The sequence below is a fragment of the Schistocerca cancellata genome, chromosome 2, assembly GCF_023864275.1.
Source record: "Schistocerca cancellata isolate TAMUIC-IGC-003103 chromosome 2, iqSchCanc2.1, whole genome shotgun sequence".
In the NCBI taxonomy this organism is placed as follows: domain Eukaryota; kingdom Metazoa; phylum Arthropoda; class Insecta; order Orthoptera; family Acrididae; genus Schistocerca; species Schistocerca cancellata.
In genome coordinates this window covers 251,613,413-251,685,501 of record NC_064627.1, presented here as the reverse complement: position 1 = coordinate 251,685,501, position 72,089 = coordinate 251,613,413, and positions in this window count along the sequence as shown.

The window sequence follows — 72,089 nt, the reverse complement described above, 5'->3', positions numbered from 1 at the left end:
GCAGCTCTAGACTCAACGCCAAATAGTGAGAGACTGCTTTTTCGATCATTGTGGGTACCGAATATGCTTCTGAAATTGCTCGACTGGTAGGACAAAGGGGCTGAATTGTATGTTTTAGTATGTGCACTCCTCGCAAGGATGGATGATTGCAAAGTTTACTGATGTTAAAAGCACAATCCGAAGGGGAGGGGAAAGCAAGAGCTAACTTTCTTGAGCTATATAAATGATTCACGTGTCACGCATACATGGTTGAGGCAATGTAGAAGATATCCGGATGTGACCCGACGAAATTTTTCATAATGCACAACGAAAAATTTGATCATAATCAAACCAAACACCAGGAAAATCGAAGTACACACATCAAAAAAGTTTTTCATCACCCCACTTCCCAGAACACCTGAAGATAGACTTTGACTGTGGATATTGTATCACAGATACGGTCCTTTTGACTGTTCGGAGATGTCACTAAACCCGGCCAAAAAGGTAAACAATAATTCACGAGCAGCGCCTATTACACGGAGGGGATCCCACAGCTGATCAGTTCCAGTTATTCCACTAGGAAGGAGGTACACGGTCGTGTTGTCTGTAGTTCAGCCAAGTTAGATGGTCAATACAGCGGTTCGATCGCGTCCGCATTGTTACTTTATTCCAGGAAGGGCTCTCAACAAGGGAAGTTCAAGGCGTCTCGTAGTGAAACAGAGCGAAGTTCCAGAATGAGTTCTGCAAGGTTCGCAGGAGAGCTTCTGTAAAGTTCGGAAGGTAGGAGACGAGCTACTGGCAGAAGTAAAGCTGTGAGTACCGGGCGTGAGTCGTGCTTCGGTAGCTCAGATGGTAGAGCACTTGCCCGCGAAAGGCAAAGGTCCCGAGTTCAAGTCTCGGTCGGGCACACAGTTTTAATCTGCCAGGAAGTTTCAGAGCGAAGTTGTTCGGACATGGAGTAGATACAGAGAGACAGAAACTGTCGATGACATGCCTCGCTCAGGCCGCCCAAGGGTTACTACTGCATTCGATGGCCGCTACCTACGGATTGTGGCTGCCTGACAGCAACGCCACCATGTTGAATAATGCTTTTCGTGCCGCCACAGGACGTCGTGTTACGACTCAAACTTTGCGCAATAGGCTTCATGATGCTCAACTTCACACCCGACGTCCATGGCGAGGTCCATCTTTGCAACCACGACACCACGCAGCGCGGTATATATGGGCCCAACAACATGCCGAATGGATCGCTCAGGATTGGCATCACGTTCTCTTCACCGGTGAGTGTCGCATATGCCTTCAACCAGACAATCGTCGGCGACATGTTTGGAGGCAACCCGGTCAGGCTGAAAGCCTTAGACACATTGTCCAACGGGTGCAGCAAGCTGGAGGTTCCCCGCTCTTTCGGGTTTGAAATATGTGGAGCCGACGTACGCTGCTGGTGGTCATGGAAGGTGCTGCACCGGCTGTACGATACATAAATACCATAGTCCGACCGATAGTGCAACCATATCGGCATAATATTGGCGAGGCATCCATCTTCATGGACGAAAATTCGCGCACCCATCGTGCACGTTTTGTGATAAAATACTATCGTGGCCAGCATGTTCTCCAGGCATAAATCCTATCGAACATGCCTGGGACATTGAAAAAGGCTGTTTATGGACGTCGTGACCCACCAATCACTCTGAGGGATCTACGCCGAATCGCCGTGGAGGAATGGGACAATCTGGACCAACAGTAACTTGGTGAACTTGTGGATAGCATGCCACGACGAATACTGGCACGCATCAATGCAAGAGAACGTGCTACTGGGTATTTGAGGGACCGGTGTGTCTAGCAATCTGGATCACAACCTCTGAAGGTCTCGCTTTATGGTTGTACAACACACAATGTGTGCTTTTAATGAGCAATAAAAATGGCGGAAATGATGTTTGTGTTGATCTCTATTCCAGTTTTCTGTATAGGTTCCGAGATGATGCAAAACTTTTTATGTTTGTATATCGACTTTCATTGATGAAAACCTGTCTTAACATTTTATTAATGCATTAAGGATTGAATATACAATATCTGTTTCTGTTTTCAATATTACATTGAAATCATGTATTGTCAATGTTTGATTGATCTTGTAAGTAGGCTGTATATGTTTTCTTATTGGCAACGTTACGTTGCGCTCTGTATGAAAATCACTGGCTGTGCTGTGTGCAGTCTGTGGCTAGTTTGCATTGTTGTCTGCCATTGTAGTGTTGGGCAGCGGCAGCTGGATGTGAACAGCGCGTAGCGTTGCACAATTGGAGGTGAGCCGCCAGCAGTGGTAGATGTGGGGAGAGAGATGGCGGAGTTATGTAATTTGTCATGAACTGCTATATATATATATTATGACTATTAAGGTAAATACATTGTTTGTTCTCTATTAATATCTTTCATTTGCTAACTATCCCTATCAGTAGTTAGTGCCTTCTGTAGTTTGAATCTTTTATTTAGCTGGCAGTAGTGGCGCTCGCTGTATTGCAGTAGTTCGAGTAATGAAGATTTTTTTGAGGTAAGTTATTTGTGAAAGGTATAGTTTAATGTTACTCAGGGCCATTCTTTTGTAGGGATTTTTGAAAGTCAGATTGCGTTGCGCTAAATAATATTGTGTGTCAGTTTAAGCACAGTCATGTACAATTGTTCAAAGGGGACGTTACATAAATGTTTGATTGATCTGACTGAATCATATATAAGGAATATATTCTCGGTAACGCAGTCTAAATTCATAGTTCCCATTTTCAGGAAATAAGAAATCCATAAACTTACCATTGTGCCACACAAAGTAGTTAACCTTCGATGGGAAGTACATACTGTAACATAGTGCCATGTCAATGCAGAAGGTATGGATATGCGCACGAAAGTAACATAGAGTTTTTAAAAGTAAACTAGGAGTAGCACTAGTGGACTGTCATCTTTCATTTGTTCAATTAACTGCACTGTTTAACGCGTATATGCAATACTTAACAGCAAGATAGATGGCATTGCTTGTGAAAAATAATTTCAGCTTATATGTACAATTCAGATTTACAGTTGTTCATTAACACATCCTCTGTTCGCATTTATTTAAAATATATTTACATACATGTGTGATGAACCTTAAGGGACAATAAAATAAGTGCTGTTATATTACACAGTTCACACGAGTGACCACGGACATAACAACGTAGTGTTTTGGGAAAGCTAAGTGGCATAGCTCGTGAAAAAAAAGTTACAGTTTAGGTGAGATGTAGCAATTACTATGGTACACAGTCCATTAACGTTGTACCATCGCGATATGGTCCGGCCCCGGTAGCTGAGAGGTCAGCGTGACGGAATGTCAATCCTCAGGTCCCGGATTCGATTCCCGGCTGGGTCGGAGATTTTCTCCGCTCAGGGACTGGGTGTTGTGTTGTCCTAATCATCATCATTTCATCCCCATCGACGCGCAGGTCGCCGAAGTGGCGTCAACTTGAAAGACCTGCACCGGCGAACGGTCTATCCGACGGAAGGCCCTCGCCACACGACATTTCATTTCATCGCAATATTATTTACAATACATTAAACATTGTCATTTACCAATCACGACTGGTCATAACAGAAGTACATGTAGGGCCCACAATTGAAATTAATGTTAATGATAACCACCTTAGCCGGTTTTTAGACATTTTTTTCTTTACGACCTGTTTCATTACTTTGAAAGTCTTCAGGTTGGCCGGCCGGAGTGGTAAAGTGGTTCCAGGCGCTTCAGTCTGGTACCGCGGGACCGCTACGGTCGTAGGTTCGCATCATGCTTCGGGCATGGGTGTGTATGTTGTCCTTACGTTAGTTAGGTTTAAGTAGTTCTAAGTTCTAGGGGAATGATGACCTCAAATGTTAAGTCCCATAGTGCTCAGAGCCATTGGAACCTTTTTTTTATTCAGGTTGACGCGTTCTTCTGAAGTCAGTACACAGCTTGTCTTGTATGTAATGTTAAGGACAACAGCCAGGAACATTGAACGTAAACATACTACCGACCGCTTGACTGAAGTGTGTAGAGCTGATACGACATGCCGCATGCAGTAAACTTTACTTTGTGCAGTAAACTTATTTCAAAGTAAATATCTGAAAGCCTTGTACTACTTTCGTAAAAATTCTGAGATTCAAATGGTTCAAATGGCTCTGAGCACTATGGGACTTAACATCTGAGGTCATCAGTCCCCTAGAACTTAGAACTACTTAAACCTAATTAACATAAGGACATCACACACAACCATGCCCGAGGCAGGATTCGAACCTGCGACCGTAGCGGTCACGCGGTTCCAGACTGAAGCGCCTAGAACCGCTCGGCCACCAACGACCGGCTTCTGAGATTCGACCTCCGCACTAGATACTGAGACGAGTTAACTAGGCTCGTTGAACTCTATCCACAATGTCGGACACTTATCACGTACAGATGTATCATTCAACTAAACTGTATGATAAGCCTCTGGAGAAGGAATGAGCCCACCAGATTATTTATTTAATTTATGATTTAAGACCTGTTACATTTTCTTTGCTTTCCATGAATGAGTGGATGAATTAATTTATGCTGTATCTACGGACAAACCACAGTCAGAAACGCGGGGACTGTGCCTGGTCAGCTTAACTTGATGAGAGCATGTGGCGAAGAGTAGGGAGCTGCGGTCAAAGATAACAGCCACTTCCGTACTGTACAGGTCTGCTGCTGGCTGTACACTGCTTAAAAGGATTCTCCCCACCTCCAATCCGAGCGGGAGATGGTTTGGAAGAGCGCTTTTTAATTTATCCTTGTTCCGATAGAAAGTTGTAAGGATACAGATGTATTGTTAGTGGCATTCTGGTTAGGATATGGAGGTAACAGAATGAATTAATGTAGGTGGTAAGAGTGTTTAATGTACTACAGCTTTCTGAGTGGGCGATCTAATAGGATGCGCTTTGTTCTTTCACGACGAGGGTCTAGTGTGAATTTCATTAGCAGTGCAAATTTCCCGTAAACATCTCATATACTCATTTAATTTCGTAATTTTTCACGCTCCGTTTATTGAGTCACCTGCTTTCACGCCTCAGTCTTTGTTCACAAACAGTCACCGCGTGTTTGACGAGTAACATAGGTCACAGAACGGTTAGGTGTGGTGTATGAATGCGTTTAGTACTTGCTCGTTCGTGGTGTGTTTTTGCATATCTCGTACGAATCTTTAAAGAACAGTTGGAACATCGATACTTGATCATACTAAGTGAGCGTCGTTTTTTCAGCCTCTGTTGAGCATGTTGTTCCTTACGAATAACGCTGTGCTGGGGGAATTTCCTGATCCTAACAAAGTACTTGCAGACTTTCGTGTTAGTAGCAATGCTGACTCCCTGCTCTATCTGATATTTGAATATTTCCATGAAATTTGTTGTTGAAAGCAGATGTTAGCTGCCATCTGTGCGTGTGTGTGCATAATTAAATGGCTTTTGTAATCCGTTGTGTCTTGGACACGATACTGGCTTTACTCCGTGATTTAATGCCTCCCCTACGCCCTAATCTGATACAAGTTTCAGCATCTATATTTAATTTAATGTTACGAGACGGCGTTTAGTGATAAAAGTTAAGTGCCTTTTCTTCTTTCTTGTACCATCCATTTACAGATTAAGTTGTCTCCATTTATGATCTGAAAGCTTTTCCCTTTCATTTGATTTTCCCTGTATGCCACGTAAATCTGAACCCCGTGCATTCCAGCACGTCTAGCTCAAGAATATCAATGCAAGATAAACAGATATATACATACTGAAAAATAGACAAGTTTCCGGTTAAAGAACGTAAAAAACAAATTATGTTCGAGAGCGTTCGCATCTCACCACCTTTCCTTACATATTTGCTGACATGCCGGCCGCGGTGGCCGAGCAGTTCTAGGAGCTACAGTCTAAAACCGCGCGACTGCTACGGTCGCAGGTTCTAATCCTGCCTCGGGCGTGGATGGGTGTGATGTCCTTAGGTTAGTTAGCTTTAAGTAGTTCTAAGTCTAGGGGACGGATGACCTCAAATGTTAAATCCCATAGTGCTCAAAGCCATTTGAACTATTTGCTGACATCATTCTTATCCTTGCCTCTAAACAACTAAAAATTTTTGTGATACGCCACACAAGATAACGTTTCCTCCTTTTCTTCTCCCATGAATATGTAGACCGTATATAGTTCCTAACCCGCCTCCAACTTGCTCGTAGGACCTTCCGCCGACAGTCTCCATAGCAATAAAAGAAGTATGCACTTCAACGTCAATTAGGAAAAAGTAGCAAAAATATCGCTTTCGAATTTCTATAGAAACAGATATATTATATTGGCTTCTATTAAACTTCTACAAGTACGTCTCGTTCACTAGAACACCACCAGCCACCTAGCTACTGGCTCCGAGATCTGATGTAAGGGCGCTGCTTACAGGGAACGTTCGCTGGCAAAACACGCCTAGAAAATCGAAATGAATCCACGCGATCTCTAAATAAACACACGGGAACACGCTTTCGGATTGTCTCAATTTACTGCACGAAATACTTCAGCTAGTCACGACTCCCGAAATACATGCTAAAAAATATCCGTACATCCTTACGAAATGAAGAATTGACCACTTGACACTACGAGAAGCGTATCCGCCAATAACAAGGAGGCAGGGAACTTTGTGATGTCGGTAGGCAATCTGTAGCAGCCGAATTGGTCGGTCGGGAGAGTTCACTAACCTCGAACATGGACCACTCACTGAATGCCACCTAACAAACAAATCGCCGGCCGGTGTGGCCGAGCGGTTCTAGGCGCTTCAGTCTTGAACCACGTGACCGCTACGGTCGCAGGTTCGAATCCTGCCTCGGGCATGGATGTGTGTGCTGTCCTTAAGTTAGTTAGGTTTAAGTAGTTCTAAGTTCTAGGGGACTGATGACGTGAGATGTTAAGTCCCATAGTGCTCAGAGCCATTTGAACCATTTTTGATAAAAAGAAATCCATCAGGGACATTTCAACCGTTATATGGCTTCTCCAAGTCGATCATTGGTGCCGTGGTTGTGAATTGAGAATCCGAATGACGATCAAAAATAAATCAAGGCCAGGCAGACAACATATACTGACGGACAGGGGCCGTAAGGCATTGCGGAAGTTCATTGTAAAAAATCGCATGAAATCAGAGAAAGGACCCATACGTGAGTTCCAAACGGCTATCATCAGTCCAGTTAGTACAACGATAGCGTGTAAAGAATTAAAAAGACTGGGAAACGTTCGAGTAGCTTATAAGCAACACATATCTATAGTCAGTGCTAATCGATCCATGATATGGTGTCAACAACGACGGCATGCAAACAGATAACTGGAAACGAGTGATCTGGAGTGAAGCTCCATTTTTTGTGCCATGGCAATCTGATGTAATTCTTTACTTTTGGCAAATTCCTGTAAAATGCTGCCATGTACAACAGCAACAGCGAAGTACAGAGGAAGTAAGAAGAAGGAAGATTGGGTTTAACGTCCCGTCAGTATCGAGAGACTAACTCGGATCGTGTCAAGGCCGTGCCCTTTCAAAGGAACCATCCCGCATTTGCCTAGAGGGCTTCTGAGAAATCACGGAAAACGTAAATCTGGATGGCCAGAAGCACGTTTGAACCGTCGCCGTCGTTCTCCCCAATGCGAGTATAGTGTGCTAACCACAACGCTACCTCGCTTGTTAAGTACAGAGGAGCGGGTGTTACCGTTTGGGGGTGTTTTCCGTGCTTATGACTGTTGAACGGAATAAACAATCTAATGAGTACAGAATATAGATTGAGAGTAAATCGATGAAAAATGATGAGTAGTAGCAGAAATGAGAACAGCGAGAAACTTAACATCATGGTTCAAGGTCACGAAGTAGACGAAGTTAAGGAATTCAGTTACCAAGACAGTAAAATAACCAATGACGGACGGACGTACTAGCTGTGACAAGAAGGGCACTCCTGGCAAAGAGAAGTCTACTTGTATCAATCATAGGCCTTAATTTGAGGAAGAAATTTCTGAGAAGATACGTCTGGAGTGGATCATTGTATGATAGTGAAACATGGGCTGTGGGAAAACCGGAGCAGAAGAGAATCGAAGCTTTGAGATGTCGTGCTACAGACGAATGTTGAAAATTAAGTGAACTAATAAGATGGGGAATGAAGATGTTCTGAGCTGAATCGGAGAGGAAAGGAATATGTGGAAAACACTGATAAGAAGAAGGGACAGGATGACAGGACATCTGTTAAGACATGAGGGAATGACTTCCATGGTACTAGAGAGGAAAAACTGTAGAGAAAGACAGAGATTGGATTACATCCGGCAAATAATTGAGGACGTAGGTTGCAAGTGCTGCTCTGAGATGGAGAGGTTGTCACAGGAGAGGAATTCGTGGCGGGCCGCATCAAATCAGACAGAAGACTGATTACCCAAAGAAAATGATGTGCTCATCTTTTTGCACTTAAGAGAACGCCGATGCTGAAGGATATGAAAACTTAAATGAAACAGGGAATGGGAAAAGTACGGGAAGGGGTGAGTGAGAATTCGTGACTTTCAGTCGCACAGGACACTGTGGTAATGCAATGGTGAAAGCTGAAAATTTGTGCCAGATCTGGACTCGAACCCGGAAGTTACGAACTCCCACCCAACCCTTCCCTTTCGTCCCCCATTATGTGCTTCATGTAGATGCGTGCACCGGCCACGTCATCACGAGCAGTGGTTGTTCTGTTGAACATGCCCGACAGAACAGACAGCACTCAAATACATGCGTTTTGGATAAGAACAAATTTTCCAACACTTTTACTGCACACACCTGAGGAACTGCCTGGAGACGATGACTGTATCAGCATGACAGTGCACCCTGTCATAAAGAAAGATCTGTGAAGCTATAATAATCCTGGAACGGACAGGCTTCCGCACAGTCTCGAACTGAACCACTGGAACACTTTTGGTTTGTGTCAGAATGTCGACTTGGCTCCATATCCTAGCGTCCAGCATTACAACCATCTCCGGTTTCCGCTCTTGAGAAATAAGGGGCTGTTACTCCTCCACAGGAATTAAGGTACGACATTTAATGTTTCCAGCAGAGTTCAAGCCGGATAATATTGCTCAGATAGTGTACACTACGAAAATATCACCTTCACCCCTCACGGCACACGACTTCCCACCTCACAACGCCTGCCGGCTGTCTCCCTGGATTTCGCCAGCCACCGGAACTGAACCTAACTGCGAACATGGCTTGGAACGCCTAACGATATCGACTGACCGCCGTACCATTCTCAGACGATAGGCTTTACTGGATATGGACATAAAGAGGAATGTACAGGGTGGCGCACGAAATGTGTTATCAATTGTTTCTTTCACAATTTACGACGCACATTAGATATATCCCGCTGGGATCACTACAGCAGTACCAGCACAGATTGGAAAAACAAATGAGTTACGAAATGGCGTGTAATTCACGAAACTGCCGCTAGGAGACTAGTAAGCAGCAATGGCTGACAATGGAAGACTGACGACACAGCAACGATCGGCAATTGTGTTACTTTTTCATGAAACGAAATGCCTTGTTGTGACTCAGAGGCGTTTTCGACAACAGTTTAACACACGATGGGTCCCTTGCAAGAAGGCCATCCACAGGTTGTACGATAAATTTGTACAGGAAGGGACAATATTGGAAGGGAAGCGACCTCGGCCTAAGCCTGTTTGTTCGCCGGAGAATATTGAAGCGGTACGAGTTGCTGTACAGAGAAATCCCGGGAAATCGTGTACAAAGGCAGCAGTGCGACTGGGAATATCCAGACGCTCCGTTCAACGTATTCTTAAAAGTGGCCTCCATATGTACCCAAGCAAGATGACCTGTGCACAGAAGCTCACTGAAGAACACAAGCAGCAGAGACTACTGTTTGCTCAGTGGACGGAGGATAGGGAAGAAACTGTCAACAACGTTTGGTTTTCTGACGAGGAGCATTTTCATTTAGACGGTATGGTTAACAAACAAAATGTACGTTTTTGGGCCACTGAAAACCCACAAATGCTTCAAGAACGACAACATTATGCTCCGAGGATTACAGCGTGGGCAGCAATTTCCAATCACGGACTTATTGGACCCTTTTTCTTTGAAGAAACTGTGAACAGCGAGCGTTATTTGAGCATGCTTCGCAGTAGCTTCATTCTACAGCTTCTTGCTACTGCCTTGCCCTTCAACACGCAGTGGTTCATGCAAGATGGAGCAAGGCCACATACTGCAAACACTGTGTTGGAGTTTTTACACGAGCATTTCGACATGCGGATCATTTCACTCAGGTTTCCAGGCCGCTTCAATGACGGACAAAATTGGCCCCACAATAGTCCAGACCTCAATCCGTGTGACTTTTTTCTTTGGGGATACCTAACGGAAAAAGTTTTCTCGAAACGTCCACGTGATTTAATGGAGCTCAAAAGACTTATTCTTCAATCTTGCAGTGAAATCACGGAAGACGTGTGCCGTAGGGTAATCAGTAACTTAAGTGTTCGTTTGAAGGAAGTTAGAAAACGAAATAGTGGACATATTTAGCATGCGCTGACTTAGAACAAATCTCCATGGACGGCTCTTCATTGTAGTATATGTTCCTTTCAGATTGTATTGACATTAAAGTTTATATTCAAAAACAAAATGGTAACACATTTCGTGCGCCACCCTGTATTTAGCACACCGCTCTCCCCGCCATTGTCAGTTTTCGTGACAGGAGCCGCTACTTCTGAATCAAGTAGCTCCCCACAAGAGCAGTTTGCCAACAGCTCTCGATAGCCCCGAACGGTCACCCATCCAAGTGCTAACGAAGCCCAACAGCTCTTAGAATCGCTGCTGTGATGGGAACGGGTGTGGCAAGGCCGTTGACCATCTACCAAAACTTTCTACTGAACTGTTTATGTAGACCTACCCAGTTAGAATTAGTGGCAGAATAATGTCCAGGAAAGAAATTTTTACAATGTGACCGACTATACTCAGTGTAGCGTGGAAGACTGAAGCATGCACACGAGTTGCAAGTGAAATGAGACAGACCGGTAGACCCTGCAGATATAACGTGCCGTCTGGTCTTTACTGCAGCAGCCTTTGTCCTCTAATTGCCAGGTCGCCCCGGGCGCGAGAAGGCCCAGTGGTGCGGAAGCCGGGGCATCGGGGCGAGCTATCTGGCGGCCAGGCCTGGTGTAATGAAGTGGGAGAGCGGCCGCTCGCGTTCCAGCCCTCAAGGTCCCTCCCGGCCGCTACACGTGCGGCGCACGCGTCGCCGACGACTGCCTCGGAAGTCAAGGGCCGCAGCGGCAGCCAAGGACGCGGAGCGGCCAGCCCTAGGCGAGGCGAGGCCCTGCCGTCCGCCTCCTGGCACCCTAACACTGGCCGCCCCACTGGACCCTAAAAGTGACGAGAAGACTATCTGGTTTTGACAACCAGTTGGCCAGTCGATTGCTTTTAGGTTCAGTTGGTTTTTCAGTTGATTGAAACAACCGAATGACACTAGTCTCTGCTCAGATGGTTCAAATGGCTCTGAGCACTATGGGACAACATCTGAGGTCATCAGTCCCCTAGACTTAGAACTACGTAAACCTAACTAACCTAATGTGAACTAAATAGAAACCTAGTCCCAACAGGGAATCATATAGCGCTCGTAGAAAAAAGTGAGCCGAAACTGTTACCTGAAATGCTCCTCCACGATACTGACAAGAGGGAGATTGAGTTAATAATTAAATCACTAAAGACCAAGAACTCTCATGGATATAACGGGGTATCTAGCAGAATACTGAAGTTTTGATCTATGCATGTTAGCCCAGTACTTAGCCATATCTGTAATTTTTCCTTTAGGAGTAGTCGGTTTCCTGACCGATTAAAGTAGTCGGTAGTGAAGCCACTTTATAAAAAGGGAGACAGGTATAATGTTGACAATTATAGACCTATTTCTATGCCATCGGCGTTTGCTAAAGATATCGAGAAGATTTTATATACAAGGTTACTGGAGCATTTAAATTCACATAATTTGCTGTCAAATGTACAGTTTGGTTTTAGAAATGGTTTAACAACTGAAAATGCTATATTCTATTTCCTCTGTGAGATTTTGGATGGATGCAATAAAAGGTTGCGAACGCTAGGTGTTTTCTTTGATTTAAAGAAGGCATTTTGACTGTGTTGACCACAAAATATTACTGCAGAAGTTCGACCATTATGGAGTAAGGGGAGTAGCTTACAATTGGTTCGCCTCTTACTTTAAGAACAGAAAGCAGAAGATAATTCTCTGCAATATTGAGAGTGGTAGTGATGTTCAGTCCCAATGGGGCACCGTTAAGTGGGGCGTTCCCCAAGGGTCGGTACTGGGGCCACTGCTGTTTCTTATTTATATATATGATATGCCTTCTAGTATTACATTTGATTCAAAAATATTTCTGTTTGCTGATGACACCAGCTTGGTAGTGAAGGATCTTGTGTGTAATATTGAAACATTATCAAATAATGTAGTTCATGAAATAAGTTCGTGGCTTGTGGAAAATAATTTGATGCTAAATCACAGTTCGAGAACCTCTTGTCGACCCCTATTCAATAGTCTGGGAATTCTGACATTGCCCTCACAGTGTATATTTTCTTTAATATCGTTTGTTGTTAGCAATATTAGCTTATTCCCAAGAGTTAGCAGCTTTCATTCAGTTAATACTAGGCAGAAATCAAATCTGCGTGTGGAATGCACTTCCTTGACTCTTGTGCAGAAAGGAGTGCACTATTCTGCTGCATCCATTTTCAATACGCTACCACCAGATCTCAAAAGTCTTAGCAGTAGTCCAAACACTACTAGGTCCAAACTGAAGAGTTTCCTCATGGCTCACTCCTTCTATTCTGTCGAGGAGCTCCTGGAAGAGCTGAAAAATTAAGCAAATTCCAGTGTTACATTGTTGATTTTCTTTATTTAAACTTACGAACTATCGCCTGAATACGTGTCTTGTATTTCATTTTATCTGTTCCTTCTATCGTGTTATAATTTCATGTATTGACTCGTTCCATGACCATGGAGACTTCTCCTTAATTTGGTCCCACGGAACAATAAATAAATAAATAAATAAAAATAAAATAAATAAGGCCATCACACACATCCACGTCCGAGGCAGGATTCGAACCTGCGACCGTAGCAGCAGCGCCTAGTCTCTGCGGCCACGTCAACTATGCGAATGTGTTTTCACTCATTCTCTAGGTTACAATAGTTTTAGTTAACGTGAGACAACCAACTGACAAAAGTCTGTGGTGGTTACATCAGTCATGAGAGAAGATCGGGAAGTAACGCACATCAGTTCTACTACTGAAAAGTTTGATAGGTAACGAATAATAAAAAAATATAAAAGAAAGAAGTCACAAATGAACCTGTGTTTTACGTACTTTTCTATATTGTTATCAGCGTTCTTGCGCGTTTCTTCCATCGTGTTACCAGTTTCAGTACGTACTGTTCATAGATATCCGTTTGGTTGGAGTACAGCTATCCTCGGACTGATGAGTCCACTTCCGCATCTGTCACAAAGTGTTCACCGACCAGGAATTTCTTCATGGGACCAAACACATGAAAGTCCGACGGTGCACGGTCCAGACTATATGGTGGATGCTGGGGCACCTGCCACCGGAATTTGGCTATATCCTTAAGAACAGGCGCAGCAACACGGGGGCGAGAATCATTGTGAAGAAGTCTGCCAACGTCAGCATTAATGTTATGGCGTTTGTCATGAAGGGCACGAGGTAGCTTAACCAAAGTTTTAACGTAGGGGCAGCATTCACAATGATCCCGTGTTCAGAAGGTCCACCAATAACACATCGCATCCCAGAACGCTGTCACAAGCAGTTTTCTCGCATATTGAGTCACTTACAACCTTTTTCGTATGGGAGAACCAGTCCCATAGAAACCTGCATGGTTTCATACGTTTAGTGAGAAGCCCAATACTCACCACCAGTGACGATTCCTCTCAAGAAGTCATGCTCTTCTGCGACGTAACTCCTTATGTGTTCCAAGCTTGTCAGCATTCGCAGCCCTTGCAGTTGTCTGTCAGGTTCTTACGCACCGAGCGAACACTAACATTCCGAAACTTCAGTGTCTCATGAACAATATCGTACATCGCATCACAGTAAATGTTAAACTGCTGCAACATGGGTCGTAAGTGCACACGCTGGTTGTCCAATATTGCTGCTTTAATCGCTCCGAAATCCTGAGGGTTGCAGCTTCCTCTTGGAAGAATGCACATCGCCTGAAGGCATTGCTACAGTCCATATAGTAGTCTCCACACACGCTACGTATGTTCCTATGAATTCAACTCGATTTATACCCTGTTGCCTACAAATATCGAACTGCACTTCGCAGCTCTTGACAAGCTGACGACAGTAACAAGCGCGACATGTTTGTTTCGTAGTTCAGGCTTCTCTCGCTAGAACTTGGCATGGAAACAGAATACCCTCTGTGTCGCAAAGTCGTGAAATTTTAACATTCAGGCTGCAATATCAGGGGAGAAAAAAATTATTGTGTATTACTTTCTGATCCTCCCTCGTATTTATATGTTTTCACTCAATCTACGAGTTTCACTGACATCATTTCCATATCTTTTCAGTCTTTTCGGTTATACATGAACATTGACTAGGGTTACCAACTTTTTAGAGACTAATAATATCATTTAAAGGGGACGTGAATAAGAAGTATATTTTTAAAAATGAAGTATTTTCGAAATTTACGTATTTTTTATAATAAATTTAAATTCTTCGTACTTCTGGCATTAAATATGGACTTTTGTTGGCATTAAATGTTAATAAATAGTGCTACATTATAAATTTAAGCCTAAATAAATGAATAATCAATTTTTAATTAAATTTTGAAGCTCTGTATCTCTCCTCCCGCTGGTTTTCGCCCATGATTTATAGTTCTGTTTCGGTGATTGTTAGGTAACGTGAAGAGGAAACATGTAAGATACATTTTTAGTTGTTTGCTGGCTTAATCATTTCCTTGTTAAACATTTACTGTTACTTGTCGGAATTATTTTCAAGCGTGAAATTTTTGGGATATATATTTTTTTAATTTCTTTGAATTTCTTTGATTAAAATAGTCTCGTAGTATGAAACATTCTTGGCCATACTGCATTGAGCCTTGGATTTATCTTCAGGATCAATTCTTATCGACTCGTATTGTATTGTATTGTATTGTGTGTTGTGTGTATTAAACTGGGGACCTAGAAACGACGGAGAGGCTTCTTCTCGCCATAACCCTCAGCGATTCACAAACCCACAACAAGCCACAGCAGTCCACCCACCCCACCGCCGCCCTACATCGAATTCAGGGATATTGTGCGGTTTGCCCCCAGCGGACACTCCGCCCCCCCCCCCCCCCCCTCACCCCAGGAACATCTCATACCAGAAGACTGTAGCCCCAAATTTTTGCGTGGTAGAATAATGATGCTGTACGCATTCTCCAAGGTAGATGGAAAACCGTCTTAAAAACCATCTACAGGCTGGCCAACTCACCGGACCTCGACACTTATCTACCGCGCGGATTTGTGCCGGGGACCGGCACGCCTTCCCGCTCGGGAAGCAGCGCGTTAGACCGCGCGGATAACCAGGCGGGCATAGAGTGATATGATTTCTTACAATCCTACACGACTGAACGTTTCAGCATTGTAATCCAGATACAGAGCACACTATCAAGAAGAAAACTTTTCATAAACGTGGACGAACAACTGAACTGAAACCTACTTATTGACAGTCAGTAAAAAGCAAATATCGGAACGGGAATAACAACGACAACAGGCGATAACAGACTAGGCATGGTAAAAACATACCGGTAAAACCGACTGGCTGAAACCAAAACCGGCATTTTAGCTCTCAATACCCGGTATTTGTTTGGTCTGGTTTGTAAAAGGTGATTTCATTTCTTATTAATAACAGTGTAAAAAACCGAAATATCAGTTAGCTATAGCAGTGGTGTTAAAATTTTTCGCTTTTAAATAAACTTTTCTTAAAGAACGAGTAATTTTTATTCGTAAAGTTAGCATTACTTTGAAACAGTACGTTTTTAAAGAAAATGGAAAAAGCGATCAGCACTATTTCAATAAAAAACCGAGAGAAACGAGTAACAGACAATGTCATAAGAATTGGTACAGAATTTCTGAGATAATATTTTACCTGTATTGTATGGTACACATCTATATGCAGTGTGCAAGACTTGTCCCATCTGGTCTATACGGTAGTTTGTCACTGTCGTCGTCGAAAGACCGTCGTATTACAAATAGGACCATCCCTAGACCGGAAATATTTCACAAAGTGCATTATCAATCAAGTACAATGCTCCATTTGCCTTAAAAGATGAAACACGGCAGTAGACAAAACAACTTGTTGTAATATAAGGAGAAAACTTGAAACTTAACGGTTCATTCATAGTTCCCAATAAAACAGTAAGCAGCTGATCTTGTGACTACCTAACGTGCCCTTAACTGCTTCTAGCCCTTGAAACCCGCCTAATTGACACGAAAAATGGAGTTCTTCAACCTCAGCTTCCATCCTTTAGGACTGACAATTCGTTGTGTCCGAAGAGTGATAAGTTCGGCGATTAAAACATGAATTTTGGGCAAAGCTTTAAAAAGACTCGAATCAGTAGGAGAATACTGTCGATTCTTTGTAATAGTCAACCACTTATCACTATTAGATAAAAGCAGCGAACTGCAAAATTTCTAGATTTTCTTTCATTTCCCTAATTAATTTAATACTCTGATTCTGTGTTCGTTGAAACTGAGAGATTTAAAATTTTTCAGTCTTTGTCAATTTCTACGTTTATTACAGGATAGGTAGGAAATAAAATACCGAAAATAGGTTATTTCAGATACAATTTATTTTTAACTGTTTTAACAGTCAGGTTAAAGTGAAACTGGGAAAACCGATATAACCGAAAACCGGTTGTTTCAACAGTACCTGCCATCCCTATAACATAGAGCAGTCAGCGATAATTATTTAACAATGACAGAGCGATAGAATGTTTCCGCTCAGAACTGAATGCACGAACTGGGTCTACTGTTTTCATTTGGTTCTTCCCATAGATCGTTCTCACACAAAACAATGAATGAGGAATTCAACCGATAGGTAAAACTACAACCGAGTCAGATGACTATTTTCCAGCAACCGACTATTTTGGATCAGTTGCTCCCAGCCTACCTCCGCGGTGTCTAGGCGTCAGAACGTTATGTCACCGATTCTAATTTAATAAACTGCACAATGAGACTCCTTGTTGTCGTGCTATTTAGTCAGATGGCTGATTTGATGCAGGTCTCCAAACATGTTTCTCCTATGCAAGTCTCTTACCTCTGAATAGCTACAGCAACATACATCTATTTCAACTTGACCGTTGTTTTCAAACCTTGATTATCTTCTACAATTTACACCCCCAACAGTTTCGTCCATTACCATATTGACGGTTTCTTGATGCCTCCGGATGTGTCCTATTTTCTAGTCAAGTTCCACACTGAATTTATTTACTCCTGATTTTGATTCTGCCCTGTCCTATTACAGAGTGGGGAAAATAATAGTGGCCAGGAGAACAGAGTTCCAGGGTACAAAGAGATACACCAGAGCAAAGGAAACACAATACTAACCTAATGCAGATATTGGAAGTGACCACCATTCATCTCTTGGCAATTTCGGACCCTGGTCAGCAAGTCGCCGAAGGCGGATCGAAGCTGGACTGCTGGAACTGCTGCAGCCTCATCCGAAATATTTTGCTGAAGTTCTTGGAGATTATGAGCGATTATGAGACACAGACTTGTGGGCTCCCCACGCAGTGTAATCGCACTTTGACAGATCAAGTGACCAGGATGGCCAGCTAGGTCTGCGACTTCTGTTAACAGCTCTGTCAGACATGAAGATGTGTAAATGTGCTACTACGTTCAGCCGGTTGTATGGAGAGTTGCTCCATCCTGTTGGAAGTAACTGTAGGGATTTTCCTCCGCCGGTTACGTTGCCACAAATTGTTTCAAAATGTTGGCCCTGTAAAGCGCCGAAGGCAGCGTCTGATAAAAGAAGATGGGACCAATAATGCGGCGTGCAGACACTGCTCACCAAACCCAAACCTTTTGACCATGCAGTGGTGTTTAGTGGAAGTTATGCGGTTTTTCCTCTGCCAGGAACCCGTGATTCTGTGAGATGACATAACCACTCAGGTGAAAACAGGCTTCATCAGACATAAAGAACATATCCATGTCCAAGCCATTCACTGTTATCTCAGTGAACAGTCACTCACAAAACTGGAAGCTGTGAGGAACACCTGCTGCCTTTAATGCATAAACAACAGACATTCGGTAGGATGCACGTGTTGATGCAGGTGGAGTATTTGTCCACATTTTCGACGTGTTATTCCAGTTTCTTGCGACAGGCGTCGAGTAGATTTAGTAGGACTCTGAAACATTTTCTGGTTTGACGGCATGTTTCAGAAAGTTTTTTGACTTTTTCAAAACACATCCTGATAGACTCCATCTTCTGAGCAAACGTTGCATGGCACTCTTTGCTGGCACTTTGACACCATTTAACTTCTCAGCAAACAACTGACCACATCCTTTCCATGAATTTGTTGTCACGTAATTATTCTCAACGAACACCCGCTGCTCCCTTTTCACTGCTCCACGAACACTGACACAGCCCGCACTACGCTCTGAACCGGTGTCGATCACGTGGCTGCTTACACGTGGTGTGCGCGTCACTCGGTGCGGTTATACGCATACGTTCATGTCCAATGATAGCCAGCCGTCCGGGGCACCTTTATTTGTCCCACTCTGTAGTTATTCATTCTAATTTTACACATTCTTCTGTCGCAGCACGTTTCAAAACCTTTTGTTCTCTACATTTGATGTTAGCCTATTTCTCTTTTTCAGATAGGCCTTCTTTGCTGTTACCTGTCTGCATTTTTCATTCCACGTACTTCACTCATCGTAAGTAATTGCTGCCAAATTAGCAAAATTTATCGAATGCTTATAGTGTCTCATTTCTTATCCAACTCTCTCACCACCGTCTGATTTAATTCGAATGCTTTCTGTTATCCCAATTTTACTCCAGTTGATGTTTATCATATACCTTCTTTTCAAGAGACTATCCAGCCGTTCAGGTACTCTTCAGAGTTCTTTGGCGTCTCAGACAGAATTACAATGTCATCTACATACATCATAGTAAATTGCAGTTGTTTCAAAGATATGCCTTTTGCATGCTGCAAATAGAAATTTTTATTTTTATTTATGCACCCAGACGCGTTTCGCCCTTTTTACAAGGGATCTTCAGTGGGTGTCAGTTAATTCTAATTCACTACATCTAAGCAAACTGCTTTTTCTCATCTGGCAACCAGGTGGACATCTTACAGTTCACTTTCAGTTCACTGTTTTCGTTACACATGGCATTTACAGTGATGTGTAACGAAAACCGTGAACTGAAAGTGAATTGTAAGACGTCCTCCTGGTTGCCAGATGAGAAAAAGCAGTTGCTTAGATGCAGTGAATTGCAAGTTACCTGACACCCACTGAAGATGCCTTGTAAAAAAGGCGAGACGCGTCTGCGTGCATAAAAAAAAAATTCGATGTGCAGCATGCAAAAAGCATTTCTTTGAAACAACTGCAATTTATATACTGCTGCTGCGAAAATGGCCACTACAAGAAACGTGATACATCATAGTTTTCAGACGCTTCTCCCTGAACTTCATAACCCTTTCCAACTATTTGTCTCCTTTGCTGTTTTCTCAACGATCAGATGGGATAACATCGATGGCAGATAACAATTCTGTCTTACTCCCTTCCCAGCTACCGCTTCTCCTTCATTTCCTTCGACACTTATGAGTCCATTGTGATTTTTCTTCGAACTGTAGATAAGTTTTCACTTACTGTATTTTAACTTTGTTACCTTAGGAATTTCAAGGAATATATATAAGTCAACAGCGTCGTAAGCTTTGTATAAGTCTACAGATACGTTTGTGAGAGCTTTAATTATTTCCTCGAGTGTTCTTACACTACACAAGAAACCGAAGTGATCTTCCTCGATGTCAGCTTCTATCAGTTTTTCCATTATTCTGCAAATAATTCGTCAGGATTTTGCAGTCACGACTTATGAAGCTGGCGGTACAGTAACATTCACACCTGTTGGTCCCTTTCTTCTTCGGTATTCGAATTGCTACATTCTTCTTGAAGTTTAAAAGTACTTCTCATGTTTCATTTTGATTACTACAAGCCAATTAAATCTTTTGCAAATACGTTTCTGTAATCGTGAGTCATTACGCCCACGCATATCGGATCATTTGAATGGAAAGAAATGCGACGATTTGAGCTGCAGAGTCTGGGCCAGGTGGCAGTGTAACACACTCGCAGGGCTGCATATGGAAGTAGCAACTGCTAGTGAAACCTCTCCAAGATTCCAAATGAGCTTCTTTCGTCCAGGGCTCCAACCAAACAGCACTGTCTTCCAAATTGTTCTGCTCCAAGGTTTCATCCAATCATTCCCCCCTCCCAAAGCAACTAACGGTGAAAATGTAAATGTAGTGTGACTAGGGCCTAACGTCGGGTAGACCGTTCGCCGGGTGCAAGTCTTTCGATTTGACGCCACCTCGGCGACTTGCGCGTCGATGGGGACGAAATGATGATGATTAGGACATGACCCAGTCCCTGAGCGGAGAAAGTCTCCGACCCTGCCGGGAATCGAACACGAGCCCTTAGGATTGACATTTTGTCACGCTGACCACTTTTTTTTTTTATTTTGTTCGTTGTTGATCGTTGAGTTAAGTCGTTGCGGACGTCATGTGACATCCATTAAAGTTAGTTGTTGATCCTTTCACTTTTTTTTTTTTATTACAGAGGCCAACCAGCTCTCTGACCGAACACGCTGAGCTACCGTGCCGGCTAACCACTCGGCTACAGGGGGCGGACAATTAACGGTAATGCAGCGGGACTCAGTGTTCGACAACTTCCAACACTTTCAAGACATAAATGCAGCGCGAGAGTGGTGTGCAGGGAAATTTAAATCCCTGGCAGAATCATGAAGCATAATACGGTGTATAAAGAAGGCAGCAAACAAACGATAAGCGACTAGTGCCACCACGCAGTGGGAGGTGACCAATGCCCGAAGTTTCCTATAGCGACTATTAACTGCCAATGGATGAACAAGCAGCATTAACTCTTCCCATCTGTTGTTAGAGCAGGGAGGGAGCTTGATTCGAAGCAGACATTTAGGAAAAATCTCCTTCGTAGTTTATAAGGTAACTTGCTAATTTAAACTTAACTGCTTCCTTAACAACGCTATCTCAATAGCAGGAACTGCACAGCAAAATCTGGGTGTTGCTTTATTGCATATTATTTGATCGGCTGTTGTAAGTGTGTGTGACGCTTATGCTCCATACACCGGCTCTCTTCTGTATTGAACGTCTCGTCAGTGTACGACGTGCCACATCATCACTGGCCAACATCTACGAACTGGTTTTCGAAGATTATGAGTAACAACGATGTTGTGGTTCAAAATGGTTCAAATGGCTCCGAGCTCTATGGGACTTAACTTCTAAGGTCATCAGTCCCCTAGAACTTAGAACTACTTAAACCTAACTAACCTAAGGACATCATCCATGCCCGAGGCAGGATTCGAACCTGCGACCGTAGCGTAGCGCTGTTCCATACTGTAGCGCCTAGAACCGCTCGGCCACCCCGGCCGGCAACAACGATGTTGTGTCTCCAACAATCAACTACCAACTGATGGTGTACCGAGGCACCGAAACTTGTAGCCATATAATAAATAACATCGTAAGGATGGCTGTAGGGTGTTTCATTTCATCACATAAGTCTCCTAATGGTTTTAAATTATATCTAAAGTTTTTTTCTAGCCACTAAGTGCTCACATTCTCGAATACTGAATGAATATCTGGCTATTTGTCAGTCGTGAGCTGCGCTTCTATTTCAGTCCTACTCCCGCCCTCCCGCTGTGAAAGATAAGTGGTTCTTAACGCCACAGTGGTTCTTTGCGGGCAATACGTAATGTGTGTACCAAGGCCTGCTGAAATCGATCCAGTGGTTTAGGAGGAGATGTATGGATTACGTGACGTTAGTTGTTTAGTGTGAAGAATACTCCAAAACGATCTTTAGAAAAAACTGCATTTTTGAAAAAGCTTCCGCGTTCAATACTCCTACTAAAAATGTCGTGCTACGAACCGAACAGGTATTGCCCCTTCGGAATTTTAGCTTTTAGGTACTTACGGGGAAGTAGTTCGGGGAGGAACATGAAATTTTCACAACAGGTGGAAAGTGAAGTAAAGGAATATAAAAGTGGGAGAGCTGCATTGTGACAGCAGAAGTCAAAAACTGCTTTGAGCGCGGTAGGAAATTGTGTTTAAAACCATTCTAGAAAGCAAAGAAAATGATGTGTTTACTGGAATGCGATAAATATGGCCTGAAGATAAAGTGCATTACTGAATGTCCTGGGACGAAACAGGAAGCCCAGCTTCTCTTTTTCTTTAGTCCGCTGTGGCGCATTAACGTACGACGGCGCTTAGACCTCCTACGCGCAGACCTCCGCGCACGGCGGCAGAGTTATGCGGGCGCAGTGCCAAAAGGAGCGCAGCGCGTCTCAACGGCACGCAGAGGTGGCGCCGGCGTGGCAAGACCGAGGGCCGGACATGAAAGACTGCAAAGCACTGCCGAAATAAATTTAATAGGCGGCGCCAGATTGAAAATAACGGCCCGGAAGCACCCCGTGCGCTGCGGTGGACTCTCTGTGTGGCGGCCGTGGCGGGGCCGCAGCGGCGCTTTATATGCAAACGAAACTGTGCGGAAGCCGGCCGACTCGACGGCGGCGCCGCTAAGCGAATAAATTTACACTGGCCCTGCTGCTGCTGCTGCTGCTGGCTGTGGGGCAGGCGCCTCGGAGAGAAGCAGAGTGGACCGCGAGAGGGCGCGACGCCGACCTCCGCGGACTCTGTACACAGCGTGGGCCGTTATTGGCGCTTTTTAAGCAGGAATGCGAAAGTGAACGCAGAGGCTGGGCTGCGTGTTTTCTGTGAAGTCATAGTGCAGAATTTCGTGTTGCTGAGGATTCCCGAGCGGGAAGGGCAGAATCAGATGGTCAAATTTTTTGCATCACGGAGAGGAACGTGGCCAAGAAACCGATGGAAGATTAGGGTCTAACGTACTGTGACAAAGAGAGCATTAGGAACACAGCGCAGCTTGGATGTTTTCGAGGTTAAGGAAGGAAACCGGCGATGCCCTTTCTCAAGAACCGTCCCGGCTTTTGCCTGGAGGGTTTAGGTTCAAATGGCTCTGAGCACTATGGGACTCAACGTCTCAGGTCATTAGTCCCCTAGAACTTAGAACTAGTTAAACCTAACTAACCTAAGGACAGCACACACATCCATGCCCGAGGCAGGATTGGAACCTGTGACCGTAGCGGTCTCGCGGTTCCAGACTGCAGCGCCTAGAACCGCAAGGCCACTTCGGCCGGCGAGGGTTTTACGAAAATCACAGAAAACCTAAATCAGGGAAGTCGGACACGGGTTTGAAATGTCGACCACCTGTTTGTGAGACCAGTACGCCAGCCACTGACTCACTTCACTCCGTGCAGCGAGACAAAAGATCGAATTTTACGTCACAAGCAGAACGTATTAAATTACGTCATTTTGCAGTTGCACCCCGTATTTCGCGACATTTATTACGTCATAAGAGCTCAGCGAATGGGTAATATGCTTTGTAAAAGAGGATGAAATTCTGATAATCAAGGAAGAGTCTACCACTGTAATAGCGGGTAGAAGAGAAAATAAGTTACCGAACAAAATGGGCCCGGTAATAACAATGAGAGATGAGAAGGACTGACAGGGAGAGGTCCTCAGCAGTGGCCCTGATTGAAATCATCTATATGGTGACCTCGGTTAAGGTTCCAAGTAATACATCATGCAATCATTCACCCTGGTGGACCACCGTTTGCAAGTAACTGACGAAAAAATATTTCGGAAGTTTCTGTGATGCGCTCGCCACTTGTTTAAAATAGTAGCGCCTACAAACTGCTTGCGTAGCGTAATGGTTATAGTACTAGCCTTATATGCAAAAGGTTTTGGGCTTAAATCTTATTAAGTGCTTTCGGATCATTCAATTTTTAATCTTTATCGAAAAGATATTAACATTTATTTTTAATCAGTTAATTAGTTCAAACGTATTCTTTTATTTCTATTCCTTTGTCATGACATTGTAATCACCATGTTAACTTCCCAATTGCTGTCTTATTTAATTGCAGTCATTAGTTTTCCAGTTAGAATCCTTGTGCATGTTAAGTTAATTATTCAAATATCTTTATTTATCTATCATAATATTTAAACATTTGGAAATTTCCTTCTAGCGGTTAAGAAAAAGACAGACTAATCTATTTATAAATGTAGTGGTGACAAAAATGTAATTCTGGTTACACGATGTACATTTTCTTGGATAGGAATCATCATACGAGCATTTAAAACATAAATGCTTATTGCACAATTAATAAAAACATGCGGAAGAAGATTTAAATTAAAGACGTGATTATGAGAACACAGAAATTCAAGCAAACAAGAAATACAAGTAACGAACGTAATAGCATGGACGAAAGTATAGGATGAAGCAACGGAAGAAATTAAATCGACGTTAATACATCCCAGTCAACAAGATCACATGAACGAAGACTTCCATTGGAAAACGAATGATGGTAATTAAAACTGAGAGCAACTGAAAGAGTTAATAGGATAATTAAAATGACGTGACAAAGGAGCGGAAGAAAATACCATAGCGATAAAAAATATAAAAGTACAAGGTTTCAAAGCATCTTCTGAGATTTTAACTCAGAACCTCTTGTAGATGTGGCTAGTACTATAATCATTACGTTACGTAACAAGTTACTAAAGCACCATTATATGAAAGATGTAGAAAATCACACAACATTCTGAAATTTTGTTTTCGTCATTTACTCGCAAACTATAGGCCACCAAGCGAATGGCTTGCAGGATATAATATCTGGGACCTGGACCTACATTACTGTACATGTGGTTTCAAAAAGTCTATGGCACCGCTGGGGACCTCTCTTCGTGAGTTCTACAAGAAATGTAAGCTACTACTAGCGAAAACACTGTTCAAAAATCACAAGAGGAGGAGCTATACTTGGAAAAGGCCTGGAGACACGGAAAGATAGAGATGTATTACATCATGATGAGACGAATGTTCTGAAATCGCATTGTGGCCTACAAGGAGTACTCAGATGCAGATTGAGATTCCGATCAAGATGTAGTAGTAATAAAGACGGATACTGCAATAGGCAATTCATCATCTCTAAAAGAGGAAACAACAGAAGCTGGACAAACAGATGTAGATACAAGGAAGGCAACTCCGAAGGAACCTTGGGTAACGCAAGGAAAACTGTAGTTGTTCGATGACAGAAGGAAGTACAAAAATATTAAGGAGCAGATAGCAACACACGTATATATATCAATTACACCTACATCTACATCTACGTGATTAATCTGCTATTCACAATAAAGTGCATGCCAGAGGGTTCAATGAACCACATTCAAGCTGTCTCTCTACCGTTCCATTCTTGAACGGTGCGCAGGGAATGGAGCTCTTAAATTTTTCTGTGCGGACCCTGGTTTCTCTTATTTTATTGTGATGGTCATTTCTCCCTATGCAGGTGGGTGCCAACAGAATGTTTTCCCAATCGGAGTAGAAAACTGGTGATTGAAATTTCATGAGATCCCGTCTCAACGAAAAACTCCTTTGTTTTAATGATTGCCACTCCAATTCACGTATTATGTCTGTGGCACTATCTCCCCTATTTCGCGATAGTACAAAACGAGCCGCTGTTCTTTGTACTTTCTCGATATCATCCATCAGTCCTTCCTTATGCAGATCCCACACCGCACAGCAATACTCCAGAATAGGGCGGACTAGCTTGGTGTAAACAGTCACTGTAGTAGACCTGTTGCACCTTCTAAGTGTTCTGCCAATCAATCGCAGTCTTTGATTTGCTCTACCCACAACGTTATCTATGTGATCGTTCCAATTTAGGTTATTTGTAATTGTAGTATCTAAGTAGTTAGTTGAATTTACAGCCTTCAGATTTCTGTGACTTATCGCGTAATCGAAATTTAGTGGAATTCTTTTAGTACTCATGTGAATAACTTCACACTTTTCTTTATTCAGGATCAATTGCCACTTTTCGCACCATACAAATATCTTATCTAAATCATTTTGCAATTCGTTTTGATCATCTGATGACATTACAAGATGGTAAATGACAGCTTCATCAGCAAACAATCTTAGACTGCAACTAAGATTGTCTGCTATATCGTTAATATAGATCAGGAACGATAGAGGGCCTATAACACTTCCTTGGAGAATACTGCATATTACTTCCGTTTTGTTCGATGGCTTTCCATCCATTACTACGAACTGTGACCTTTCTGACAGGAAATCACGAATCCAGTCACACAACTGAGGTGATATTCCATAGGCACGTAATTTGGTTAGAAGACGCTTGTGAGGAACGGTGTCGAAAGCCTTCTGGAAATCTAAATATATGGAATCAATTTGACGTCCCCTGTCGATAACACTCATTATTTCATAAGTATAAAGAGCTAAATGTGTTTTACAAGAACGATATTTTCTGAATCCATGATGACTATGTGTCGATAAATCGTTTTCTCGAGGTACTTCATAATGTTCGATTACAGTAGATGTTCCAAAACCCTACTGCAAATCGACATTAGTGATATGGACCTGTAATTCGAAGGATTACGCCTATTTCCCTTTTTGAGTAATGAATTAGAATGAATAAATAGGAATTTCAGGTAGGCTAAAGAAGTTGTAGAAAATGTGAAGAAATCGAAAAAGAAATTGTCTTCGTAAGGACTGATTTGGCAAATTGAGAAGACAAAATGATTCTCGTTGCCATTAAAACATTAAGAGTGCAATCGGCTTTCTACTGTAAAGCTCTGAAGAGAGGGCAGATACGTCGAAAGATGGGCTCTAGGATGGGAATTAATGGATCCATGCTGCCTCTATAGCCGAAAATTTTGCTAGTACGGTATATTGTGTACGAACTGACTCTGGTTTATATCTCATGGATGTTCGATGGGATTCATGTCGGCTAATCTGGGTGGCCAAATGATTCGCGCAAATTGTCCAAAATGTTCTTCGAACCAGTCGCGGAACAATTGTGAGACACTGAAATGGAGCATTATCATCCATAAAAATTCCATTGTTGGTTGAGAACATGACGTCCATGAATGGCTGCAAATAGCCAGTGATGAGTTCAGTTGAACCACAGCCTATTCAATGCAAACATAGCCCACAGCACTATGGGCCCACAAAATCTCGTGCTACATGTTGCGTACTGTTAATTTACGTGTAAGTAATGGACGATAAGTTATGACCGAATTAAGACTCTCTCAGCATTATGTTTAGAACTCTATAGATTGTATACAAGTGATTTATCACTCTTTTTATCACTCTTCCGTGTTGGCATGTTCTCTTTATAGGTGCTTGATGAGGACATGGTAGTCGAAATTAACCAACAGCTCCTAAAGGAAAAGATATATACAGCCTACAACGGGCAATGTTTTCTCTTACGAAATATGTAGAGGCTGTAAACCTACATATAAACAAGATTTCTAGGATCAAGATCAAGTCATTGCGACGAAGAACTACGAGAAGTTTGAAGAAAAAGGAGTAGTGTATAGATACAGCAGTCGTGCGCATCAGATGTGGATCATCTTGTACTTGTCCTCTTGACAATTAGCGCCAGTGACTTCGTGGTATCTGCGCTATACTCGAACCGTAATATCATTTGTTACCAACTGAAATCGGGACTCATCTGACAAGGTTACGGTTTTCCAGTCGCCTAGAGAACAACCGACATGGTAACAAGCCAGTTAAACACGCTGCAGGCGATGTCGTGCTGTTAACAAAGACACTGCTGCAACTACAGTGTCCGTGGTGAGAGGTAATGCCTGAAGTTTGGTATTTTTGGCACTCTCTTTACACTGTGGATCTCGGAATATTAAATTCCCTAACGATCTCAGAAATGGAATGTCCCATGTGTCTAACTCCAACTACAATTCGAATTTCAAAGTCTGTTAATTCGCGTTGTGCGGACAGAATGACGTCGGAAACCTTTGCACATGAATCGCCTGAGTACAAATGATAGCTATGCCCATGAACTGACTATCTATACCCTGTGTACGCGATACGAGGGCCATTTGTATATGTGCACGTTGTGGACTGGCAAGACTGCCAATCCACTAGGAGGAAGCCGAAACGCACCCGTTTAAGCTCACGCAGGCTGGCGTGAGGTCTGGAACAGGACACGGATTTTAGACTTCAGACAAAAAGGAGGTAACTAGTAGAATACTTAACTTTAATCCATAATTGGTGAACATCGCTCTTGACGGTACACGTTTTACAGCATCAATAGTAACTGGTAATGGCGCCTTGCTAGGTCGTAGCAAATGACGTAGCTGAAGGCCATGCTAACTATCGTCTCGGCAAATGAGAGCGTAATTTGTCAGTGAACCATCGCTAGCAAAGTCTGCTGTACAACTGGGACGAGTGCTAGGAAGTGTCTCTAGACCTGCCGTGTGGCGGCGCTCGGTCTGCAATCAAAATGGCTCTGAGCACCATGGGACTCAACTGCTGTGGTCATAAGTCCCCTAGAACTTAGAACTACTTAAACCTAACTAACCTAAGGACAGCACACAACACCCAGCCATCACGAGGCAGAGAAAATCCCTGACCCCGCCGGGAATCGAACCCGGGAACCCGGGCGGTCTGCAATCACTGAGAGTGGCGACACGCGGGTCCGACGTATACTAACGGACCTCGGCCGATTTAAAGGCCTAGCAAGTGTGGTGTCTGGCGGTGACACCACAGTGCGTATCGCTAATCCATGACTTTGTCACCTCAGTGTATCTCTTCCCGAATTTATTTTGAAAATTTTGCTTTCTATATTTGAGCTCTGTTATCTAAGCAATTAATATTCACATAGTTTTTTACAGTATATTAACCAGTCATTTGATCACGTTCAGTCCGTTACGCCTTTCATTAAATGATACTTACTTGGTCCCGCAGTGCAAGAATCTTATTCAAAAACGTATCCGGCAATATTGTGAAAAACATGACCGTTATGAGGATATGAATTAATATCCCTCCACTATCTTTGCAAACGTATTATCTACAGGGTGGTCCATCGAAAGCGCCCGGGCCAAAAAACTCACGAAATAAGCATCAAACGAAAAAACTACAAAGAACGAAACCTGTCTGGCTTGAAGGGTGAAACCAGATGGCGCGGTTGTTTTAAATAGGAAACCCCATTCTTTATTACATATTCGTGTAGTACGTAAAGAAATATGAATGTTTTAGTTGGACCACGTTATTCGCTTTGTGACAGATTGCGCAGTAATAGTCACAAACGTATAAGTACGTGTTATCACGTAACATTCCGCCAGTGCGCACAGTATTTGCTTCGTGATACATTACCCGTGTTAAAATGGACCGTTTATCAATCGCGGAGAAGGTAGATAACGTGTTGATCTATGGCTATTGTGATCAAAATGCCCAGCGGGCGTGTGCTACGTATGCTACTCGGTATCCTGGACGACATCATCCAAGTGTCCGGACCGTTCGCCGGATGGTTATATTACTTAAGGAAACAGGAAGTGTTCAGCCACATGTGAAACGTCAACCACGAACTGCAACAAATGATGATGCTCAGGTAGCTGTTTTATCTGCTGTGCCGGCCGCGGTGACCGAGCGGTTATAGGCATTTCAGTCCGGGACCACGCGACTGTTACGGTCACGGGTTCGAATCCTGCCTCGGGCATGGATGTGTGTGATGTCCTTAGGTAAGATACGTTTAAGTAGTTCTAACTTCTAGGGGACTCATGACCTCAGATGTTAAGTCCCATAGTGCTCAGAGCCATTTGAACCATTTATTTTAGCTGCTGTCGCGACTAATCCGCACATCGGTAGCATACAAATGCGCGAGAATCGGGAATGTCAAAAAAGGTCGGTGTTGATAAACCTACATCAACATCGATTGCACCCATACCATGTTTCAATGCACCAGGAATTGCATGGCGACGATTTTGAAAGTCGTGTACCGTTCTGCCACTGGGCACAAGAGAAAGTACGGGACGATGACAGATTTTTTGCACGCGTTCTATTTAGCGACGAAGCGTCATTCACCAACAGCGGTAACGTAAACCGGCATAGTACGCACTATTGGATAACGCAGAATCCACGATGGCTGCGGCAAGTGGAACATCAGCGACCTTGGCGGTTTAATGTATGGAGCGGTATTATGGGAGGATGGATAATTGGCTCCCATTTTGTCAATGGCAGTCTAAATGCTGAAATGTATGCTGGTTTCCTACGTAATGTTCTACCGATGTTACTACAAGATGTTTCACTGCATGACAGAATGGCGATGTACTTCCAACATGATGGATGTCCGGCACACAGCTCGTGCCGGCCAGAGTGGCCGAGCGGTTAAAGGCGCTACAGTCTGGAACCGCACGACCGCTACGGTCGCAGGTTCGAATCCTGCCTCGGGTATGGATGTGTGTGATGTCCTTAGGTTAGTTAGGTTTAAGTAGTTCTAAGTTCTAGGGGACTTACGACCACAGCAGTTGAGTCCCATAGTGCTCAGAGCCATTTGAACCATTTGAACACAGCTCGCGTGCGATTGAAGCGGTATTGAATAGCGTATTTCATGACAGGTGGATTGGTCGTCGAAGCACCATACCATGGCCCGCACGTTCACCGGATCTGATGTATCCGGATTTCTTTCTGTGGGGAAAGTTGAAGGATATTTGCTGTCGTGATCCACCGACAATGCCTGAGAACATACGTCAGCGCATTGTCAATGAGTGTGCGAACATTACGGAAGGCGAACTACTCCCTGTTGAGAGGAAAGTCTTTGCATTTATTGCCAAATGCATTGAGGTTCACGGACATCATTTTGAGCATTTATTGCATTAATGTGTTATTTACCGGTAAACACGCTGTAACAGCATGCGTTGTCATAAATGATAAGTTCACAAAGATACATGTATCACATTGGAACAATCGAAATAAAATGTTTAAACGTACCTACGTTCTGTATTTTAATTTAAAAAATTACCTGTTACCAACTGTTCGTCTGAAATTGTGAGCCATATGTTTGTGAATATTATAGCGCCATCTATCACAAAGCGAAAAAAGTGGTCCAACTAAAACATTCATATTTCTTTACGTACTACACGAATATGTAATAGAAAATGGGCGTTCATATTTTTAAAAAAACGCAGTTGATATCCGTTTGACCTAAGGCAGCGCCATCTAGCGGGCCAACCATTGCACCATCTGGTTTCCCCCTTTAAGCTAGACAAGTTTCGTTATTCGCAGTTTTTTCGTTTGACGCTTATTTCGTGAGATATTTGGCCCGGTCACGATCAATGGACCACCCTGTATAGTTGTTTTACATCTTCCTGCAAATGAACTATTTGATTTTCTCTTTACAAATGTTTTGTCCTGCGTCTTACGTCATATATCACCAAATTATTTTCCCCGTTTGTTTAATTTTAACATTAAAATTATTTCCCATGTATGATATTTCCTCCAGGACTTGCACAATAATATGGAACGTATTTTTACAATAACTGCCTGCGTTATTAGCTTCTTAATCATCTGAAACTTTACTTATAACGACTCTCGCAATTTTTCAAGTTTCTAATATCACATTGTTTCCAATATAGGTCATTAAAGCTCAAGAAACTAACTAGCTACATACCTCGGTAATTTGGACGCCATCGTGGGAACTGGGAATTCAATAAACACTTGAATAAAAGGCAGTGGACAGATATTCGGTTAGTTAGTGACTGTATCAATAAAAGAAATCTGAATGGAAAGAATTTCTATAACAGGATTATAAGTTTTATCGATGCATACCACGAAATAAATATTTTTAAAAGGAACTTATCTACTAGACACAAGCCCATACTAGCTACACATGGCCTCTCTGAAAACATGTAGTTGAAGGTCACGGTTTTAGTATTTCTCCTGTTTACTTTTATCGATACCTTTGGATGGAGCAGTTCGATCGGGCAGTTCTACAACCTTTCCCTAATACATGGGCTTTTATCTGATGTGTTTCAAATTTTGTGAATCAAATGAAATGGTGTTCTTGTCATTCGAAAATCTTTTCATGTGCTAAGAGTTAAAACGTTATTTCTACATATTTGTGTTTTACAGTGTACAATAGCACGTCTCATTCACATAACAAATAGAAATTTTCATCGAGAAAAAGCTTACCTGTTGTACGCCGGAATTATATTACTATGGCCGAAAGGTACGAAACTGTTTCGCATAGAGCCCCCTTCATAGTGTACATCATAGACACACACACAAAAACAAAAACACACACATGCCCACACACAGATATACTCCAAATGAAAATATCTCAATCTGTTTTCGGATGACTCTGAAGCCCTCGTTCAAAGTTCCTTACGGCTCATGCTACCTTTCCACAAACTGCTGTTTTGAGAACCCATGGGAGAATGGTGAGCATTACTACAGCGGTCCCATACAGTTATATGTCTTCCCTTTTCTGTGTTTTTACAAATAACATCTTAACCAGACATATGCTTTATATAGTCCCTAGCTTTGTACTCTTCAAGACATTATTTGATCTAGCAGTTTGTTTCAAAGGTGTTCCTCATTGATATCTTATCACCCAAAGAGTAGAAGAAGTTAAATAACAATATTTTAAAATGGAAACTACAGTTATATTTTCTTTTTTTCTATCGTTCGTCTCATTCTTCTTCCAAGTTCTATTTTGTAGGAATTATATGGCACCGTAATAATATTGGATAGTTGATTTGGGGAGGCGACCAAACAGTGAGGTCATCGGCCACATCGTATTGGGGAAGGAAGTCGGCCGGGCCCTTTGAAAGGAACGATCCCGGAAATAGTGAACATTATACAACCAGCACGATGTCTCGGTTGCTATATCGCAGGAGCAATACATGGAACTATTGTATCCCGGTGTAATGGCAACTCAAGCTCCAGCTGAAACATCGATACCTACAGAGCACCGCTGCCCGTACTAGGAGGCGCTCGCAAAACCTCGCAGAACGCACCGGGAGCTGCTCCCAACATGTCGAGTAGTTCCCTCAACCGTTGCTCAGTCAGGGAATAGGGACTAGTACCGGCTGTATCAGCACACCTCGGACCTGCTAACAGCTACCGACTTCGCCTGAACCGATCGTATAAACCTTTCGTCGCATCTGAACTTGCATGCGTACTGGTTTGCTTTGTTGGAGGACTTCGTCATTGTGTACGACTACTTGGCGTTGGATCGTCAGACATTTTCGTTAACTACAGTATTCCGTTTCTGACTGTAACTGTACTGTGACTGTTATTTCAGTGTGAAATTATGAAATAAATGTCACTGATTATAAAATTTGAGCTATTCAAGACCGTCATCTCTTAAGAGGAAAATGATAACGTTAGATTCAGTCTACAAATAATATGCCATAAATTGGGTTCAATTAGCGTATCAAGCATAGTTTACTTATGTTCCAAGTTTTCTGGGAATTTTAGATTGTTTGCTGATTGGGATAGTAATCACATGAAGCTTACTGTCAGTCGTACAGGATTCGCGAGGCTGGATTTGCATCTTAACGTATTTTAACGAAACGCCAAAAGAGAGAATACTGTAACTTCACCGGAAATTATTTCGAGCGTAGCTTTCAGTGTCTCAAGCTATTCGTTTATGATTTTAGGAGACATACTACTAACTTATTAAAAGAAAAAGTGTGAATAAATTCCTTGTTGTAGACGAGAATCTGTGACATCAACTGACAGATGATGTTACTTCAAACCTATTCAAAGTTAAGGAATATTTTACCATCAGTTAGCTGTAACCAGGGAAGACCAACGGCTAAAACGTATTTCCTTCATTATAGATACACATCTCAATAAACATGTAGATCATATCTGCAGAATCAGAATAATAATCATGTCTGTGCAGTATATTATTAGTAAAGTAATTCCGTTAGTTAACTTTTTCAGTCAGAGAAAATGCATTTAATTTGTGTAGCTACTGTCTTATTAACTTATTAAGCTGAAGAAAAGACATATAATGAAATATTGGTTTACTTTTGACTGCATTCCCATATGAATATAGTAGTTCTTAATCTTTAAAGTGTTGTCGGAAAATCTACGAGTGCGTATTATTTCACGGTAAGGTATACGAGAAAAGTTGGTTATTTACCAATAAATGTCGCTATAATGGTACTGACAGAAGGCATGTGCAAATGGTTTGACGTTAGTGATTGCACTGTTCTCACAACAGTTTGGAATATACGGAGAATGCTGTGGTTACTTGTTTGAAATACGGAACTTAGGAGGTACTTAACTTGTTTCTAGAGAGTTGTGTGTTAGTCAGAGACGCGACACATATTTTGTCTCGAAATATCTCGTTAAAACGTTAATAGGGGCGCGCTATACGATAATTAGCGACATGTGCTCGTATGCTCCGAGCTGAAAACTGTATAAACACTTTCCCCGTTTATGCGGTGATTACAGCAAGATTAAAGTATTTCGTCCAAATGTATTCGAATGCTCCGCTCGCGACTTTTTTGAAAGCCTCACAGGCAACATGATTCACTCGAAACTGCGCACTCACCCAGCGGACTGTTACAAATACTGTAGAGAGCGCTTAAAAAAAAAAAAAGGATAAAAAAGGAAAAAGAGCGGGTCATTTCACTGCGCTATTAACTTTTATCTGATGAGTGCTGCACATTAAAAACCAGCTTGCGCAGTTTAAACTGCGAAACTCGCTGTTTACGCCGTGCGAACAAAGCGAACGCCATCCTGGCGCGTTCGAAAGCCAGCCGCCGCAGCAGTCATTCAGGACACGCGTGTCGGAGCTGTGGATGGCCGCACTCTGAGCGAATGAAAGTTCCAGACAACTGCCAAGACGCAAACGTGCTGCGATACCACGCCACACCAGCGTAACAAGAAAAGTTTGCGCGGCTGCGTGATGAGGAGTACGTGACGTCTGGCCAAGGGAGCGAATTACTGACCTTCCACGAGTGACCGCCTCAGAAACTGAGCGAGGTAGCTGAAGCATTGGACTCGCATTCGAAAGGACTGTCAGACGATACTGAGGCTGTACAAGGGGACAGCACGAATGGCCCCAGGTTTATTTGACCCATGAGAGAGTGTCACGTAGATGATGAAATAATTGAAGTGGCAGGTACTTGAAGACTGCCTCAAAGTATTCTCTAATAAACTAATTACAAAATTCCAAGAACCATCTTTAAGTGAGGAACCTAGGAATAAAGTACAACTCCCTAATATCGTTCTCGCAGAGATGGTGAAGACAGGAGTAGACTAATTGCAGCCGGACGCTGTGGCCGAGCGGTTCCAGGCACTTCAGTCTGGAAACGCGCGACCGCTACGGTCGCAGGCACGAATCCTTCCTCTGCCATGTGTATGGTCGGGCATGGATTTGAATGGTGTCCTTAGGTTAGTTTAAGTAGTTCTAAGTTCCAGGGGACTGATGACCTCAGATGTTAAGTCCCATAGTGCTCAGAGCCATTTGAACCAAGACTAATTGCAGCTCTCACAGAGGCGTTTCGGCAATCATTCTTCCCGAGCTGCACATGTCAACAACTTCTACGGCGGGGCCGGCCGGGGTGCCCGAGAGGTTCTAGGCGCTACAATTTGGAACCGTGCGACCACTACGGTCGCACGTTCGAATCATGCCTCGGGCATGGGTGTGTGTGATGTTCTTAGGTTAGTTAGGTTTAAGCAGTTCTAAGTTCTGATGACCTCAGAAGTTAAGTCCCATAGTGCTCAGAGCCATTTGAACCATTTTTTTGCTACGGCGGGAAGTAACCTCTCTCATGCACTTCATAACGGTTCAAAAAGAATAGATATACAGCGCGACTCTCGTGATGATGTTCAAACTATTACGGGCGATAGAGAAGGGTACATGTATTAATTCGAAGTAAGGGACCCTGGTCTGGAAACGACCGAGTCGGTCGTATTATGGACCTGAACAATACAAAATTGTCAACTAAACATGGGCGTTAAAGTAAATATCAAAGGAATCAAAGGATACATGCTCACTTTTTCAGTAGAAGAGATGTGTTTCACAGTAGCGAAGATCACCAAGTATGTTTTGATCCATACTGTCATCTCTGAAAGTTGTCTACCCTAAAGTCTTAGAAACAACAGTATCGGACATGTATTTCGCTATCAGAGGTACCAGAATGAGTCTTGCTTGTAACTGTCGACTCGGTAGTTCCCGGACCAGGATCCCTTACCTCACACTGATACATTTATATTTCTCCACAGTCCCTGGAAGTCTGTTACATCGTCAGGGAATAACACTTTAGATGTAGATATGTACAGGGTGATTCAAAAGTGACCGGTATATTTGAAACGGCAATAAAAACTAAACGAGCAGCGATAGAAATACACCGTTTGTTGCAATATGCTTGGGACAACAGTACATTTTCAGGCAGACAAACTTTCGAAATTACAGTAGTTACAATTTTCAACAACAGATGGCGCTGCAAGTGATGTGAAAGATATAGAAGACAACGCAGTCTGTGGGTGCGCCATTCTGTACGTCGTCTTTCTGCTGTAAGCGTGTGCTGTTCACAACGTGCAAGTGTGCTGTAGACAACATGGTTTATTCCTTAGAACAGAGGATTTTTCTGGTGTTGGAATTCCACCGCCTAGAACACAGTGTTGTTGCAACAAGACGAAGTTTTCAACGGAGGTTTAATGTAACCAAAGGACCGAAAAGCGATACAATAAAGGATCTGTTTGAAAAATTTCAACGGACTGGGAACGTGACGGATGAACGTGCTGGAAAGGTAGGGCGACCGCGTACGGCAACCACAGAGGGCAACGCGCAGCTAGTGCAGCAGGTGATCCAACAGCGGCCTCGGGTTTCCGTTCGCCGTGTTGCAGCTGCGGTCCAAATGACGCCAACGTCCACGTATCGTCTCATGCGCCAGAGTTTACACCTCTATCCATACAAAATTCAAACGCGGCAACCCCTCAGCGCCGCCACCATTGCTGCACGAGAGACATTCGCTAACGATATAGTGCACAGGATTGATGACGGCGATATGCATGTGGGCAGCATTTGGTTTACTGACGAAGCTTATTTTTACCTCGACGGCTTCGTCAATAAACAGAACTGGCGCATATGGGGAACCGAGAAGCCCCATGTTGCAGTCCCATCGTCCCTGCATCCTCAAAAGGTACTGGTCTGGGCCGCCATTTCTTCCAAAGGAATCATTGGCCCATTTTTCAGATCCGAAACGATTACTGCATCACGCTATCTGGACATTCTTCGTGAATTTGTGGCGGTACATACTGCCTTAGACGACACTGCGAACACCTCGTGGTTTATGCAAGATGGTGCCCGGCCACATCGTACGGCCGACGTCTTTAATTTCCTGAATGAATATTTCGATGATCGTGTGATTGCTTTGGGCTATCCGAAACATACAGGAGGCGGCGTGGATTGGCCTCCCTATTCGCCCTGTGACTTCTTTCTGTGGGGACACTTGAAAGACCTGGTGTACCGCCAGAATCCAGAAACAATTGAACAGCTGAAGCAGTACATCTCATCTGCATGTGAAGCCATTCCGCCAGACACGTTGTCAAAGGTTTCGGGTAATTTCATTCAGAGACTACGCCATATTATTGCTACGCATGGTGGATATGTGGAAAATATCGTACTATAGAGTTTCCCAGACCGCAGCGCCATCTGTGGTTGAAAATTGTAACTACTGTAATTTCGAAAGTTTGTCTGCCTGAAAATGTACTGTTCTCCCAAGCATATTGCAACAAACGGTGTATTTCTATCGCTGCTGGTTTAGCTTTTATTGCCGTTTCAAATATGCCGGTCATTTTTGAAACACCCTGTAGATGAAAATTAGAAGCGGAGCTCCATCAACCACCCAGATATCCAGAATTTTTAGATGGTTCCTTTTATCGAACACTGCAGATCCCTTCAATATTTTTGTCTTATCGCCGTCGGAACTCTGCAAACTAATCTTCCTTTTTCCTGTCTTAGAAGGACAAGGAGCAGTTTGCATGAAAAGTATGCGTAAAGCAACACTAAAACTTCTATTAAGAAACACTTTAATCTTCACTACTGGTTATGTTAATTCAACTGAGTGCTTTGGTGCACACGAGTTTCGGTGGTTTGCTTCGCTTGCTTCATCCTTATAATACTGCAGTGGCATTCGAAATCGTTATTACTCTATTGTTAACCTCAGTGAAAGTGAGGTGTAATTGCAGGACCTGCTGAAGGGAATTGACGGTCTAGTGACCACAGACAATGAACTGGCAGTGAACTGAAGAAAGGCGAAAGTAGCGAGGAGTAGCTGAAATAAGAAAATCGATTGTCCATGAAGTAAATGAATTCTGCTACCTTGGATGCAAAATAACACGTGGCGTACGAAGCAAGATGGAATAAAAAGCAGGATAGCACAAAGAAACAGGGAAGTCTACTAGTTTAAAGTAGTTTCAACATTTGACGGAGGAAAGCACCTCCGTTGCCTGGTCAGTCCTTTGATACATCTGCCGATGTAGATTTCGAAGTATTCGTATCCTGCTAACGTCGGATACCAACGCCTACCGTAACTTGTCCGTGCGGGCGACCTTGTTTCCATGATACGAGTGCGCAATATTGGTGTTCCTACTCGAATGATTCCTTGTGGGCTCTATGAAATGCAATAAGTGGAGGTACTCTATGGATACAGTTGCTCGTATACCACACAGCAAGGTGGTTACCCACCGTGGTGCGGCTGTTGACAGGTTATTGTTCAGAAATAGGTTATTGTCCAGAAATGAATTAGGTAGTCGTTTGTTACACTGTGGTCCACCTGCCCCGAACGATAATTGAAAACTGACAACATCCATCGCAATCAGTATCGATCTACAGCGACCGTGTCGGACTTCTTGCTTCTCCTGTGACTGGTTGTCATTTAGGGGGCTTGGAAAAGGAATGACGATATGCTTTACACACGGCACGCCGAAATATTCCATTCACCGCTCTCTCTCTCTCTCTCTCTCTCTCTCTCACTCTCTTTCTCTCTCTCGCTCTCTCTCCCTTTGTCTCTCTAGCAGAGTAGCTGTCTTGCACTTTAGTTTCTCACACTTGCTAATTTCATTGTTTTTTAATCGTACAGCTACGACGCTTCTGAAAATTTGCTGCAACTGAAGCAACGTATTAATTTAATAGCCTACCAATACAGTAAAGCATGGTAGATCGAGTAAGGCGAGAAGCGTCAGACGGAGATCGGAAGGTAGATGTGACAACTAGTTTTTCGTAGCATTTCCAACTGTGGCACCCAAGACAGAAATAAATGGTAATATTATCGCAAACTCGTTCACGAAGTCGTGCACAAACCTTGCCATGGATGTAAAAATCCAGGTGTAAGGGTCCATTGGAAAGGTCCATTTTTTCAAGGGTTACCTTGTTAATCGTCTATACTATTACCAGTATACATATTAAGTATAACAACACGGGCAGTACTAAGTACCTATGGCTGGACAACTTATCTGGCATGGAGGTAATAAGTTATACGCAGAAAGCTTCCTCGTGAATCACCCTATCTGTGGGTGAAAACTGTATCATTAGTTCCTGCGATTAGCCTTCACATACAGACAGAAAAACATGGGGAGAGACTTTAATTTACGTTAGCTCAGCCAATTTCCGTGCAACGTTTATGAATTATGTACACAAACATTCCTCATGAATCAGCCTATTAGTGAAAACAGTTACAAATCCCTACACTAGTTCCTGAGGTCGACCTTTACACAGAGGCAGGAATAAAGGGGGTGGAGTACTTTTCAGACAATTCTGATTGTAAATTATTTAGCAGGCTAGCGAACCCGGAAATGCTTCGCAACTGACAAATGTTAATTGGTATAGTATTTAAATTCATATCTCCTTCTGATCCCTCGCTTTGTCCATCTACTCCTCCTACCACTTTCCGCTTCTCTCTGACCATATCACCCTCCTACCTGTTTCTTTCCATATCCTCCCTTTCTGTCTGTGCATCTTCCCCACCCCTATTTCCTTTACAGACCCCCCCCCCATGTCCATCTCCTCCTTCACCCTCTCTCTGACCCTGAGCATTGTTTATTGTAGTTGGAAACGAAACCTTGATAGGGAGATGAAGTAGCTTAAAACGCATGGAAGAATGGTTGGTGTGATTGTACACGAGTTATGAGACATACTTCTCTAGCATCTGCAACTATGACGGAAATTTCACTGTGAGTATTTTGCACAGGTTCATTCTGCGAACAGGTACAATTACAACGTTTCGGAACAGTCAAGTTCAGTAATAGATTCCTAATCATAAGTCATTAAGTCAGAAAACAACTTTCCTATTTTCTCTTTAAACCAACTACAAGGAAGAAACTGAAACAGCACATTGTAGTGACAGAATATTTGTTCAAAATTATCCGTAAAGAGGGAAATAGAATGAAAGAAACCATTTGTCTGATGAGTTAACCCTGTAATACACCATTTTCATTGCTGAGGACAGCTAGTAATGGTCGCTTATTGGGCACTTTCAATCAGTCTTGGGGTTACAAATGCATGCAGGGCACAGCACCAGTGGGCAGTGCCCGCTGCAACGGACCAGGTGCATTTGCAGATTGAAAACGACGTAGATACAACCCGTAACAGCTGCCCACTTCAATGGACACGGCACACTGCAAGGTTTAATGCCTTGCTATCGTAATTAAAACGAGCCGTAAAAAGGTCAACTTAACCGCAGAATTTTACAGCACAGCAAAACAGGGCACAAAATTTCCTTTCTCGCAATCGGTTTCAACAGAAAAACTGCAAAACAAGCATATAGCCTTCGACAGTATGAATTTTTATCGGAGCATCGAGCAGAAATTTGTAGTGAATCGTATAAAAACTAAACGGGATTTTTGCTAACGCCTTTCCTCTTTACATATTATACATTTGTACATTAAAAATTTATATCATATGTCTGTCCAAACATTTATTAGTATCTCGTGTAAAATTTGAAGTAAACTGGTCTTCTCGAAATTGTTATAACAAATTTCCTACGTCGTATGTTACATACATTTATATACTATATATATTAAAATATATAGCCTATGTCAATCCAAAAGTTTATTAAAGTAATACATAGACATTTGAAGCAAAGCGGTCAAGAACATTTCGAAATTTGTGCTAGCTATTGTGTACTGGTCAGACTGAACATATGACCAACTAATAGCCGGTATGTCAACCTTTGGTACGGATAACAGCGGCGACGCTTCGTGGCATGGAAGAAACGAGGTCTTGGTAGATCTTGGAGGAAGTTGGCACCACATTTACACACACAAGTCACCTAATCCCCGCAAATTCAGCGGAGGGGGCGATGAACTCTGACGCTACGACCAATTACATCGCAGATATATTTGATCGGATTCAGATCTGGTAAATTGGGGGCCGAGCATATTAATTATGACTCACCATTCTGTTACTCGAACCGCTTAATCACACTCTTGGCCTTGTGACATGGCGCATTGTCTTGTTGCAAAACGCCATTTCGTTTGGGAAATATGATTCTTATGAGAGGGTATACGTCGTCTCCAACCACTGTACGATACTCCGTGGCCGTCATGGTGTGTTGCACCAGCTCTACTGAACCAATAGATGCCCACGTGAATGTTGCCCGGAGCATAATAGGGAGCCCGCCAGCTTGTGTCTGTCTCGCAGTATAGATATTAAGGAGCTGTTATCCTGGAAGACGACGGATTCGAGCACTCCCACTAGCGTGATGAAGGTATCGGGATTCATCAGACCGTGCAACGCTCTGCCCACTGTGACAGCGTCCACTGCCAGTGGTCGCGAGCGCATTTCAGTCGCGGTTGCCGATGTTTTGGTGTTAACATTGGCACATCCACGGGTTGTGGGCTGCGGTGGCCCATCGTTAGGAGTGTTCCGTGCAGTGTGGTTCAGACACACTTGTACTCCGCCCAGCATTCGAGTCTGGTGTTAATTCCGTAACAGTTTGCCGCCTGTCCTGTTTTACCGGTCTGTCCAGCCTACGACATCCGACATCTGTAATGACGGGTGGTTGGCCATGTCTGGATGTGGTTTCACCTTGCTTTCGCTACGTGTTGACGACACATACCACAGCAGTACACGAGTACCTGACACGTCGTCCAGTTTCTTCCCCAATATACGCACGGACAGCACATTCAGTGATAATTCATGTACTGTGCAGGAGTGTGACTAGCAGTCATTCCTCGCCAGGTGCCGCTGCTATCGCCTGGACCGGCTTATATCGATACGAGGTCGGTGGTCACACTGTTCTGGCTGATCAGTGTATACAGTGTCGTCCATTGATATTGACCGCGCCCAATAACTCCCGAAATAAGCATCAAACGAAAAAACTACAAAGAACGAAACTCGTCTAGCTTGAAGGGGGAAACCAGATGGCGCTATGGTGGCCCACTAGATGGTCAAACGGATATCAACTGCGTTTATTAAATAGGAACCCCTATTTTTATTACACATTCGTGTAGTACGTAAAGAAATATGAATGTTTTAGTTGGAACACTTTTTTTGCTTTGTTATAGATGGCGCTGTAATAGTCACAAACGTATAAGTACGTGGCATTCCGTAACATTCCATCACTCTGGACGGTATGTGCTTCGTGATACATTACCCTTGTTAAAATGGACCGTTTACCAATTGCGGAAAAAGTCAATATCGTGTTGATGAATGGCTATTGTGATCAAAATGTCCAACGATATGCTGCTCGGTATCCTGGACGACATCATCCAAGTGTACGGACCGTTCGCCTGATAGTTACGTTATTTAAGGAAACAAGAAGTGTTCAGCCACATGTGAAACGCCATCCACGACCTGCAACCAATGATGATGCCCAAGTAGGTATTTTAGCTAATGTCGTGGGTAACCCACACATCAGTAGCAGACCAATTGCTCGAGATTCGGGAATTTCAAAAACGTCGGTGTTGAGAATGCTAAATCAACTTCGATCGCACCAGTACCATATTTCTATGCACCAGGAATTGCATGGCCACGACTTTGAACGTCGTGTACATTTCTGCCACTGGGCACAAGAGAAATTACGGCACGATGACTGATTTTTTGCACGCCTTCTATGGGAGGAAGGATAACTGGCCCCCATGTGATCGAAGGCAGTCTAAATGGTGCATTGCATGCTGATTTCCTACGTAATGTTCTACCGATGTTACTACAAGATGTTTTACTGCATGACAGAATGGCGAATTACTTCAAACATAATAGTTGTCCGGCACATAGCTCGCGTGCGGTTGAAGCGGTATTGAATAGCATATTTCATGACAGGTGGACCTGACGTCCCCGGATTTGTTTCTGTGGGGAACGTTGAAGGATATTTGCTATCGTGATCCACCGACAACGACTGACGACATGCGTCAGCGCAATGTCAGTGCATGTGCGAACATTACGGAAGGGGAACTACTCGCTGTTGAGAGGAATGTCGTTACACGTATTGCCAAATGCACTGAGGTTGACGAGACATCATTTTGAGCATTTATTGCATTAATGTTGTATTTACAGGTAATCATGCTGTAACAAACATGTATCACATTGGAACAGCCGAAATAAAATGTTCAAACGTACCTACGTTCTGTATTTTAATTTAAAAAACCTACCTGTTACGAACTGTTCGTCTAAAATTGTGAGCCATATGTTCGTGACTAGCGCCATCTATCACAAAGCGAAAAAAGTGGTCCAGCTAAAGCATTCATATTTCTTAACGTACTACACGAAAATGCAATAAAAATGGGGGTTCCTATTTAAAAAAAAAAACGCAGTTGATATCCGTTTGAGCTATGGCAGCGCTATCTAGCGGGCAAATCATAGCGCCATCTGGTTTCCCCCTTCAAGCTAGACAAGTTTCGTTCTTTGTAGTTTTTTCGTTTGACGCTTATTTTGTGAGATATTTGACCCGGTCACGATCAATGGACCACCCTGTATAACGACTATGAAAAAAAAAGTAGGATTTTTCCGTGCGAACGCTTATTAGTCTATCGCGTAAGATTTAGTGTACATCCTGCAAGGAATTTTCCAGAGTTTTGCTAGGAACGTTTCCTTTTCATAAATACACCATCGTACGTTGCTTCTGGAATAATACTTTCCACTCTATACAAAACAGCTACTGCCAATTGCTGGCTAGGCCATTTCATTAAAATCGTTTACTTCAGGTTGTAACTTGATTTTTGCCCTTCGCACCGATAATAGCATGGGAGTGGACAAGAAAATAACGCATCTCTAAAGCAATTGAAGGAGGACGACCTGTAGCACCCCACTTAAGACCGCTTCCTAATTGTAGGTGCGCCTTATGTTACAGCCAAACCATGAACAGTTCTGACCATTCAGTATAAGACAACGAGAATCTCACAGGTGATTTTAGCCTCTTGGCTTGAACCCACGGCTGGCAGAGTGCCAGTGAAGGGAGAGCGCATACGTGACTGCTCCCTTCCTCCTCGGGTACGTTTTGTATAGTCAGGGCGCATTATGGGAAGTATCGCAGACAATAGGAGCAAAGCTACGTGTTCTGTGTGGGTGGGATGACTCTGCTTCAGACAGTTCGCTTTCTGGCGTCGCAGTGCTGAAGCCTCAGTGCCAGTGACGCCTAGGCTGCTGGTCCAATAATGGGTTCGTCACGATTACTGCGTCCGGGCGGCGACGAGCAGGGCGGATTTGAGGAAACATGTGTCCTCAGTAGATATTCAGACGCCGCTTGAATTAGCAAGTGGAAGGAGAAGAGTTCTTTCCAGGATCCCACGCAAGCCCAACAACAGAATATTTTCTAAAGTAACGGAAAATTCTGAGACAATGAGGCACCAGAGAGTCGGTCAGGAGCATATGTACTGTCTCTCTTGCACCATATCTTATTCTCTCTCTCTAGCTGTACGTCGTGCTCTTCAACTCGAGTTTCCTAGGAGGGAAGGTCAGACATTCGGCTGATCTCGAAAATTAATGTAGAAGGGACATAAACTGAAAACAACCTCGCGTTCATTTGGCAGAACAACTGTTCTTGGTTCATGATTGGCTATCAAACTAACATATTTGTTTTCTTGCGCAGAGTCTGAGTTCAGCTCAGGAAGGAAGTGGAAAAATTATTGGTCATGCTAGGACTGCTGTTGGTCGCGGAGGAAAATAGACGTGACGTATCCTAGCATTCGATTCGAAAGAATGGAGACACAGGAATGCGGCATTGATACTGCAGAGGTAAGTGCTGCTCGACGAAATGAAATCCTAGGCTCATGTAGGTAATATTAAGAAACAACAGTCTCGATGCGTGTGTTGTATTCATTTTAACTTCAGCTAATTCTATAATTTTTTTTGCCCAGAGTTCGTGCACAACATATATGATCGTACCCATTTTCTCACTTTGGAAAAAGTGATCAAGACATGCCGACTGGGCAGTGTTGGTTTCCATTTGCATGCATTACTGAATTCATTTTGTAGTGTTAATATAGTGATGCTCGAAGCAGTGTCGTTTCGTGCTGCCCGAATGTACAAGGCTTGTGACTCCACATATTAGAAGAGGTGCTTTTAAATTCATTTCTCTTACTGGTTCCTCCTTGCAGCCCCAACACACGAGAATGATGAGGAGTTGCTTCAGAAATCCCGTAAGGATTCTGGATTAATAACTATGTTTCTCTTCATTCAAGTATCATCTCTGTGTGATATTGCACAGTTCTGTTGTTGAACTTACGTAACTAATAAATAATGGCAATTTAAACTAATAGATTACTTTCTGTAGGTAGTATAGCCACACACCTTGTCAGCTGATGACTTCCACGTTATCAGTACTAAATCTGAAGGTAAGGATAAAATCTTCTCGGTTTTCAAGCCGTGTCATTTCCAGTAAAGTCCTCGAGCTTTCGATGGCTAGCTCCGCCACCGAAAGCTTGAGGATTTTATTCGAATTGACGCGGCTTGAAAACCGAGATTTTATTCAGTCATGCCGCCGCGAAAGACTCCGAGGACAACTGAAGGTATCTCACCTAGTTCAAAAAATTCAAATTTTCCAAGTGATGTTATAAATGGAAAAATGGTTCCAGCATTGTTTCTTTCTGTCTTATGTGTAGATCCCCCTAAACATTAATTTCATGTACATCCAGAAGTTGTTGTTGCAAATATGTAGTTTTTGTTACTTGGGGAAAACAACCACTGATTATTTCAATCCTCATTAGTATAGGTGATTTAACTGTCTGTTCGTCGTAGAGTAACTAGCCGATTCGAAGTAAGGTCTTGTGCGACTGGTTATCGAGCATTGTGGCGAGATTTATGAAGAGATGCCATTGACGGGAGCGACGGTGGAAATACAACCAGTTCTTATTTTGAGAAGTAAAAACACCAAAAGTTCTCTGAAAGGTCGAGAGCAAGAGAGTACAGTAATGAAACCGTGTGTTAGACAAAACAAGATTTTAACGAAAAGTGAGACAGTGACGGGATATCTCAGATATATTCCGCCAATGCAATACTGAGTTTCATCTGTTCGACGAAAACCGTTGTCTCTATTGAACTTCCTTACACTCCGCTTTCACTTCGTTTCCGGCTTCACCGTTTTCTGTTCAACTGTCGCGGTTTTTGGTCCCTTTAACCTTTCCGATTTGGCAGACAATGGAGCAAATATTGTACCGCTATGCCACAGTCGGCCGGTTTCACGTATTTGGCCACAACGGTTTCGTCAACATCAGTTACTCCCCACCAAGGCTGAATACCTTGTTACAAAGCGCCCTTTCTCCGACGAGCCCTGGGTTCTCGGACATTGTTTTATCATTCATTTGGCCCGGGAAAATTTTTTAAAGTTACCGTGTGTGTCAACGTACAGTAAAATGAGCTGGAAGCGTAAGTATAACTATTCTACGAGTCCGTGTTAGAAGAGTACCATACAACTTCACAGTACAATAACATGAGTTTCTTAAATGTAGAACTGCTGTCTACCTGATGCATAATTTCACAGTTTTTGTACGTGTTACAGGTAACTGGTGCTAAGAATCATAGTGTCAACTCGTGGAAAAGGTAAATGTAGTTATATCTTACTTGAGTGCAGTGAAAATTAAGGAAACATCCACATAATAACTTCGTTGGGTATGGAATGGATTTGAAGTATCGTACTCACCGGCCTAGGAGTGTTGAGAGTATCGAATGGCTAGAAATAGCTTCCAGAGTTCACCACAAAAGTCTGTTTGATGAGTCCCACAGGAACAACGAATCACCATCGAGGCCACTCCAGATCATCGTAATTTATTAACCTGACTTGTAAGCAACTTTAGATCTATTCATGTTGAAAATTTTTTATTCGTAGTTCCAATGAAGTATTTGGTATCAAAGGCAGTCTTGTAGATTCTTCACTAATGTACGACATTGCTCAAAGGCATTAATTTCTTGCATGCACATGAGTGAGGCAGAGCGTAACACTATTTCCTTAACAGTGGGTAGTACAGGGAGGCCTTTGTGAGCGTTAAGAGTGCGGTTAACAGTGTTGCGTTTCTCAGACTTTGGTGAGTGTGTCGGAATGCAGCTGTCCAAGATCATCACTTGGTCTGGTATTGTTTATAGTCTCGCTTGAAAACTCCTTTTCACAAATAAGACATAATGAACGTTGTCCATGTGTGGGTGGAAACACGAACCCAGATTTGAAGTATCCATTCGAATATTGGCGATGCTTCATATTCTCTGCCATTTTCAAATAGTGTAATTCCAGAATGCACTGGTTATGTCATTGACTCGGTATGGTAGGCTTTTGCCGTGCTCTACCGAATATATGAACAACATACCGCAACGCGTACGTAGCTACAGCAGTCTCAGTACTGTAATAGACTGGGTGGTCTGTGGTGTTCTCTTGTCGGAATTTTTCCTGATTCTAAACTCGTTCACTAAGTGCACGCCTACTGACTCTTAGTCAGAACACCTGCTGACATCACACCGGATTGTGGAAGTTAAAGTATTAGTTGTTAGAGAAATTAATTAAAAAGCATTTAGAATTTATACGTCCATTTTAAGTAATCCGGATTACATTTTGAAACAAACATAAAAACGTAATTTAAAGTCGTTTTAATCAATAATATTTGCTTAGCTGCAATGTATTATCGTACAAATATTTGTGCAATTAAATACACATACACTTACATTTTGTTCTGTTAGTTGAAGAGTCGACATAGCAAATAAATGCCCGGCGTTTTCGTTTTAACGCTCCCCACACCCCTGAAGCAGCGAAAATGCCCCCAGCAGCGATATGCGCCCACCTAGATAACAACCGCACTAAACAAGAGGACGAAATTCATCTACTTTTCTGAAATGGCTAGTCACACACGGAGAAGGAGAGCCATTTTCTAACAAAAGTGTCAGTTTCTGACTGACCAGCATTGTTTGTGGAATGAACTAGTCTGTGTGAATGGCTCAACAATCCCACGAACCGTACTAGAAGAGTCTGCACATCATGTTACCTCGACAAATTAGATTTGTAAAATATATCTTTCACATTTTTTGAAGCAAAATCGCCACAGAGTACTAAAAAGCTTTATTATTCTGCATTAAGATCACCGTTAAAGTCAACTCTTACCGGTCTTTAACTTTTTTAAGTCAAATTGTATTTTGGGGTTTACGATGTCGTCCCATACTCCTGCATTCCAAGTGCCATATATACGCATAAGGTATGGTATTTTACATCTATGGTTCATATTACAAAAAAACTTAAAACTTTGTCAGACGACTTCTTTAATGTCGAAACAAGATATAGAATAATGGAAATTTAGCAGATTTTGGTGATTTTATGTCAAAATGTCTTTTCTGAAACAGTTTTAAACATGGCTGTTACTCGGCAACCGTATACTAGTTTCAACATAGGCTTATACAGCCAACCGGTTGCACATAACTGGTGGGTACATTGACCTAGTTTTCGATACCTACTAGAGCTGCTTCCATCAGAATGAAATTTTGATAAATCGTAGACCGTGTTGCTAAAAAGCAACGGTCATAATTTAGAGCCGGAATGCTCAGTTCAAAAGTGAAATAAAACGTTGTAGTGTTTGCCACGTGTGCCCCCTGATTTTTAGCAACGTAATTTTACGATTTATCAATATTTCCTTTTGATGAAGACACCCTTAGTAAGTTCGAAACCTAGGTGAGTGTACCTACCAGTTTTGTACAACCGCTTGGCTGTATAATCCTTAGTTGAATATTTTATAAAAGCTGAGTAGCACTACTTAAGGATTTTATAGTTACTGGATTCTCTATCGTTATTGGATTTGTAATGCTGATCCATTTCCATTGAACTTGCGCACTTTTCCTTTTTATTTTAGAGTTATTAGAGTTATAGACAGCGTTTACCAAAACCAGTCAAACTATATCGTTACAGGAATGGCAAAAGCAACGGTGTAACGATCTACGTTGATGAAGACATAGAGATACTGCTCACGTTCATATGGTTAAGAAACTGTAATGGACTATGGGAAAAATATTTTTATGGTGCTTCAGATAAAGCTCATGCTAAATCGTCCTCGTCACTTATAAGCTTTTCTTACGTTGTGATGTAAAATGGTTTTTGAATCGTCCTGTAAGTTTCGTCGTTTCGCACTTTCTTACCGGCACTTAGACCCGATGAATTTCCGTTTATTGTAGCTGCAGTCAGTTTATTTTCTGGTCAGGCTGAATTGTTTCTTCCGTTATTTCGTTACATCTTTCGAAGTTATTACATCTTTCGAAGTTATTCGCGGTTCCTTCGTCCAGAGCTCTGGTACGTAACGCAGTGTCAGCAGTGTTATGACACGTTATGCGTCACTTAACAACAGGCGCACTTCTCATGTGGTTTATCATAGCGGCTCGTTTTTATCATAGCGTAATGTTGTCGGCAGATGTTTCTATGCATATCGTCGTATTGCTGTCTCCTTCCGAGATTCTGCTTCTCATGGAAGCGGGATTGGAACTGCTGTGTGTTGGAGCAACGGCTGAATGGTTAGTGCTTCATGAACGTAAAGTCGTTCCGAAAATGTTGCTGTCTTGTTTGTCGCTGTTTTCGTTTGCAGTCTGAAGACTGGTTAGATACACCTCTCCACACTAGTCTGTCCTTTGCAAGCCTCTCCATGCCCGAATAACTACTGTAAACTACGTCCATTGTAACCTGCTTCTGTATTCATCCCGTAGTCTCCCTCTCTCTCCGCCGAACCGTTCCTTATCGTTACTAAACGACGATTTCTTGGCGTCTCATGAAATGTCCTTCCATTAATCAAGTTGTGCCATAAATATCTTTTTACTCCATTTCGATTCAGCACTTCCTTCATCCGTCTAGTTTTCAGCTTTTCTTTTTTGTAGTATCACAGTTCAAAATCTTCTCTTATTTTTTGAATCGCTTACCGTCCAAGTTTCTGTTCCGTATGTGGATACACTCGAAATATCTCCAGAAAACGCTTCCTAACACTTAGTTTTATATTAGATGTTAAAAATGCCGCTTTTTCAGAAATGCTGTTCTGGCTATATCCAGTACCCATTTTACATCATCTGTACTTCTGACATTATCAGTTATTCGGTGCCCAAAGACAAAAACGCATCTATTACTATTAGTAAGTTTCTAATCTAGATCCCTCTGAATCGTCCGATTTAATTCGGCTACATTCAATTACCCTTGTTTCGCTTTTGTTGATGTCGTCTTATCACCCATTTTCAAGTAAGTATCCATTCCATTCAAGTGCTTTTCTAAATACTTTGCTGCCTCTGACATAAATGTCGTCCACAAATCTCTTTTTTTTTTTAATTAGTGTTCCCTGAACTTTCTTAGCATTTCCAAATTTCGTATTGGTTTCTTTACCTCTTGCTCAGCGGACGCACTCAGTAACACTGGAGGTAGGTACAACCCTGCCTCAACTCTTACGTCCTTCATCGTCTTAGAGTCTTAAAAATGCAGTCTGTCTGCTGAACTAGTTGTAAATGTCTTTTCTCATCCTGTGTTATATCCCTTTATACCCAAACTTGACAGTTTCGATCAACGTTGTGAAAGCTTTTTCTCTATCCAGAAAGGCCATAAACAACGTCTTGCCGTTCTTTAACCTATCTTCTAAGATGATTCGGGAGGTCAGTATGACCTCCCGTGTTCCTACATTTCTCTAGAAACCAAACTGATGATTTTCGAGATTGATTTTTAATGCTTTTTCCATTCTTCTATAACATATAGGTTAATGTTAAGGATATTATATCAAGATGTGATATATATCGGTCCCGTCTAGAATAGATGTATTAATAGTTAAATATTGTTGACTCTCGAGACCATGTACCGCATCGTGGATTATTAACCATCATATGCCCTGGGACAGTTTCAGGGAGAAATGAATATTTGCGAAGCTGACAATTCCGTGTAAAATATAAGTGCCTAACTTCCACTTCATGCGTCTGCGAGACCACGTTTGCGATGGGTTGTGCATGTCCTCGTGAAGAGGAGCCGAGTGCTACAGATTACTGTCAACTGCAAATACCAAGTCAGAAATACACAGTGCAAAACTGTGTCCATCAGGCAAAATGAACAGAGGATACCAGCTGTCATCAGAAGATGGTAACAACTGAAGTAAGATTGGGCTCAACAGACGAACAATTTTACCAGTGCTTCTTGTGAGTGACTTCAGTTTGTGGTGTCCAACCCAGGAGACATTAATTAACTACAGCAGTGAGCGTTGTTTGTGAAGCAGGTGTAAATAGTTGACTGTGTTGCTGCACAACCAGGTGTTTGTACACTACGGACACCGTTCAATAACGTATATCATAGAGCACGTCCAGCCTTGCTTGGCTCTTATGTAACACTTTTTGATTGTTCAGATGTTTTTCTTGGGCTACCCCCTAGTTTGGAACCATTCTGTGTTAAAATAAACTACGTGAAATCTGTAGGATGACTGGAATGGGGGCCTTCAAAAACCTTAAAATCCAGAAAAAATGGAAAATTGTCAAGCTCGCAAAATTTAACTTATTCATGACGAAGTTGTTGGTCACCTAATCCAGACAATTTGTTTAGTACCTGAACTCAACGACTTTTGATGTCATATTTGGCACTGGTCAAATGACATGACTGGTCAGTGACATAGATAGTAAAACCCAAGCAATGAAATCTTCTTTCGTAGATTAACTGGGAGATGAAGGAACTGTCCTTTAATTTCGAGGGAAGCAAGGACAGTACCTTCATCTCCCAATTGACCTATGAAAGAAAATTTGATTGCTGGGGCTTTACTAGTATGAAATAACTGGAAGCATACTGCCACCTGTGTTAATGGTTTTGGGTTACAGCTTGCTGATGTACATCTCCCCCATACCTATTTCATAAATAACTGTATATCTTATGTGGCGCTCCAGTTGGTATATGAAAACACGTGCGTATTAGACTACAACATTGTGTAAAAATTTCAAAGCATTCGGCGAGGAACTTCCGTAGATTTATGAATTTGAGCAGACATGCAATTATATTGTTATTTATAAGGATGTAAAAGATCTTTCGTACAAAATCTTAAATCTCCTGAAGCTCTTCACCGATTCCTCTGAAAGTCTGACAAAACTATGCATTCGAATTCGGGTGAGTTTATATGTATCTTCAGGATTATCTGTGGCACATAAAAACACGCTCGTATTCGGATGCAAAGTTGTGTCACACTTTCAAAGCAATCAATGAAGAACTCACGAAGACGCACGATTTTAGAACAAACGAACATTTACATTTTTACTTACATAGATTTGTGACTGTGTATTGTATTGTATTGTGTGTTAACCGGTGACCTAGAAACGACGGAGAGGCTCCGTCCCCGCCGCAGCCGCAGTGGTCCACAATCCCACGACGACTACCGCGGCCCCACGCCGAACCCACGGTTATTGTGCGGTTCGGCCCCCGGTGGAACCCGCAGGGAACGTCTCACGTCAGTCGAGTGCAACCCCTATGTTTACGTGCTAGAGTAATGGTAGTGTACGCGTACGTGGAGAACTTGTTTGCGCAGCAATCGAGGACATAGTGTAATTGAGGCGGAATAAGGATAACCAGCCCGCATTTACCGAGGCAGATGGAAAACCGCCTAAAAACCGTCCACAGACTGGCTGGTTCAACGGACCTCGACACTAATCCGCCAGGCGGATTCGTGCCGGGTACCAGGCGTTCCTTCCCGCCCGGAAAGCCGTGCGTTAGACCGCACGGCCAACCGGGCGGGTTTGTGACTATGTAAGTTAACGGTAGGTTGCAGTGTCACAGTAACCTGTGCGGCAAATTTACCGAGAAAAAGCGCGGATGTCGACACAGGAGCTGAGAAACTGTATTTAACTTCCAGGCATCAGATATGCGAAATAATTATCTGGAGCAGTTTTAATAAACTGGTGGGATGCAGACGCTTAGGTCCGGCTCTTCCATTCTCGAAAAAGAAAAAAAGAAAACAGCTTTGTCTGGGATGTTGATAAATTCGATACCGCCAGCAGCACTTACCGGCGTGTCTCTAATAATCGATTTTGTTTGAGATTGGGAGAACAGTAGACTAAAGATGATTATAGAGAATTTTTCGAAACGACTGCGATCTTTCACGGTGAAGCAACGTGGTTATGAAATGTCTTGCCACGCTCCAGAGGCTAGTCATCATGCAAAGTAGGTGTCCATAGCTATTTATCTCGTATTGCTTGTATGTTTCACGATGAATCTGAAATGTCAGCGAAAGAAGATACGGAGATTTGTGATATGCGTATTTCCATTATTTGTGCGTATGTCTAAGACTGACTCTGCTCAGTTTCTGTAAACTGTATTTGGATGACAACATTTCTTCAAAACTCTCTATCACGTTGTCAATAGAGCAGTAGTTCGAGTAGATTTGTAATCGCACAAATATGATTTACGATACCTGTCCTACCAGTCTGACCAGTCTGTCTCCTTGGAATTCTTTAAGCTCAATTAAATTTTTAAATAAGGAATATAAAAATGAGAGCTTTTTGATTCTGAGGCAGAAATATCAACCGGAAATACATGGTTTGGATAAAAAGTGGTGGCAGCACTGTTACATATCGTAGCAGACTTTGTTATCAGACGCTTAATGCATTACATGCCCTCAATGTAATCGTCCCGCATCTGTTTCAGATTCCCCCAACACAGATGGAATTCGTCGTACACCATAAGCGCGTCCATTTCTGTCATGTCTTGCAGGGACAGCCCTGTGACTCGGATGATGTCTTCTCTTTTTTTGCAGCGCGTGAACGGAGAGGTTATTCCATTTTGGCTCATATCGAGTGAATACGGTAGATGTTCCAGTATCTCCCTGTGGCATGGTGCATTGTCATGAAGGATTGTGGCATGCAGTGCCAGAAGGTTCCGTCGCTGTCTTCTCATTGCTGGTCTAAGGTGACGTCGGGAGAAACTGCAGTGGTAGGCCTCAGCGACTGTCTGTTAGGGCGCTTGAACTGGACTGCCGCACTTTCAGGCAGTACACACCGCAGCTGACTCAAGCATAGCCATCGCCGCTCCCTGCACTGCTGCTGCTGATCCTCTGCCATCAGCTAAAGACTGCGTGCATGCCATTTGACGCAAACCCCTCATGTTACGGCAGTGTTACCACTACTTTTCATTGTATTATAAGGGTTCTACTACGAAGCAGTCAAATTATGAAAACTGCCAATAACATGATCAAACAGATTATTTCAAACAGAAAGGAGACTACTTTCTTTTATCAGATTTCACTTGATAACAAGTTATTTTATATTCTTCGCAATGCCTCGAAGTTTTCGTCGACGTTCCACGCCTAGTTAATAACCGAAAATAGTCAATATTCACACTGAGAGAGGAATCATGCTCAGGGAGCACCACAATTTACTATGGTCAAGCAATAGAAGAACAGAGGTATGCCTTTGGTCGTATCGGAGTATCGACACATTTTTCCAGGGTAGATAAGAGACACATTATCAAAAAACAAGGGTTTTTAAAACACAGTGCAATTTTCTCATTTCATTTGTGTCATGAACATTATGTATAGTAATAGCAGTATGATGGTTTATACAACAATGTACTTTTGGAAATAGACATGACACCGTAATTTTTTGTAAATACAGGTTAATTCTTACTATAAAGTAAAAAAAATGATGGTTACACCGTTACAGGTTTCGAAGCGACAAGTTCATCCTCAGAGAGCTGTTCTCATTTTAATTTGCGTTATGATTTGATGAGAGGTATGCTGATTATGGCGACAGTTCCCTGTAGTGTTGCTGCCCGACAACAATAAAAGATGCAAGAAAAAAAGGACTATTTCAATTTAGTAATAACCGAACTAGTTTCGTGTTACTTACGTCGCAACCTGCATTTTTTATTGCACTGTTAACTGCTATCACAAAAGAGCATAATTCTCCGAATGCCATGCAAGGTTTAGCTGTTGCTGAGATTTGAGAGCACAGATAGTGTAAAACGCTTCACACACGCAAACAATATTTCGAACACTCGGATGTCTACATAGAATTTCTCGTGTAACAGCGACTGTTGGGTGCCTTATTTTGTTGTAAGAATTAATCTATATTTATACAGTAGTATCGATAGCTAAGTTGCAAAAAATTAAGCTTTTATTTAAATATATATTTCTGTATAGAAGGTCTTAGATAAAAAGTAAATCAGATTTTTATGCGATTTTTCAATTTTTTTTAAAATTTCGGGACCAAAAGATGCTTTTTTTCCTTTTCATAATGCGCCCCAATTGTAGGCAACTCATTTTCTCGTGCAGCAGAAAAAAAGTGAGAGGTAGCAAAAAAAAAAAAAAATGGTTCAAATGGCTCTGAGCACTGTGGGACTTAACATCTGAGGTCATCAGTCCCCTAGAACTTAGAACTACTTAAACCTAACTAACCTAAGGACATCACACACATCCATGCCCGAGGCAAGATTCGAACCTTCGACCGTAGCGGTCACGCGGTTCCAGACTGAAGCGCCTAGAACCGCTCGGTCACCCCGGCCGGCGAGAGGTCGCACGAAAAGAATCAGATACAAGCCAACCTAGTACTGGTGTACAGCCACATGTAGGCCTATCTGCCAGTCAGCTTCCATGTTCATAATGGAAGTACGTAAACCAAGGTATAGGATATCTACTCGTTTCAGCGAAACCAGTGTTTCACAATTATTTTACTGAATCATTATTCATATTGGAAATAGAATTCTGTTTGAAATGGCTCCAGACACGGCAAAATGATGGTTTCTCTCTCCGGTGACCAGATCCCGAAACGAGTGAACGTGAACAGCGAACGTAATAGCGAGCGCCGAGAGACGTAGCTTTCCACTGGCTGCTGTAAGAGAGCTCTAGTAGAGTCCCCCGAGTGGAACCGAAGCCTCTGGCACGCTCTCAGAGACCTAACTAACCGTCACTGGGGGTGTCACACACACACACACACACACAACACTGGCAGTCGGCCTGTGGCTCAGGAGAAGGCACTGGAACCGAGCGACCGACGCCCTGCATAGCCAAGCGTGGCTCCTTCTCGTGTGAAAGGTAAAGAGTCGCAGTGAACATTTACGGCGAAAGTGACACCTGTTTAACAAGGAGAGAATAATTTTCCTTTAAATGTCCTGAAAATACTGAATGCTATTGATTCATTATTACTTAGATATTACAGTGTTACTCAACAAAGTAATAATAAAACTTTCTTGTCTTTTCACATCACACTTAACGTTCACGCGTTCGCGCGGGTGGTGAAGTGACCGCCTTTTTGCAATTTCGCGCCATTCTTATTCCACAATGGTAACGAGGCGGCGGGAGGGACATGTATTCTCTATTTGCACCTTTTTCCGACAGATGCTGCTCAAAGTTCGTCCAAGTCGCACCTCTCTGCCTCTCAGGACAAGTTCAAATAGGTCCGAACACGTTCGGCGGTCAGTTACCGCCTTGCGAGTGCTTACGAGACTTTGTTCTACTCGTCTACTTCTGAATGTAATTCCCCTACAATTCCTCAATTTTATAGACTCTTCCAATTGTCTAGTGAATGTCCATGTGCTCCAGATTTTAAACATCAAGAAGAACACAAAGGTGGCCTGCATGTATATTTTTCCGCTTACTTGACTTGACAGGAAAAATTCGTTAAGCATTTTTCAATTCAACACAGTAAATATCATAGAAAAAACGAGAAGACAATTCTTACATGCGTTATCTTTGGAACTGATGAGCGAAAACCTGAAAGAAAGAGCTAAATTGAAGCATTTACCAAAAGATTTGTTAGTATTTTTGGAAAATTACAGAGAGTGTGACGTAGTTTATCCAGTTGTATCAATCCCTACAAGGAGAGGAATATGTTATTTGTGTGGCTCAAAAAAAGAATATAAAAACTAAGCGAGAATGTGGCGAATGTGGAAGAAACGTCTGTCTAAAACATTCAACCACGACAGTTACGTGCAATAATTTTTGTCAGCCTCAAAACGAAAATGAAATGGATACAGATCAGCATTTTTCATCTGACAGATATGTTTGTGACCTTTCCAATCAAAAATTCGTTTTTCAAAGCAAAATTAGCTTTTCATGTGACGAGTTAAGACAGTGAATAATTCTAGTATTGAGTATTACCTTACATAGTCCCAAAATATTACAATTAAAAAAATGTTCTTATATTTCATTTGGGTATTTGGCTTCCTTTTTGTATTCTATTGTATATTTTACTGTTATATAAATAGTTTTGAGTACAAATGTGTTTACAATACTGTGTGAGATATCCTATGTCGATATTTAATGGAAATATGACCTTTAAAATCGGAAAACCTCAAGAGATTGATGAAAACTCTCTGACGGTCGGCCGACCGCCCGCGCGAGCGCTCGCGTGACTATTTCTAGCGCGAGCACATGAAGGTTAATTTCTTTCGCAGACATTTACACGAGAGAGTGAGTGAGGGTACGCACTGGTTAGTGCCAGACACCACATTTGCTAGGTGGTAGCCTTTAAATCGGCCGCGGTCCGCTAGTATACGTCGGACCCGCGTGTCGCTACTATCAGTGATTGCAGACCGAGCGCCGCCACACGGCAGGTCTAGAGAGACGTCCTAGCACTCGCCCAGTTGTACAGCCGACTTTGCTAGAGATGGTTCACTGACAAACTACGCTCTCATTTGCCGAGACGATAGTTGGCATAGCCTCCAGCTACGTCATTTGCTACGACCTAGCAAGGCGCCATTATCATTTGCTATTTATCTTGTGATGCATGTACCGTCAGACCGATGTTCACCAATTATGGATTAAAGTTAAGTATTCCAGAAGCTACGTACTTTACTTCCTACTATAAACTCCTATAACTGTTCCAGACCACACGCCAGTCTGCGTGAGCTTAAACGCGTGCCTTTCGGCTTCCTCCTAATGGCTTGGCTGTCTTGCCAAATCACAACAGTTAGTACGCAGGACTCGGGTTGGGGAGGGCGACAGTTCAATTCCGGTCATCCCGAATTAGGTTTCCCATAATTTCCCTAAATCACTTGAGGTAAATGACATGTTGATTCACATTAAAGTGCACGGTCGATTTCCTTCGTCCTTCTTCAAACAGTCCGAACTTGTGCTCCATCTCTAATAATCTCGCTGAGGGCGTGACGTTAACCCGTAATCTTCCATCACGTACAATAACTCGGCAAGAACTTCCTTTCTCAGCTCAATGTCTAGCTCATTACAGAGGGCTTATGTACTTATTTTTATATTTATTGATCACTTTGTGAAAATCTGCTCTCCCTTGTGACTAGAGCAAGTCGTACAGTATGTTGAATATTTTTAAAGTACAGTATACAGGGTGGTCCATTGATAGTGGCCGGGCCAAATATCTCACGAAATAAGCATCAAACGAAAAAAAACAAACTCGTCTAGCTTGAGGGAGTAAAACCAGATGGCGCTATGGTTGACCCGCTAGAGGGCGCTGCCATAGGTCAAACGGATATCAACTCCGTATTTTTAAATAGGAACCCACATTTTTTATTACATATTCGTGTAGTACGTAAAGAAATATGAATGTTTTAGTTGGACCACTTTTTTTCGCTTTGTGACAGATGGCGCTGTAATAGTCACAAACGTATAAGTACGTGGTATCACGTAACATTCCACCAGTGCGGACGGTATTTGCTTCGTGATACATTACCCGTGTTAAAATTGACAGTTTACCAACTGCGGTAAAGGTCGATATGGTGTTGATGTATGGCTATTGCTATCAAGATGCCCAACGGTCGTTGTTGTTGTTGTTGTTGTGGTCTTCAGTCCTGAGACTGGTTTGATGCAGCTCTCCATGCTACTCTATCCTGTGCAAGCTTCTTCATCTCCCAGTATCTACTGCAACCTACATCCTTCTGAATCTGCTTAGTGTATTCATCTCTTGGTCTCCCTCTACGATTTTTACCCTCCACACTGCCCTCCAATGCTAAATTTGTGATCCCTTGATGCCTCAAAACATGTCCATCAACCGATCCCTTCTTCCAGTCAAGTTGTGCCACAAACTTCTCTTCTCCCCAATCCTATTCAATACCTCCTCATTATTTACGTGATCTACCCACCTTATCTTCAGCATTCTTCTGTAGCACCACATTTCGAAAGCTTCTATTCTCTTCTTGTCCAAACTAGTTATCGTCCATGTTTCACTTCCATACATGGCTACACTCCATACAAATACTTTCAGAAACGACTTCCTGACACTTAAATCTATACTCGATGTTAACAAATTCCTCTTCTTGAGAAACGCTTTCCTTGCCATTGCCAGTCTACATTTTATATCCTCTCTACTTCGACCATCATCGGTTATTTTACTCCCTAAATAGCAAAACTCCTTTACTACTTTAAGTGTGCTATGTATACTGCTCGGTATCCTGAATGACATCATCCAAGTGTCCGGACAGTTCGCCGGATAGTTACGTTATTTAAGGACACAGGAAGTGCTCAGCCACATGCAAAACGTCAACCACCACCTAAAACAAATGATGATGCTCAAGTACGAATTTTAGCTGCTGTCGCGGCTAATCCGCACATCAGTAGCTGATAAATTGCGCGAGAAACGGGAATCTCAAAAACGTCGGTGTTGAGAGTGCTAAATCAACATCGATTGCACCCGTACCATTTTCCTATGCACCAGGAATCGCATGGCGACGACTTTGAACGTCGCGTACAGTTCTGCCACTGGGCACAACAGAAATTACGGGACGATGACAGATATTTTGTACGCGTTCTATTTAGCGACGAAGCGTCATTCACCAACAGCGGTAACGTAAACCGGCATAATATGCACTATTGGCCAACGAAAAATCGACGATGGCTGCGACAAGTGGAACATCAGCGACCTTGGCGGTTTAATGTATGGTGCTGCATTATGGAAGGAAGGATAACTGCCCCCATTTTATCGATGGCAATCTAAATGGTGCAATGTATGCTGGTTTCCTACGTAATGTTCTATCGATGTTACTACAAGATGTTTCACTGCATGACAGAATGGCGATGTACTTCCAACATGACGGATGTCCGGCACATAGCTCGCGTGCGGTTGAAGCGGTATTGAATAGCATTTTTTTCATGATAGGTGGATTGGTTATTGAAGCACCATACCATGGTCCGCACGTTCACCGGATCTGACGTCCCCCGATTTCTTTCTGTGGGAAAGTTGAAGGATATTTGCTATCGTGATCCACCGACAACGCCTGACAACATGCGTCAGCGCATTGTCAATGCTTGTGCGAACATTACAGAAGGCGAACTACTCGCTGTTGAGAGGAATGTTGTTACACGTAATGCCAAATGCAATAAAAATGTGGGTTCCTATTTAAAAAACGCAGTTGATATCCGTTTGACCTACTGCAGCGCCATGTAGCGGGCCAACTATAGCGCCATCTGGTTTCCCCCTTCAAGCTAGACAAGTTTCGTTCTTTATAGTTTTTTCGTTTGACGCTTATTTCGTGAGATATTTGGCCCGGTCACGATTAATGGACCACCCTGTATAATAGTAATTCCTATCACTGGCTCTAATAATGCAATAATAAAAACATTTCTAAAATATATCTTGGCAAGAAGTATATACACGGTCCAGTCACATCGATGTGCCCTCCGCCTATGTTCGGCTTCAACGTGCAATAACCACTCACAGACACCCGGTACCAGCACTAGCAGTGGAGGGTACATTAAGGGTGTCGGGGTGAAGTGGAAATCTCTGCAGTTGTTGTGGTAATGGGGAAACGGAGTGACTTATCTGACGTCCAAAAGGGTATAATCACTGGCTTCAGGAAAGTGGAAAACTCGTGAGTCAACGTGGTAATGCGGAAACGGAGCTATTTATTTTTACGCTAGGGCCAAGTGTGGAAGCATTCCCTAAAGATCTAAGTTTATGAATTATTCGTGTGAAGCCGTTGTTGAAGTAGAGCGTGAATAGAAAAACAGCGCTGCCCAAATCCAGAGCAGATACGGCTGTGAAGCAGCATGGGTCATAGATGACGGGGGTGAACGACGGCTGCGCAGATGTGTACGGGTAAACAGACATGCAACTACGGGACAACTGACCGCCCAAATGAACCGAGGGGCTTCCAACACTGTCTCCTCAACGACCGGACCGTTCAGCGGACGTTGCTACTTACGGGCCGCGGGCCACTGGTTCATACGCTCAAGGTGACCGCTGTTCATCAGCGACGAAGACTGGTATTTACACGCCAGTATCGCAACTGGACGTTCACTGAAAGGCAACAGGTGGATGTTACAGATGAATGTCATTGTGTGCTCCATCGGCATGAAACGCTTGAAAGCAATCAACCTGCAACAACCGTCGGAAGACTTCAGGCCAGAGGAGCGAGCATTATGGCCTGGGGAATGTTTTCGTGGCGTTGCCTCGTCGATATCGTCATATGGGAGGCATCTATCCTGGAGGACCCCCCCCCCCCCACGCCCCCCTCCTACACGCAGTTTGTTTTTCATCAGCGGTATGGCATCTACTGCAGGAGAATGCAACTTGTTACACAGCTCGTTATACACGGGCGTGGTTGGGGACCGGCAGGATGAGTTTACTGTACTCTCCTGGCCAGTAGACTACCCGGATTTAAAGCCAGTGGAGAACCTGTGGGACCACCTCGGTTATGCCGTCCGCTCCATGGGTCCTCAACCGAAAAACGTAGCACGGCTGGCCACACAGCACAGGATTTGGCATGGCTCCACATCCATGTCGATACCTTCTGCACGTGTCACAGCGGTCCACGCTTCAATAGCTGGTTATTCATGTGTTGCAAACCCGGTCACATAAATGTGACTGGAGAGTGTACAAAGATCACAAAAAAATAGAAAAAAACAAGAAATGAAAATAAGCAAAGAAATACAAAAGAAAAGAATATATGAAGTTGCTTCTGATGTTTTCAGTTATGTGTATTTGCTTCCCTTCGGCCTTCAGTTACTGATACGTGATTAGTTTTCACTGCACAGAGGGATGCAACCTCTATTTTTCCGGCAGAAAAATGTGATGGTGCGGTATACAAAATGGAAACGAGCGAAGTGATTGGTGTTGAAAAATAAGTGAGGGTAGTAGCACTAGTTTTATGCACTGTGAAATAACTTCCTTGCAAGAATGCATAAACAAGATACAATTGTAAAAAAATGGTTCAAATGGCTCTGAGCACTATGGGACTCAACATATGAGGTCATAAGTCCCCTAGAACTTAAAACTACTTAAACCTAACTAACTTAAGGACGTCACACACACCCATGCCCGAGGAAGGATTCGAACCTGCGACCGTAGCAGTCCCGCGGTTCCGGACTGCAGCGCCAGAACCGCTAGACCACAGCGGCCGGCACACCATTGTACACTAGGGGAAAACCTAGTTAGGCTGCGAACAGACTGTCCTTGTGTACGGGAGGATGGAGGCTCGAAACTGCAAGTGAATAGCCTATTTTGGGTTTTCCGTGGTTTCCGTAAATTACTTCAGACAAATGCCTCCTACTGTAACACCACCGCCGAAAACCCAGCCTATTCTTGGCAAATTAGATCCGTAAGAGTGTAAAGCCAGTAAATCCAAATTGTGCGTCTTTTTATGTTTGTTCTGAGATGTAACACTATACCATGTCCAGTACCTTCGTAAAAGTGAAGACGGACGTGTAAGACATTTTTAATGTTTTAAACGGGAAATATTCGGGATTTAGTAGCTTTGGGTGACTGTCATACAGGTTCTAGATTCTCGTGTCTAGAAATATCTTCGAAATATTGCGTAACAATTGGTCAAACATAAATACATATATACGAAATAAGCATCAGAGGAATTAAAAAAATAGACAACCAACAGGTGAATAGTTTCATGTACACGTTAATAGTGTGGTGTATTTAACATGGTTTCCTCTAATTACATTTAGGGAATGTATTCTTTGTTTGTGTAATCAGTCAGTAACTCAGCGACATTGCTTGGCTCGAAGTAGCTTCGGAACCCACATGCAGTGACTGTGCGTCATCTGGTATCCTTTGCAGAGAACCGAGGTAGCTCTTTTATTGAACTTAGGATTCTCTACACATTACATAAGAAGGCTGTTTAGTAAAACAATTGTCAGCAATCTACCAGTTCACAATTCAAAACCTTCGTTTAAATAGATGTGATACGAAACGAGCCTTACAGTTTGGCCCCATAGGCTCGCACATTCGCGTATCCGCAACTGAATATGAATACCGGGTTCGTCAACGAGGGTCCTCTTACTTATGCTGCCACTTGGTAGATCCAAGAATACAGTCAGGACTCAGGAGAACGTAGCGGTTAAGCAGCCGAATAAGTTGGACCATGTACCACTTTGTCATCCATTATTATCCGATTGACACTAATTTTATCGGGCAAAATGACAATATATTTGCAGAAAGAGTTTCCCCACAGCTCCTAAACATTTGAAGAACGTCGTGATTACCACCTAGAGGTGCTGATAAAGTTCTCTTATTTAACAACTAGTTTAGGTCCACGCACTATCATCAGCTAATAAAAGAACTTACATCACACTAGACTTTATAAAGCATTGACGTGAAATGATTAAATCCATGAATTTACCACTGTTGTCACATTCATACGTGTGGTAATAATGTATGTATGTAAGTATGTGTGTGTGTGTGTGTGTGTGTGTGTGTGTGTGTGTGTGTGTGTGCGTGTACATTATGTGATCGAAAGTATCCGGACACCAAAAAAAATGGTTCAAATGGCTCTGAGCATTATGGGACCTAACATCTATGGTCATCAGTCCCCTAGAACTACTTAAACCTAACTAACCTAAGAACAGCACACAACACCCAGCCATCACGAGGCAGAGAAAATCCCTGACCCCGCCGGGAATCGAACCCGGGAACCCGGGCGTGGGAAGCGAGAACGCTACCGCACGACCACGAGATGCGGACATATCCGGACACCCCCAGAGACATACGTCTTTATATTAGGTGCATTGTACTGTCACCTACTGCCAGGTACTCCATATCAGCGACCTCAGTAGTCATTAGACATCGTGAGAGAACAGAATGGGGCTCTCTTCTCAACTCACGGACTTAGAACGTGGTCAGGTAATTGGGTGTCAGTTGTGCCATACGTCTGTACGCGAGATTTCCACACTCCTAAACATCCCTAGGTCCACTGTTTCCGATGTGATAGTGAAGTGGAAACGTGAAGGGACACGTACAGCACAAAAGCATACAGGCCGACCTACTCTGTTTACAGACAGAGAGCGCCGACGAGGGTCGTAATCTGTAGTAGGCAGACTTCTATCCAGACCATCACACAGGATTTCCAAACTGCATCAGGATCCACTTCAAATACTACGACAGTTAAGCGGGAGGTGAGAAATCTTGTATTTCATGGTGGAGTAGCTGCTCATAAGCCACACATTACGCCGGTAAGTGCCAAACGACGCCGCATTTGGTGTAAGGAGCGTAAACATTGGACTATTGAACAGTGAAAAAACTTTGTGTGGAGTGACGAATCATGGTACACAATGTGGCCACCCGATGACAGGGTGTGGGTATGGCGAATTCCCGGTGAACGTCATCTGCCAGAGTAGTGCCAACAGTAAAATTCGGAGGCGGTGGAGTTATGCTGTGTTCATGCTTTTCATGGAGAGAGGGCTTGCACCCCTTGTTGCTTTGCGTGGCACTATCGCAGCACAGGCCTACATTGATGTTTTAAGCACCTTCTTGCTTCCAGCTGTTAAAGAGAAAATCGTGGATGACGACTGCATCTTTCAACACGATCGAGCACCTGTGGCGGAGTGGTTACATTATAATAACATCCAAGTAAAGGACTGGCTTGCACAGAGTCCTGACCTGAGTCCTATAGAACACCTTTCTGATGTTTAGGAACGCTGTCTGTGTTCGTGCCAGGCCCCACCGACCGACGTCGATACATCTCCTCAGTGCAGCACTCCGTGAAGAATATGTTGCCATTCCCGTAGAAACCTTGCAGCACCTGATTGAACGTATGCCTGCGATTGTGGGGGCTGTCATCAATACTAAGGGTGGACCAACACCATATTGGATTCCAGCATTACCGATGGAGGGCGCCACGAACTTGTAAGTCATGCTCAGCCAGGTGTCCGGATACTTTTTATCATATAGTGTATGTATGTTCCACATCTCCTCTTAAACCACTGAACAGATTTCAAACAAATATAATACACGTATCTCTTACTGTCAGGCAGCAATGGCTCTTGGGGTAAGAACCATCTACCTACCATAGTTCAGAAGATACGACGTTATAAACAGTGAGATTCGCGAAAAACAGTCACTTCATGTCTGACGCTTAAACTAACTATTTCTGTGCTGCGAACTGTATTTGCAATAACTGATACTTTCAGTCAAGTTGTGTCAAAAAACGCCTTTTACCTAATTTGATTCAGAGCCTCATCACCAATTACTTCACCTACCTATCAAATCTTTAACTTTCTTCTGCGCCAAAAAAATTTTAAAAGCTTGTATTCTCATGTCTGACCTTACTGTCATGAACGTTTCACCATCTTATAAAGCTACACAGAAGACAAATACCTTCATAAAATAATACCTACCACTTACATTTGCGTTAGACGTTAACAAATTCCTCTTTTTCGAAAACGTTCTTCGTGCTGTACCCTGTCCGCATTTTAAATCCGCCCTGCTTCGGCTATCATCAGCTACTTTTTTGTCGAAACAGCAAGGAGCACCTACCATTTTTCAGTGTCTCAGTTCCTATTCTAATTTTTCTTAAATAGCCTTATTTAATTTGACTACATTCCATTATCCTCCATTTATTGTCGATTTACATCTTATACTCTCTTTTCAAGGCAAACCCACCAGGGTAGCCGAGAGCGCTAATGCGCTGCTTTCTGGACTTGGGTATGTGCGCCGGCCCTGGATCGAATCCGCTCGACAGATTAACGACGAGGGCCGGTATGCCGGCCAGCCTGGATGTGGTTTTTAGGCGGTTTTCCACATCCCGCTAGGTGAATACTGGGCTGGTCCCCAAGTTCCGCCTCAGTTATACGACTCACAGACAATTGAAAACGTTCGCACTATTTCATGACTTACACTGGACACAGACAGCTGGGGTACACTACTTCTGCCCCAGGGGGTTCGGGGTGGCGACAGGAAGGGCATCTGGCCACCCTCTGCCACTAACACTGCCAAATCCGTCATAACAAAGCCGACCCAGCGTTGGAGCGGGACAAAGGCCCGAGAAAGAAAGAAACTCTCTTTCAAGACACTATCCATTCTGTTCAAGTGCTGTTCCACGCTGTTTGCTGTCTCTAAGAGAATTACACTGTCATCAGCAAAATTTCATAGTTTTTTATTTCCTTGCCTTGAACTTTAATTTCCTTTTCTAATTTCTGCTTTGTTTCATTCACTGCCTACGGAAGCTCCCTTGGAAATAAACTTCCAGAAATAGAAAGCGCACATGGCCATCATCTTACGTGTAGAATGAGCGTCTTCGCCACATCGCGACTCCTTTGTACTCTTGCTGCTCACCCGACCTTCCCTCACTGCCCGGTCGCTCGCTGTGTCGGATGTACAGTTGGCGGGACGCTATCGCCTACCACTGTGCGCGAACTCCGGTTCCTTAACGCTTTTAGCGGCTCCGTCGGGCGCGGACATCGCTCTGGGCCGTCAATATGAATTCAGTTGGCTTAGCGCTGAGCTCCACGCTTCACAAAGAGTGAAGCCAGTGTCTCTGTTGATCGGCCCGTCGATCTCTCGTATTTCCATAGTCTCCTTTAGATCACAGTCCCTAAAGATGAAAAGTACCTTACCACGTCCGTTTCTTCATATTTCATTGAGTCCACAATAGCCATACAGTGTTCTGCAACTTAGCTGTTTCACATACGTGAAGTGAATGTATCAGCGCTACAGTTCGTACGGACTAAGGTGCGAAGAGTAGGTTCCCACACTGGCTAGCAGAGGCGGTGGACCATCTGGGCTTTCATAGCCAGTGGGATGAGGTGCAGGTGCAGAAATCGCTCGTGACGTCATCAAAGAGATACGTAAGCAAAGTACATTTATTATGGTGCGAATCAAGTAATTGTTATTGACAAATATTTGCTAACAGAAGTTGCCTTTTGGTACTCAGACACTTGGAGGAGTCTACGGGTCAGGAAACCTTGATATTAATAAACAAATGGATAACTTTGGCATAATCGAAGTTTTACGATCTTATACGAACTATACGCTCAAGTAACATACTGTGCGCCATAATCGGCAGTTGTCGATAGGGTGCTTTTCGGTCTACAGTTGGAACCACAAACGATGGCGGTCGAGTTTAGGCTTGTTCTGCGCACCTGCGTCACGTGTTCTCCGACTGCCAATGAGCGTTCAGTATCTTCTGAGAGCTCCGCTGTGAATGCCGCAGCTAATGCGAGCATTAAACGTGATCGTAGTGAGTTGTTTAGTGAATTTTGATTCCATTTATTGCGAGTTGTCATCGCTGATTGTAGTGGTAAGTGATAAATTCTGCATAAGGAAGCGAGAGCCATAATATGCACCATATAAGCTTTCTTCAAGAGGAATGCAAGCGCATGGGCGTACCGCAACTGTAGCTTAGAATCGTCAACAGTGCCATCCACGACCGTGCGTCGACGTGCGCCAACCGCCATCGTTCCTGGATCGCACTTTCGTCATTCGGTAGACCATGCTCTCACAGCGTTAATAGTTAGTTAATTCTACGGTGTTTCTTAAATAAACGCACCATAATGGCATTCTGTGTAAAAATTGTTTGTACAAAAAACTTTTTCCCGTTACCTGAAAGGGGTCGTAGAACTACAAGAGCATCACCACATAACAAGTAGAAAGAATCTGTACGCGGCGGGTCACTAAATCATTTCAAGGACGGACTGGCTCAATAATCGCGAAACTCGGGTGGGAAAGCGTGGCCAGTTATTCTGTACGCCCCTTATCCCGACATCTACGGACTCACCGCCTAAACTGGGATATTCCTGGATGTTTAGTACTAGCCGGCGGTTCTTGCAGACCACAGATTTTGTTGGTTGCTTGCTGTGCTCCATTTTGTGACTGTCCATAACGTCTGCCCGACGTACGCCATGGAACGCGGTAGACACCCGGTTTACAGAGCCCCAAGTCATCTTTCACCGTACCTGACAATGCCTGCATTTTCGGAGGTGGACAGAAAAAATCACTTAATGTTACGTCGATCTATGGTTCTGCCGATTTCGGCTGATACTTTTGCTGGAGTACGGTAGATACGCAGTTGTCGTATCCTCCTCCTTGCCGTATTTTATTCGCCTTGTCTCCCACAATATCTTTTCTTCTTGAATACGTCCTTCTGATGATTGAACCCCCATCGTAGGCTTTATTCAACTGATGACATATTTGTGGTTTGACCATATCTGAGTGAAAGGCTTCACGAGTTTCTCCGACAGCTGAATCCTTTGAACCACACCATCGAATTTACTGCTGAGATGGACATCGTAGCCAGTTACAGAATGGATACAGTGCCACACACATTGATTTTTATCTCCTCGCTTCCTGTTACCGTCGTCCCTGACAGAACGGTAGTGTGATAGGTACACTGGTGAATAATGGAAGTACTAGGTGCATTCAAGTTCTAAGGCCTCCGATTTTTTTTCTCCGGACTGGAAAGAGATAGAAACATGCGCGTTGTTTTAAAATGAGGCCGCGTTCATTGCCAATACGTCCCAGAGATGGCAGCACCGTACGGCAGCCGGAATTTTACCGCCAGCGGCGAGAATGAGAACTGTTTTAAATACTTAAAATGGCGACGTTTTCCTTACTTGAACAGCGTGCAATCATTCATTTTCTGAATTTGCGTGGTGTGAAACCAATTGAAATTCATCGACAGTTGAAGGAGACATGTGGTGATGGAGTTATGGATGTGTCGAAAGAGCGTTCGTGGGTGCGACGGTTTAAAGAAGGCAGAACATCGTGTGACAACAAACCGAAACGACCTTGGGCTCGCACAAGCCGGTCTGACGACACGATCGAGAAAGTGGAGAGAATTGTTTTGGGGGATCGCCGAATGACTGTCGAACAGATCGCCTCCAAAGTTGGCATTTCTGTGGGTTCTGTGCACACAATCCTGCATGACGACCTGAAAATGCGAAAAGTGTCATCCAAGTGGGTGCCACGAATGCTGCCGGACGACCACACGGCTGCCCGTGTGGCATGTTGCCAAGCAATGTTGACGCACAACGACAGCATGAATGGAACTTTCTTTTCGTCGGTTGTGACAATGGATGATACGTGGATGCCATTTTTAAATCCAGAAACAAAGCGCCAGTCAGCTCAATGGAAGCACACAGATTCACCGCCATCAAAGAGATTTCAGGTAACCGCCAGTGCTGAAAAAATGATGGTGTCCATGTTCTGGGACAGCGAGGGCCTAATACTTACCCATTGCGTTCCAAAGGGCACTACCGTAACAGGTGCATACCACGAAAATGATTTGAAGAACAAATTCCTTCGTGCACTGCAACAAAAACGTCCGGGAAGGGCTGCGCATGTGCTGTTTCACCAAGGCAACGCACCCGCACATCGAACTAACGTTACGCAACAGTTTCTTCGTGATAACAACTTTGAAGTGATTCTTCATGCTCCCTACTCACCTGACCTGGCTCCTAGTGACTTTTGGCTTTTTCCAACATTGAAAGACACTCTCCGTGGCCGCACATTCACCAGCCGTGCTGCTATTGCCTCAGCGATTTTCCAGTGGTCAAAACAGTCTCCTAAAGAAGCCTTCGCCACTGCCATGGAATCATGGCGTCAGCGTTGTGAAAAATGTGTACGTCTGCAGGGCGACTACGTGGAGAAGTAACGTCCGTTTCATCGATTTCGGGTGAGTAGTTAATTAGAAAAAAAATCGGAGGCCTTAGAACTTGAATGCACCTCGTAATATCCCATACTACGACGTCAGCAGGAACACCATTGTGCCTCTCCAAAAAGTGAGAACAATGATACCTCTTTCCAGGTTGCCGCTATGCACCGGAAGCCATTTGGAGTAGTGTAGAACCGCAGTTCGTCACGGAACACAGTGTGGCGCCATTAATCAGCTGTCCATGCTTCCCCGTCACGATAGCGTTCCAAATGCAGCCGTTTTGTTGCGGTATTTACGCCAGCCTATGCGTGCTGTGACAGGTCCCTATTCCGGCTGTTTCTAGCCTCTTGACAATGGCGGGATATGAAACGCATGATCTCTATTACTTGTTCTCGCATGACAGGTGGAGGTTACGGTGTTGTTGGTGCACAACACGGTGGTCTTCTCTTATCGCTGATCAGGTGTGGTCGACCGGAACCTTAATGACGTGTATGCCTGCTCTCACGTTCCCATGCAGTCCAACCACTGTCACATTCGAATGTCTCACAAATATAGATTGCGCGATTCGACCAGCCAGCCAAATTGAGACGCATGATGAAGCCACTTTTAAACTCTGTCAGGTGCTCATAACGTTGTCTCACACGAGAACGTGGCTCTCCGTGTCCTTCACAGAGATCGCGCAACGTCTGACGGTATTTACGATTCTTATATACCCTACGAGGGTATACCCTACGAGGAAGCCTTTCTGTTACCGAGAATTAAAACTCTAATCACGTCCTTACGAAAACGTGTACGAAGTTACATTGACATCCGATCATGTCTTCTGGGAGCTTCAATTTTATTGTCAGACACTGTATACACTGGTGACGTTTTAAAGAAGTGCAAATTGCTAGGAGCTCAAGGAACTAAATTATCCAACAGTGTCTGCTTACAGACTCTTCTGTTTGCTGACGATCTAATAACGCTTCAAGTAAATGATACACAGTATCTTTTAAACAATCTTTTAAATCTTACGATTTCAGTTAGTAAAACAAATATGATGGCTTTTAGAGGAAAGGATCCAATCTGATGAAAGACTGCACCAGAAAACAAGTATCGAATTTTAACTAAACTGGTTGTGGTGCCAAGTTTTTATGACGACAGAAATTTGAGCAAAAAGTTAACAAATTTTATGTTGTATGTGGCGCCATTCAAAGAGCTTTTAAAAATGAAATTAGGAAAGAAATGAAAATGAAATTATGTAAAGTAACGGCTTTACAAATATTGCTTTAAGGCAGCGAAGCCTGGATGCCAACTGAAAATCAACTGAGTATAATACAATCGGCTGAAATGTAGTTTTTAAGGAATGTTACCGGCCGTACGAGGATGAATAGGATACGAGAGGAAGACATTAGGAGAGAATTAAATATAAAATCACTACATAAGAAAACATTAAGTAAATAACGGAATAGGACCGACCACTTTCAAAGAATGGAAAATATCATATTTCCCAAGACAGTGTTGGCGTACATGATGGGGGAAGGACGGATCGAGACGCACAAGAACACGCTGGAGACTACTGTGAAATCGAAACAGGGAAGAATCCATGAAGTGCAGATGACGAGAAGGAAAAATGATATATTTACAATTCTGATTTGAACAGACTCTTCTCTAACCCTCAGCTTTCGCGAAGGAGATCTTTCCCACTTGAAACACAAAATAGCTGTAACGGTTTGTTTCGCCAGACTGCACAACTCCAATCAAATATGGCCACTGCTGAAGGACTTCATGATAACCGCCCAG